The sequence below is a fragment of the Miscanthus floridulus genome, chromosome 3 (assembly GCF_019320115.1).
Source record: "Miscanthus floridulus cultivar M001 chromosome 3, ASM1932011v1, whole genome shotgun sequence".
In the NCBI taxonomy this organism is placed as follows: domain Eukaryota; kingdom Viridiplantae; phylum Streptophyta; class Magnoliopsida; order Poales; family Poaceae; genus Miscanthus; species Miscanthus floridulus.
In genome coordinates this window covers 76874367-76946455 of record NC_089582.1, presented here as the reverse complement: position 1 = coordinate 76946455, position 72089 = coordinate 76874367, and the positions used below count along the sequence as shown (strand labels likewise).

The 72089-nt window shown below is 42.6% G+C and overlaps 1 protein-coding gene, 2 non-coding genes and 2 pseudogenes across 3 annotated transcripts; 4 read left to right on the top strand and 1 right to left on the bottom strand.

Moving 5' to 3' along the window:
- Positions 1-8183: 8183 nt before the first annotated feature.
- Positions 8184-10583, top strand: LOC136543912 (uncharacterized; annotated as a pseudogene).
- A 1793-nt stretch (positions 10584-12376) lies between these two features.
- On the top strand, positions 12377-12482 carry LOC136547690 (small nucleolar RNA R71). Its single transcript, XR_010781654.1, has one exon. It is a non-coding gene; the product is annotated as a small nucleolar RNA R71 (small nucleolar RNA).
- A 13737-nt stretch (positions 12483-26219) lies between these two features.
- On the top strand, positions 26220-28616 carry LOC136543911 (uncharacterized; annotated as a pseudogene).
- A 1795-nt stretch (positions 28617-30411) lies between these two features.
- LOC136547687 (small nucleolar RNA R71) lies at positions 30412-30515 on the top strand. The gene has a single exon (XR_010781651.1). It is a non-coding gene; the product is annotated as a small nucleolar RNA R71 (small nucleolar RNA).
- A 17986-nt stretch (positions 30516-48501) lies between these two features.
- On the bottom strand, positions 48502-59473 carry LOC136541798 (protein NEDD1-like). The gene is made up of 10 exons (XM_066533896.1): positions 59154-59473; positions 57756-57868; positions 56070-56330; positions 55834-55938; positions 54033-54098; positions 53724-53945; positions 52817-53344; positions 52122-52703; positions 51851-52033; positions 48502-49000 (listed from the first exon to the last, which is right to left on the bottom strand). The coding sequence occupies exons 1-10, from the start codon at positions 59308-59310 to the stop codon at positions 48890-48892; spliced, it is 2328 nt and encodes a 775-aa protein (XP_066389993.1). The 5' UTR covers positions 59311-59473; the 3' UTR covers positions 48502-48889.
- Between the last annotated feature and the right edge of the window lie 12616 nt (positions 59474-72089).

Sequence of the window (72089 nt, the reverse complement as noted above, 5' to 3'; positions counted from 1 at the left end):
ATTTCCAACCACGGTTTTGTTAATCTTATCAGATTTACAAAATGAATTTTAGTCTTTCGGATGGGTCCTTTTCGGAAGGCATTCGTAGGTCTACACGACAAAAACTCAAGCCCCTGACTTAAGTCGAGACGATCCAGCGGTACAGTGTCGATTGTCCAGTGCGTGTGGTTTTACCATAGCCGGTCCGTCCAGTGTTAGCAGTTTATGTGACGTTCATTCTGCGCGTTCTAGCGAGTGTGGATCTTTGGCATCAGTAGAGTGCTTCTAAAAATCAAAGAATTGGTCAGATCAATGTTCACCGATTAGCAGACCCAATCAACTCCCTCCGTCCTGAAATATAAGCTATATAAACAATTTTTAGATGATATCAGGCTCTCACTAATTAGGGGATGAAGAGATTAGTTCAGTTGTTATTTTCATTATTTACTGGCGTTGACGTCAATTTTAAAAGAAATCTCAATATTTGTTGCAGAGAGAGAGACTTAAGCAGATTAATTTCAAACACTGAATTCTTATATTTTATGATAAAGGAAGTAGCTACCTTCATAGCGATCCTTTCATGATCGTTCCGGGCTGCAAGGCCAGTATCTTTTTTTCATTGTTTGACCGAGACTCCTTTAGACTTTAGTGCTCCTATATGATTCTTTGGCACCCTTTTCTTTTCCTTTGGTAGATTTATTCTGTCTAATAAATTAATAAAGCGCCCTTCTTTCATTTAAACATGTGCATGGATAAAGAAGTAAGGAACTGACAAGGATGGAAACAATCTTTAATCATGATTCATGCATGCCATGCACTCGGCAAAAAGCAACATTCAGAAATATAATCATATCCAAAACCAAAGGCAGCAGGTCAGAAAGTGTTGCATCCAGTAATAATATTAAAAAAGCTGGCTCAGCTATTATTTGCGGACCCAAAATAATCAAGATTATGTGATCTAACGGACAATGTATGATCGTACATCCATTTTCTTTTGGAAAAGATAAAAAGCTAAATCTGTATTTTTCTTTAAGATGCATACAGCAGACGTAGACACATGTCATACAAGCATGTACATTCATCCCCATAAATGCCTGTATGAGCACGGTCCCTATGACTATGACTCTATATGATCATCTTCGAAAGATTAGTCGTATCTTGTATTAATAAAATCACACACATGCACTTGGCTGAAACTAGCTGAAAACACTGTTCTGACTGAATTATTATGAGAGAAAAATATTGTTCCGGTTGAAAAAAGAAGCCGAACAAGCCGAATATAGGGTAAGCCAAACAGAGCCATTGAATTTCATCTACTACGAACGAGTTATAAGCTATATATAGGGATGAAAACGGATCGGATACGGACGGATATCACCGATATTACATTTGTTTTCATATTTTTGTTCAGATTCGGATTCGAATACGGATAGTGTCAACTATGTCGGATAGGATGCGATTGGATATCGACATCATAAATATACGATTTGAGTATTCGGATATGGATACGGTATCGGATGTTGGATATCTGGACTCGGATACGGACAGATCTCAACCCCTCTAAACGGATTCGGTTTCGAATACGGTCGGAAAATATCCGTACCGTTTTCATCCTTGGCTATATATAACCCACTTCCTCTATCCTAAAATAAGGGATTAAAGTTTATCATAACTCACACTATGTTAACTTTGATCAAAATTATAGAAAAGTAGAATAATAGTTATGACATCAAATTAGCATCATTGGATACGGTTAGAAATATAATTTTCATAATTTACAACTTTGATGTGACAGGTATTAATACTCTTTTCTATAATTTTGATCAAACTTTGCATATAGTTTAACTTCCAATAAATTTGGATCCCTTATATTTTATTAGGATAGAGTGAGTATGTTTTTTTTTTTGCAAGGACAGAGTGAATACGCTAAATCGGAAAAGACTCCAACTTGACTGACAAGTTCCAACACGAAGGGACCTAACCAGCGGAAGTACCTCAATTGGATTGACTTTATTATTTTTACGACATTGAGAATTTTGGACTCCCATTCTTGTGTCAAGATTAATTTATGTGCTTTAGGCCGATGCTACTTGGTAGAATTCAGGCTTCTAGAAGCAACTCTAAGAATCTATCTATATTCTTCCTAATTGATAGGAATAGATATTTTGGTGAAAAAAAAATATCCTTCAATAACTTCACTACTGGAAACTCGAAATGTTCTGTGGGTGACAAATTTTTCTGTGCGTTTTTTTTCGGTACGCACAGAAAATTTACTTTTTCTGTGGGTTTCAAAATATCCCGACAGAAAAATACGAAAACCCATAGAATAATTGTATGATTTTTCTGTGCGTGACAATACACACACGAAAAAAATAAGCACTCACAGAAAAATGAAACTTATTCTGTCGGTTCTTTAAAAACGCACAGAAAAAATATATACACACACAGAAAAAATGTTATTATTCTGTCAGTTATTTTTAAACGCACAGAAAAACATACACACGCATGGGAAAAAACCAAGAAGTCCTAACCCTAACCCGCCGCGGACTCGCCCGCTCGGCTCCTCACGCACGCATGCTCCCGTCCCTCCCCTTCTTCTTCCCCGCCGCACACTCCCCTCCCATCCCCAGCCCCTCACACTCCCCTCCCCTCCTCCCGCACCCGCACCCGCCCATCCTCCGTCGGATCCCGCCCCTCCCCTCCCTCCCCTTCTTCCTCGGCACGGCCGGTGCCACCCCCTCCCTCTCCCCCCTACCTTCTTCCTGAGATCCGGCGCAACCGGTGTTCCCCAGCGTGGCCCCTCCCCTCCCGCTCCCCACCGGCGAGATCCGACGGCCGGTGCTGCCCCCTCCCTCTCCCCCCTCCCCTACCTTCTTCCCTGGCGCGGCCCCTCCCCTCCCGCTCCCCACCGGCGAGATCCGGCGGCCGGTGCCACCCCCTCCCTCTCCCCCCCCCCTCCCCTACCTTCTTCCCCGGCGCGGCCCCTCCCCTCCCGCTCCCCACCGGCGAGATCTAGCGGCCGATGCCGCCCCTCCCCTACCTTCTTCCCCTGCACGACTCCTCCCCTCCCGCTCCCCACCGGCGAGATCCGGCGGCCGGTGCTGCCCCCTCCCTCTCTCCCCCCTCCCCTACCTTCTTCCTCGGCGCGGCACCTCCCCTCCCACTCCCCACCGGCGAGATTCGGCGGCCGGTGCCGCCCCCTCCCTCTTCCCCCCCCCCCCCTCCCCTACCTTCTTCCTCAGCGCGGCCCCTCCCCTCTCGCTCCCCACCAGCAAGATCCGGCACGGCCGGTGCCGCCGCCCCCCCTCCCCTACCTTCTTCCCCGGCACGGCCCCTCCCCTCCCGCTCCCCACCGGCAAGATCCGGCGGCCGGTGCCGCCCCCTCCCTCCCTACCTCCCCCAACGGCGAGATCCAGGGAGGGGGCCCGACGGCGGCGCACCCAGGCGGCGGAGGGGACGGCTGCGCGGGCCAGGGGCTAGTGGTGCGGGCGTTGATGGCGGCGGCGACGGTGCTGGTGGTGCGGTCGTGGTGTCAGCGAGCCTTTTTTATTAGAGCTTCTGTTAGTTGTATAATTAGCGAGTAATTTAATCCATGCTTTGTTGTTTTGCTTCCGTGCTGCTTGAGAATTTCCTAATTGTTCCTAGTGTTTTAGTACTATGATATCTGTTTGTTTTTTCTTCCTTAGTTCTGACCTATGAATTTATATGATGACTAGCAGTAGTAACATTTGTATATTTAGTAAAAAGTTAATATTTCTATGTCATGTCTGGTTGTGTTAGAATTAAATTAAAAAGAGATCTAGTGAGATTGATATGTGGTTCGTAGTAGAATTGAAAATACAGTTGTGTATATGTTGCTTGAGTCTAAAAATTCAGACCATGCATTAGCAGTTACCATCTGCCTTCTTTTTGCCCCTGGCATTTCCCCACGTGTCCTGATCTACATTCAAACTCTGCCCATTCCAGTTGCAGGGATGCTCCCAATTACCTTCATGAGATGATTCAGCTTGGTATCTGCTTTTCTCTTTATGGTGTCCATGTTATTGCATTTTTGCTTGATATGGAAAGTTACATGACAACCATGCAACAGGAACTCTATGAATGTATTCAAGAGCAAACCTTGTAAATATATAGCGGGATGCAGTGCTCAGATCACTCTTGTAGTGAACTACTGTAACTCTCTTTTCATTTCTTGAGAATGAAATGTACATCCTTTTTAATTATATGTGTGCCTATGGTAAGAAGAGTCCGTGTTTTCTGTGTAATATATATGCACTTGTCTATATACTTATGAGTTGCTACACTGTGCCAAATGGGTTTCGAGTATAATCTTAAAAGCCAGAAGCCGGGAAATATGTCAAAAAAAAGTCTGCCATCTTGTAGATTATAGTATTAAGGACAGCTGAACTTCCTAGCTTGATCTCCTACACATATGAAGGTCCCCTTCCACATAATTCACTGGGCAGCATGCATTGCTGAAAGGTCCCCTTCCACATAATTCAGTTCTGGAAATATTTTCAGAGCAACATTATTATCGGATAAGAACCTTTCTGTTGCTTTTGTATTATTCTTATGTCATTCTATTGCTTTTGTACTTTTATCAATGGGATGTCTGTGATTGCTAAATTGGGCTGTTTTGTGCTTCCAGGGTTTGGAAAAGATTCTGGACCAACACATGGTCAAAGTCTACAATGATCAGTACAGTTTGACTGACAAATATACTGATGGCTGGCTGTCTTCAGGTATTCTCATTTGAAGTAGTTTTTTTAATAACTATTTTTATTTATTCTTGATGTTGACAATAAGCATATTTCTTATTTCATCTCCAAAATGATGTGCCTCTGATTTTCTAATTAGAGTTAGTGGAGAAAAGTATTAGGTCTTTCAGTTTTGTTGATAAAACCAAATATTAGCTAGTCTCATCTAAGCTATAAGATCTTATAACTGTGGACAATCTTCGAGAACTTAATATTACGTAATAATATAGTATGAATATAGACCTCATCTGTTTTACAATATGTGTCCAGCTTACTGGAGATTGTTGCTTCTAGCGAACTGAAGAATTTATCCATTGTTTTTTCTCCATTAGTCTGTACACATGAAGTACTTGGATTGCTATGGAGGGTTCATTGTGTTAGAGTTGAATTGATGCTTGACGACCAATCCAGCATATCTATTTCTTTATAATAGTGTAATCCTTGCATGCATGCTGTCTCCTGTTACCTTGCTCACAACTTTCTCCCCTGCTGACACGCTTGTTAGCCCAATAGCCTTTTCCCCACCAATAAAAAGGGTGGTCTAAACACTGAACTGTAGATTTAGCTTGGCTTGTGGTTGTGTTCATAAACTTACTGAAATTCGTGGACTAGTGTCTAAACACTATCTTGAGTTATGCTTAATTCAGTTCAATGTCTATTAGAAATTACTTTTCTCTTTACCTCTGAATATTTTTTCCTATTCACAAGATTACTCTAATTAATGAAAAATAGTCTTTTGCAGGAGGCTTTGGGAATTTCTTAGTTTGAAAACAGACTGTAGATATGTTGATCAGTAGCCGTGCTTTGTTTATATGGTTTCAATAACATTGTGTTTTGTAATTGTATAATGACATTGAAACATTGAGACCATTGTTATGAACAACAATGATATGTAACAACTTTCATGCTGATTATATGTATCGAGATTGCTAAATGTAACATGTTGATGCATGGCTAAATGATACTATTCATGTATGATGAAATATGATGATAGTCATTAGTTATGAGCTGTGCTTGTAGACTTTATTACTGTATGGATAATATATATTTTAATATGCTGTTGCTACTATTTTAAAATAATTTTTTTGTGTGTTTAACTCTTTTTTCTGTGAGGCTGGCTACACAGAAATATTATTTTTAATCTGGGCGAAATGAATTTTTCTGTGAGTTCACTAGACCGACAGAAAAAAAACATGTGTTTTTCTGTGCGTTTATTTCTTTTTTTCTGTGTGGATTAACACACGGAAAAATTAGTTTTAATCTGGGTGAACACAATTTTTCTGTGCGTGTGTGACCCACAGAAAAATTATTTCTGACGGTGAACCCACAGAAAAAGTTGATTTTTCTGTCATTCTATTTTTGTGGGTTATTTTGTGACGGTATTCGAATTTTTCCGTGGGTTTTCGCACACACAGAAAAAAGAGAGATTCCAGTAATGCTTCCTTATTAGATCTACAAATATAACCATCCACTATTTTAGATTCCCTTGCTAAAGGTGGAGAACGGGACTGACCTTTAGAGGTGTATAAATATATAGAAACTATTGTGGAGTAGAAAGATATGGAGCATGATTTTCATGTAAATGACTCTCCAATTAATGATTTTACGAGAGACACGTGGAGATGCTCTAATATCTGGATTTTAGATGGACCTCATTTACAGCAATTACAAAATTATTTACACATGCATTACAATCATTTTTAGGAGTAATTTTTTAGTAATAATGCATAATGCATAAATTAAGTGTTTCGCAAACTTGAACTCCCAATCTACAGCTTGAATAACACTTCTCTACCACTGCACTATACATTTTTTGTGAGTATATATAAAATACTATCTTTTTATTTCAACATTTTGTAATTTTGTATTAAATATTTTAGTTACTAAATGAATTCAAATGAAAAAAATTTTGACTACAAAGTACTAAATTTTTCAAACACCTACAATACTGATATATGATATGTCTCCATCCAAGATTGTTTGAAAATCTAAAAAATTAAATCTCTAAACATGCGTTTATATAACAAATATTTGGGACTATAAGCAACTTCAAATAAAAAACTTATCAACAACAAACTTGCATATTAGACCGACCACTACAACTCTGGTATTAACCATGTGAACATTCAAGATCGTTTGGAAATTCTAAATTTGTAATTTCAAAAGCTAAGACCTTAAAACACGTATTTAGGATTCTAAACTTCAAATTAAAAACTTTTCAACTACAAAGTTATAGATAGTATCTACAACTTTGGTATAGACCATGTGAACATTTGAGGGAACATCTGAGGTTGTTTGAAAATTTTAATTTTCAACATTTATGAGCTTAAAACAACATTTTGGTGCTCTAATCAGTTTCAAATAAAAACTTTGTAGATTGCATCAGAGCTACAATTTTGATATAAATTTCATCTTGATCCAACTTTATTTGGAAAAGTCATGGATTATCTTTTGTTGCAACTACTTTAGAGGCAGGTCTCTTATGATGTTTTTCTCTGTTAATCGATTTCTAGACGCACACTCAGAATTCCCGTCTCTGTTAATAGTCATTTTCAGAGGGTGCATTAGAGGTGGACGCCTTAGCACACTCGCCTCTATTAATAATTAATAATCGATTAAACGACGCAGTCACCTTGGGATGCCTTCCTCTGAAAATGATTAATACAAGTGGGCATTTGCTTGAAGGCTGCCTGACCATTTACAGATGTGGTCCCTAAGTGTACCCACCTTTATTAATCAGAGAGATTGTCTTCTAAAATCTTTTTCTGGTAGTGTAACATGAACATAGTGTGTAACATCTGTTTTTTATACAAAGTTGTTTGATCTATCAGCCTGTTCGGGAGGCCGTAAACGATCATGGATTATTTACTGCTGGCTGGTTTGGTGTGAAAGAAAAACACTGTTCCTAGCTAGAAATTTACGATCGTTTATGAGCAAGCGAACAGGCTGATACATAAGATGAGACATATATAGCAAGACCTTAAAGTTAGATGGCTGAGAAATCATACTTTCTCTATTCTAAAACATAAGGGAATGCAAATTTATTTTAAGTCAAACTATAGTAACTTTGTTCAAGTTTAGAGAAAAAAAAGAGAGAAATATTTTGAACTACAAATTAGCTTAATTTGATACATTACGAAATGTATTTTTATAATATACTTTGATGTGGTAGATGTTAATAATCTTCTCTATAAATTTGGTCGAACTTAATATAGTTCGACCTAGAACACAAACTCGAATAATCCCTTATATTTCAAGACAGATGGCGTATGATGGAAGCTAATGGAAACACATATATAGGTGTTATATTATGTATATGATGCTCAAGGGAACCTTCCCTTTATTTCAAGCCATCCAAACCCCCGCTCAAGACTTCTCCTATTTATCCTTATATATATGCATGAGTGAGCGTTCACCCAAGCAGCCACCAGCCCTTAAGCTAGCGTGATGGAGCCCCTGTATGCTGGAAACCTAGCGGAGGCTTGTGGCGCAAACAACATCAGCATTTTCAAGAACCTGACAGACTCGTATAACAGCCAGCTAAATGACACGGCCACTTTGTCCACCTCCTTCATCATGTTCGTCCTCACTGCTCTCTTCTTCAACCTCAACCTCTTCAGCGGGCTGTCACGCGTCAGCGCCATTCTGGACCCCAAGGTCAGGCTGGGCCTCACCTCGGCGCTCTCGCTGTTCCTTCCCGTCATGTCCTACCTCTTCTCGGAGGCCAAGAATAGCAAGGACAACGACAGCAGGTTCAAGTCGGAGCTCCCGCTGAGAGCACGGTTCATCCTCATCTGGATGCTCCTTGTAGAGCTCCTCAGCAAGAAGGTGGAGGCGATCAAAATGCAGGGGTACTCGTACTCAGGCACCATCGAGCATGTCGGCCGCGTGCTCTGGCTCGGTGGCCTCGTCTTCTCCAACCTACAAGGAACCGGCAGGAGGGCGATGACGGGCATCCTCTGGCTCCTATGTGCCACCAAGCTGGTGCAGAGGGTCTCCTTCGCCGAGGTGGGCAAATGTTCGCTCGCCTTGGGCAAGAACGCCGGGGTCATCACCTCCTACATGGCTCAGCTGCTAGAAAAAGAGCAGCAGGGGCACCGGATCCGACCGGAAGATGGGGACGAGCTGCTGAAGGGATGCCGGTACGCGGTCATGGAGGAAGACAGCTTGGTGGTTGAAGCTATCCCAAGCGGATACAGGCTCAAAGACGACGGTGATGGCGGCGACGCCGTTGCCACCGTCGGCAAAATCTGGAGGCTCGCTGAGACCGATCCTCTGCTCGCTTCTCTCGACCGATTAGCCACCGGCTGAGGCGGCTCTGCCTGTCCTTTTCGCTCTTCAAGCTGCTTCGCCGGAGGCTGGAGCGCCTTCCAGCGGCGACTGCGGCAGAGACCCGGAACTACCAGGAAATCATCCTTAGAGGCTTGTACGACAAGTACTCCCGGCACGGGCAAGGAGGAGGCGCGGCGGCGGAGGTGACGTTCCAGGTGACAAACGACGAGCTCAACTTCCTGTGCGAGTATTACCACTCCGTGGTCCCCGTCGTCCTGGCGAGCCCTTTCTTCTTGATAGCCAACTACTTCCTCCTCCCACTCGTGGTGTTCGTCCTGTGCCTCGTGCTCATCGTTCTGTGCAGCAACGGCGACGTCCCGTTCGCCTTCCGCAGCATACACAGCGACAACTACTTCACTTTCTTCGGCGCCATCCAGATGACTCGATGCCTGCGATGGGTGTTCAAGTACCCCGTAGTGTTCTTCTGCACCGTTGACTTCACCATCACCTCGCTCCTTTTCCTCATGTTCATCTACGAAGAGGTGTGGGAGTTCTTCGTCTTCCTGCTCTCCGACTGGTTCCTGGTGTCGCTGATCTGCAAGTGCACAGTCAAACACCAGTGGTGCAACAGCCGCGCCTTGGGCTGCGCGCCTGCGCCATCCGCTGCATCCTGTTGGTACGAAGCCTGATAACCCGCCCAGGCATCAGGTTCAACCAGTTCTCCGTGCTCAGGTTCTGCGGGCTGACGATGCCGGCCCATCTCCCGCTCAAAGCTTCGCTCCTCGTTCCGGCCATTCCGGTAATCCGGTGCCCAAACAAGTGAAGCATTCCATCATGGATTACTTCACCAGGCTGTACGACGCTGATGGAAGCTACACCTCTCTTACTCTCACCAACGGAAGGTCCGCACTGGTGGCGGGCCATTCCGACCTCCTGCTGTTCTGCGACAACGACAGCGTCGCCGAGGTTATCCTCACCTGGCACGTCGCCACCATCCTCCTGGAGGTAAACCATCCACCACCTCCTCAGGCTCAGGCTCAGGCTCAGGGTGGTCACACTTACACCAACAATGTGGCCATGACGCTATCCAAGTACTGCGCTTACTTGGTGGCCTTCCACCCTGAGCTGCTCCCGGACAACCAGGAGAGCACGGAGCGTGTGTTCAAGGGCTTGAAGGCCGAGTTGTACGACCTACTTGGCTTCTGGGGCTACTACTTCTCACCGTGCAGGCACACCAGGTACGGCAAGATCATGTCAAGCAAGCCGGTGTTGGAAGACGAAACTAAGGCGGCGACGGCAAGAACAACTGCGACGGCGGCGGTCGTGCGCAAGGGCGCGGCGTTGGCGCGTTTACTGGAAGAGAAAGCCGCTGCCAATCCTGATGAACAGGAGGGCGTGTGGAAGGTACTGGCCAACCTTTGGGTCGAGCTCTTCGTGTACATTGCAGCCTCCAGCAACGAGGAGTGCGTGGGAGGGCACGAGAATGTGCTACCAAAGGGCGGCGAGTTCATCACAGTGCTTTGGGCGATGGCCACGCATGCCGGCATAAGCCTAGTTGGGAGGACAACGAGATAAGTGGAGCACCAAATACTTCTCTACAACAGCCATTTTTCCTTCGTAAAGGACCCATGATTTTGAGTCCTTGAGCTGGACTTCTCCAACACGTTTAGCTCGATGATGCTTCATAAGGTACTAGAGAAGATAACATGGATGATTGCACTCCTTTCTTCCACCGGTGTTGTTCGGTATTCTTTGGATTTGATTGTGCCTTGGCGGGTTCATCATCCTTCTTCTAGTTGGGGGTTAAATTCTCCCCTTCATCTTTGACTAACTCCTTGGTCAAGTCATCTTGAACTGTTTGAGGTTAGTTAAATTTGAATCATGTGTAGCGAATGCAAAGCTCTCTTTGTTTCCTTCGAAACAGAGTTGAATTTCTAAAAGCCCAATGTTTAGTTTTGGTAATTGAGACAACTATGGACTAACATTTTGCTAAGTGTGTGATTAAGCTAGGTTAGGTCCACACCAAGGTGATGAGCAAGGCTTGGAAATGGATTAAATGTGATCAATCTAATTGGAACAATGTCCTTAGAAAAGAAAAAAGAGAAAAACAAAATCCAATATTGTGAAGGCAAGGTATAAATAAGGCTTTTATTTTGCCAGTGAAGATGCAATAGAGTGTGTGCTCGGGTTTAGGATAGATAGTTCTACTATTAAGAGGGGAGCTCTAATTAGATAACATGGTTATCTAGTGCCACTAGGTCTTGAACTACATCATTTGCATTTAGGCCTAGTGGCGTGGTGAGTAGCAAGCAAAAATGGTTATGAAAAAACATTTTGAAAATGCTAACTCAGGGCTTAGATGTTTGGCAAAACATTTAAGACTTGGCACGCTTGCGAAGAGATGAGAGAGTGATGTCGGTGGTGTTGTTTAGCACTCACCAGACGTCTGTAGGACAAGGGTGCATACATGAGATTGTCATATGTTACCTTTGACATAATGTTGACATTTGATCTGAGATCGCATATGCCATTGTTTAATGTCTAGGGTCCAATGGAGCATTAGATGATTGGCCTCCCTAAATTGTCCTTCTTGATCATGAAGGGAGGGTCCAATAGCGCATCGCCCTTGTGGTGACCAAACTGATGGTCTCGAATGGCTCCTCGGGTTTCCCAGGAATTCTTCCTTTTTCGGAAGATGGAACTATTGCTCCTAACTCAGCTAACTAGGTTTCTAGTATCTTGTTAAAGTTAAGTTGTTTTCTCAAGTTATGTTAGAGGAGCAGTCATCAAGTTTAGCATTAATATTTTCAAGTATCTTTTCATTAGTATACAACTTCTTATTAATTGTCTCATTTATTTTAGCTTTACCAAGAACAAGAAATTTAAGAGAAGGTTGATTATTGTTATAACCATTGAAAATGTTACCTCCTTGGTGGTTGGAGCATTGATTCGATCCTTGATTTTCTTGAGTATGATACCCATTGTTGTTGTTAATGAAGTTGACATCTTTATGGGTTCTGGGACATGCGTCCCTAAAATGTCCATTATCACCATAGGCCTCGCATGTCATGAGAGCATTCATGGCTTCAACAACTTCTTGACCATTGAGCTTCTCATGGTCTTGTAGTCGCTTCATGAGAAGATCCATCCTGGCAGTGAACATACCTGCTTCCGTGACGGTGTGCATTCCTCGCTTGTGGAGTTGGAGTCATTCATTGCTCCACCCTTGGATGGGAACCATCATCTCGATCAGGTTCTTGGATTCATTCACATTCACCAAGAAGAAGGCTCCAGCAACAGCATCGATGTGGTCATGAGCCATGTTGATGAGACTGTGGTGGAAGTTTTGGATTAGGAGCCAATCCTCCATTCCACGGTGTGGGCACGCTAGAATGTACTCTTGAAGGCATTCCCATGCCCGGGGATGCACTCATCTACTTATTGTTGAAAACTAGAAATTATATTATGAAGGTCATTAGTCTTACCCATCGAGAAGAACTTGATGATGAATGCATAGAAACACTAATCCTAAGTGTTCATGACTTCATAGTTGGAGTAGAACCACTGCTTTGCCTTCCCGAGCAATGAGAATAGTAAGAGGCAAAGTCAGCTGGCCTCTTGAGTAATTCCCTTGATGGTGAACATACCACAAATCTCTAGCATATTAGGCATGTTCAGCCTCCATCTCCACCATTCCATCCATCTGTTGTCATGCTTTATTTTTTAAAGAAAAAATAAATTAGGAGACTCCTACTTCTGGACATCTAGAAGCCCACAACTATTGGGCCATTCCCTACACCCTGGCAATTCCATGTTACAATACTCATCTTTCCTAGCGGAACTTCTCCTGTAATACCACCTAATTAGCAAAGATCGTCATGTCCTCCACATCTTCTCCCTCCACCTTTTGCCTCTTTTGTTCCTTCCCATCATCATCTTCCTCTCCCTCTAGCAACCTCTTCTTGCTCTCTCTAAAGTTGAGACCCTCCTCAAAGCCATTGTGTTCCCGCTGGACTCTTCTATAGGTCCTATCCAATATCCTATTCCCCAAAGTACTTTCTCTATCCTTTTTAAAATCCTTCTCCCCCACAAGGGCATGTGCTATAGCCTGTTAAATGGGACAAAGTGAGCTCTGGTCCAACCTCATCCCAGTTGCTCCATCTCATCCCCTGTATTACCCACCTTATCCACCTCCATTTATTTAATCTCCCCACATGTGATTATTGTATCCTTCAAAGGGTTTCCCCTTCTTCTATAATATGTGTGGTGCAGACCCTCCCTCCCCTCAACTCCTCTGTTAACGTAAGCATCGATTCTTCCATTCCTCCCTCTCCCCTAATCTCCCTACCAAATCCCCTCTTTCCGTCACAGGTTTTGGTAAATTCATCCTTCTCCAACCCTCCACTCTCCTCAAAGGAAAGTTTGCATGTTACGCCCTTAGGCTTTTGGCGGTTCAGATTTTTTTCAGAGAGCTTGTAACTTTATTATATGTCTCTCTGTATGCTGGGATGTTTTGTTTGACTAGGGAGTAGTCATTTTACTCTTCTCTGTGGGTGCGGGACCCATGGGATACCCCGCAAGGAAGGGAGAAGAACTAGCCTGACTAGGATTCTTCCCCTATAATCTTAGTAGTAGTATTATCCTGTAATCCTACTAGGAACTCTCATTATAAACCGACTAGGACTCTAGCCTCCTGACTATATAAAGGAGAGCAGGGCTCCTTGAATTGGGAGATCAGAACAACAATTGTACAACACAACACTTTACAATCAATCCAACGCAAAGGCTAACACCGACTGGACGTAGGGCTATTACTCGATCAAAGATCAAGGGTCCGAACCAGGATAAATCGACTGTCTCTTGCGTTTACCATCGAGTTCTGCATACGCTGAAGCCCGAACATACTGCCCCGGGTACCCCCGTGGCAAGCTATCGGTGGTCAAACATCGACATTCTCTTTTCCCCAACTATCACTATTCCTAGATTTCTAATGCCCCCCCCCCCAAATACTCCCATTCAACCCTTTATTCTGAGTACCATAGGCCACTCTTCTACATGAAGGATTAACCAGCAACCAGTTTCCATCTTGTTTCCTCTCATCCTTGCCATAGTTCTCATTGATATGACCCAACAATCCACAAACATAGCAAAAGTTTGGGAGAAATTCATATTTGGTTGGGCATCGACAATCCTATCCCCCAACTATTGATCCATCATCATCACCCCCAAAAGTAGTGCCTTGCCAATATCCAACTTAACTTTAATTCTGAGATAACCCCCAACTGTTGATCCATCATCATCAGCATCCACTAGGGTCTTTCCTACCTTGTCAGTGATCTCCTTTTTGGTGGCATCATTCATCAGGCCAAGTGATAGATCGAAGACGCAAATCCATGTCAGCGTGTATACAAACTCTAGATCCTTTAGGTGTTTCTTGCCATCAAAACCCACCACCACAAACAAATCATCGCCAAACTCCCACAGCCCCTCATTTTTGTCGGCCGCTCACCCCGGTTTCAGGAAGTAAAATAGGGAGATTCCTAGACAATTTCTTTATATTGGACTCCCTTTAGAGGGCACCAAATTTTCCCCAATGTTTGGCTCATCCCTTCTATGTGCCTGCCTAGGTTTTGTTGAGAATAGCTTCTCGACTGCCTATACCACCTTACCTCCATCACCCACTGACGTCTTCCAAGCAACCCCACAATTCTCCTCCTCTAAGAGCTTTAGACCCTCCATGAGCCCCTCAAGCTCCTCCATGTTGGTATATGCTCTGAATTCCTAAAGGCTTCTACATGCACCTATTGTTGGACGATGTCTAATTTAGCTTGTCCTATATCAGCAAGGCATTTTGTGGTAGCATACTTGCATGTTGCTTGGGTTCTGTTTAGCCACTTGTTATTTGGATTTGACTGCATGCTTCGGCCTAAATAAACTAGTTGAACACGTAAGGAAAAGTGTAACACAATTAGCAGAACTCTTCTGCATTTTCAATTCCACTTCCTCTTGTAATATTCTTGGGTTGAGTTACCAGTTGTAAATCCCTTCCATTTGTAGACCACTAGATATATTGAATAGTGAAGATTACCTTTGTGTATTCGTGTCTTGATTTCCAGAGGAGTTTCCACATAAATTAGTGTCTCTTGTGATTGTGATCATACTTATTTTGTCAGTTCTTTCCTAACAAGTAGTATCAGAGCCAAGTTTATTGCCTATTCAATCTAGGCTTCTTTGACATGGCACCTTTGAAGTATGACATTCCATTGTTGGATCGAGACACACGGTTTTTTCTATGGCAAGTCAAGATGCGGGCAATTCTGACGCATGCTGAATGGGATGATGCGCTAGATGGTTTTGGTGGGAAGAATACCACAGATTGGTCTGATGCTGAAAAATGGAAAGACCACAAGTCTTTATGTCAAATTCATCTCCATTTGTCAAACAGTATTTTGCAGGAGGTGTTAAAGGAGACCACTATTGATGGACTATGGTTAAAGTTAGAGCAGCTCTATATGACAAAGGATCTCACTAGCAAGATGCACCTTAAGCAGAAGTTGTTTTTGCATAAGATGCAAGATGGAGGAAAGGTGTTGGATCACCTTTTAGAATTTAAAGAGATTGTTGCTGATCTTGAGTCAATGGAGGTAAAATATGGTAAAGAGGATCTTGGTCTTATTCTTTTGTGTTCCCTACCTAGTTCATATTCAAATTTCAGAGATACAATACTATATAGTCGTGATACTCTCACCCTAAATGAAGTTTATGAAGCCTTGCATGCCAAGGAAAAGATGAAAGAAATGGTATCAGCTGAAAGTTCAAGTTCACAAGCAGAAGGCTTGTCTGTTCAGGGTAGGCAAAAGGAGAAGGGATCCTATAGTGGATCTAGAGGTAAAAGTTCAAGTGGCTACAGGGGCCATTCAAAGTCTAGAGAGAAGGGCGATAAATTCTGCCATTATTGCAAGAAAGACAATCATTATATTACAGAGTGTTACAAGTTGAAAAACAAGGAAAAGCAAAATAGCATATCTAAGTCAAGAGGTAAAACTGAAGATGAAGGTAAAAAGCTTTAGTTGCTACTTAAAGTGGCAGTGAAGGTGACATGCTTGTTACTTTTGCTGGATGTGCAAAGATTGATGATGAATGTATTCTTGATTCAGCCTACACTTTTCATATATGCATTCATAAAGAATGGTTTACCACTTATGATTCTGTTCAAGGTGGTGGCTCTGTGTTAATGGGTGATAGCACACCCCATAAGATAGTTGGCATTGGATCCATTCAAATTAAAATGTCTGATGGTGTTATCAGGACCTTGACTAATGTGATGCACATTCCAACTACGATGAGAAATCTTATCTCGTTAAGTACTCTGGATTTGAAAGGGTACAGATACTTCGTTGGAGGTGGAGTTATGAATGTATCAATAGGCTCTCTTGTTGTCATGAAAGGTGATTTGAAATCTGCCAATTTGTATCTCCTGTGAGATACTACAATTGTAGGTAATGTTGCTACACTTTCAAAGTCATTATCTGATTCTGATGCTCTACAAATTTGGTTTGGCAGAGCTATGTAAGAGAGGGCTTCTTGATGGACATAACATTAGTAAGTTACAATTTTGTGAGCATTGTGTGTTTGGCAAACATAAGACAGTGAAATTCAATACCTTGACACATACAACCAAAGGTATTCTTGACTACGTGCATTCTGATTTATGGGGGCCATCTCGTAAGACATCACTAGGTGGCGCTTGTTATATGTTGACAATTATTGATGATTACTCTAGAAAAGTTTGGCCTTATTTCTTGAAGCATAAATCAAAAACATTTTTAGCTTTTAAAGAGTGCAAGGCAATGGTTGAAAAGCAAACTAAAAAGAAGGTAAAAAAGCGTCGCACCGATAATGGGATGGAGTTCTATTTGGAGGAATTTAATTCTTATTGTAAATCTGAAGGCATTGTGAGACACTACACAGTTCCTTACACACCTCAGCAAAAAGGTGTAGCTAAGCGTATGAACAGAACAATCATATCAAAGGCTCATTGCATGTTGTCTAATGTAGGACTACATAGACATTTTTGGGCAGAAGCTGCTTCCACTGCTTGTTATCTCATTAATCGGTCTCCATCTATTGCCATTAACAAGAAAACTCCAATTGAGGTTTGGTCTGGTTCTCCGGCAAACTATTTAGAATTAAGAGTTTTTTGTCGTACTGTGTGTGCTCATGTTGATAACTGTAGCACCCGGTTTTAAGAACAAAACTAGATACGCACCATATGTGAGCCCAGGAAGTCAAATCTCACATATAGCTACAAATAAGGGTAATATCAAAAGACAATGCTCAATATACAATGTACTTAGTATAAAGGATATAACCTTAGACAGCAAATAGAGAAAAGATAACTCCAATCTTTGAGTGAAGACTCTAATTCCACAGGGACAACGGACTGGTTGATCACAAGCCTAACTCCTCTAGACTAGCAATCTAGTACCCATCCGGGATTTTTATCCAAATAATTGAAAAATAAAGCAAGCCTAAGTACATGTCGTACTCAACAAATATAACATGGGGTTCATGAGGCTCAAAAGGCTGATACTGGTTAACTGCGATTAGCTTTTAATGAGTCATGATTTTAGCAATAGGGTGGCAACAAGATTATCCACACAAAGCCCATATAAACACATGATCAGGTAAACATAAATAATGAATAGCATAAACAGTAATCAATAGTGAGCATCTTCATCATCAACATCATCAGTGTTCATCATCTATTTCATAAGGGTCCAAGGCCGCTCGTGACCATGAGCAAGGCTAATATACCAGTTCTACACTCTGCAGAGGTTGTACACTTTTACTGTGAGTCATGATTTACCCTTTTGCCTGAGGTGATCAGCCACTTGACCCACTACCTAGAAAGGTCGGCAGGGTTCACTATGAAGCCTTTCAATGGTTCATCTAATAAGTTAGGGCCATTAGATTCACTCAGCAAACAGATGTAGAGCCCCCCTTCCAGATGGCATAATGACGCGCAGCCTGTACACAAGGGGACAGAGGCCGCACTATACCCAATTCGTCAAGCCATTCTTATGCCAATAGAGGTAACCACTAACAAGCTCAAAAAGATCCTCATACTATGCTAAAGCCAGAGCCATGTAGCCCTCATAGTTGTACTGTAAGTCCCAGATGTTCGCTTACAGATAAGTCCTTAGGGAGATGAATCTAGAGCATCATATAATAGCCCAATGCTCTAGCCCCCTGATTCCATGTTGCTAAAAAGCATCTTTTAGTGTTTATTGCATATACCACTAGTCAAGTTACAAGATCATATTGTAGTTGAGCACTAGCATCATACTACCTAATGCAACACCCCATAGGTATGAAAGCACAAGGTACAAAGTAGTAGGAAATCCTTAGTGGTAATCAAGGTGGACACATGCAGTATGATAAGTGATTAATGGTGTATAGGACAACAAGGAAGATCCCATGCTATACTTGCCTTAAAACACCGATCCTTCGGTAAGCTTTAATCTTCAACGTCCTTCTTCTTCTTCTTGATCACCACGTATATCTCACCGACTGGACATAATCATAGAACACCACACAATCATCCATACACATACATGCATAGCATACATTTACATCTACATTAGAACAATACACCAATCATAGAAAAATAAGTAAAAGAGTTTGAAACATGATACTACGCATCGCTACGAACACACAGCCGCGAGAGACACGCTAATCGAAGCTACGGTTTGAGAGAAACGACTACCAAAAGATCCATTCATAAGAGAAAATATAAAACTATAAGCTTCATGTGTCTTAACTATATAAAAACTTATATAAATTGAATTAAGTCAAATTTAGATTTGAATTATAAACCTAAAGTAAAAAACAAATCATATTTTATTTATAAAATCCAGTTGCATAACTATTATCCAAATTAGAGTTTAAGCCATGAAATTCTAGAAATAGTGACATGATAAACATTGTTACTAACGCGTAGATCTCTTTGTAATGAATCTAGTGCAACTTGAATAGGTCAAATCAAAGCTAAAACATAGAAGATATGAATTAAACAAGATTTTCTTTAATAAAATAATAGATTAAATCTAACCTCAAATTTTAAAAGTTGAAATCATATCCAACAATAGTATGAACATTTAGATTATGGAATTACGAACCTAACACAAGTTGAACGGATCAAATCGGAGTTAAAACAAAGAAACTACGCATAAACAAGATCAATGGCAATTCTGTAATTATTTTGAAATTAATTTCGTATAAAAATAATTAAAAACTGAATTAAAACAATCCTGTGGACCGGTCGTCATTTTTAGGAAAACACAGGGGTCAAAACATAAAAACTAGGGGCATACATGTTTTGAATTATTTTCAACAAAGGGTGGACTACGGGTTGATTTAAGTAAAACAGAGGGTCTCTTTAGCAAAATGTCCATGCAGTCAGCGCGATTGCTGGTGTGGCGCACACGTGGTGACAGGTGGCGGCCTCCAAGTGGGTAGTCTATAGTGAACCGCTTGTGTGGCGTGCTGACGCAGACAGTGCACCTGGTCTACACTGTGCTCATGGACCGAAGAGGTATCTTCAAATCTAGGCCATAAATCTCAGATCGGATGGCTTGAAATGATTGGGAGGGATGGGGTCGCTAGCACAGTACCTGGATAGCGGAGCCATGGCTGGGGTGAGCTCAGCCTCACCAGAATCTCACCGGAACGACGATTCCATCTATCATTGGCCAAAAGGAGGACACGGGAAGGGAGCAGAGGCGCAAGCAAACTCGATCTAGGGTTCGGTGAGAGCCGCACGGGCACAGAGATGGCGCGGTGCTCAAATTGGAGGCTCAAGAGGTCTGACAAAGCACGAGCGATGGTGTGAAGGTAGCAGAGAGCGAGAGCGCACGGATGGCACCTGAGGCCTTCTTACCTAGACTTGAAGCTCGACTGACGGTCCTTGACAATGGCGTGGCAGCGGACGGTGACCACCGTGGCGGCGGCGATTTCCTCTGCTCAGCAAGATCCTAGGTGAGCGGCAGCAGTAGTAGCTAGGGCTCGAGGCAGCGCTGGGGTTGTCAGAGGGAAGCGTCGCACCTAGGGCTCAGTTTTATAGGGCGTAGGCATGGTGCGCACGCCATGACCGGGGTGCGGCGGTGGGGCGGATACGGACTCCTCAGTGGAATCCGGGCTAGCTACACAAGGTAGGAGAAGGGCCTGACCTGCAGGCCCAGGCTATTGGTGAGTACGGAAGGGGGACTGGTTTGTCAGCCAAAGGGGGAGAGAGGAGAGCGAGGATGCTACCGCGTGGACTGTGGGCTAAGCTGGGCCGAGCGCGGTGGAGTGGGCCGAGGGAGAGAGCTAGGCCAGGAGAGGGAGTAAAGGGAGAGTGGGCTATGGCCAGGGAGGGAGAGCAGGGCAGGCCGGCTTGAGCCCACAGGGCGGCAAAGGGAGAGGAGAGTAGGCCTTCGGGCCAGATTGCAGTAGAAATAATTTTTCCATTTTCCAAACCTTTTCTATTTTCCATTTTCAATCCAAATTCAAATATGATCTAATTCAAATTCAAATATAGTTTCAAATGTACTTTTCAATTCCAATAAAAATGAGTAATTTTAGTAAGCTTCCAAAAATATATTTTACAACCCTTTTTAAACTCTTTTATTTTCCAATTCTCTTTTTCTTTCTTTTCTTTTACTTCAAAGTCATTTTTAATTTATTTCCAAAAGCAATTCAAACCATTTTCAAATTTACAAAAACATTTTGAATCCATTTTGAATTTTGGATTCAACCACTCATTGCAATAGATCAAATGCACCGGCATGTATGCACATCCATGTTGCTACCTTATGATAAATTTTAAATTAATGAAAAAATTTATTTTCCTATATTTCATGTGCACAAAAATTCATAAATTAATCATTTCAAACCTATTTTCAAAATTGAAATTTTAGGGTGTTACAATTCTACCCCCTTAAGATGAATCTTGTCCCTGAGGTTCGAAAAACGTTGACTAGGAGATAGGGATACTTCGTCTTTAGATTCTTCTTTACTTCCTCATGTAGTTTCATCTTCTTGATAAGGATCACACTTTACTTTGCATACATGTTAATTTTATTCCATGTAACTTGCCAAACTGATCCTAAGATTCTAACAAATACTCCAAACCATACTCTGGTAACTCCAATCACTAGGCCACCTTTCCTATAATACCAATTCTCTTTCTTAAAATATCCACCTTCCAATGAAGCCTCACAAATCTCTTCATCAGAAAGGGATTCTACTACCAATCTTTAAAACATTAAGGATTCTGGTTAAGTTGCTCGAACTTGGAATACAATTCTTAGTCCTTGATGTCACCTGAACCTTCTTAGCACAATTCTCCGTTGCTAAGGGCATCAGCCATGACTCTGCTTCTCAAAGTAATAGCACTTTTCCAAGTCGTAAAACCTTGATTGCTTCAATCCAATAATGATGTCACAAGCTCATAATCAACTTAGTGAAAATGTCCATTAGATTCTTGTGACCCACCTAGATGTCACTTTTATGTCCAAGAAGATAGTACTTCCATGCTTTACAATGGATAACCCCACATCTTGACAAGGTGCATCATAGTAGACATAAAGCTCTTGTCCACCAATGTTTTGAAATTAGGATACACAACAGTCAACAACTACAATTGAACTCCATCATTCATCCTTTCAAAGCATTTTAGTTTCTTAGCATCATTATCCACTTCTTCTAGAGCATAGCGTGATAGCTGAGTGAACATGTCATGATACTCACACATAGTCATAGATCCTTACTTGAGAGCCCGGAACTCATCTGGCTTGAGTTCTATCACACCCGTGGAAATGTGGTACGACCTGAAGCTCTCGCTAAACTCCTTCCAAGTGATCTGTCCAACATTGTTGGGACATCCATACTAGTAAGACTCCTACTAGTCTTGTGCTATGCCCTGGAGTTGGCCAGACATAATAAGCACCTTCTCATGGTAGCAACCATCACAGAGATAATCGAAGTTTCCAAATAAATAACTAGAACGTATGAATCTTCATCTTGCAACTTCTTCAACTTGGCTACACCCTTAAGAAAAGATCAACTAGGGGACACAAAAAGGGTAGCTTGCACCTTTTTCTAGATGAGCTAACTAGTATCAAGACGTTCTGACATCCCAATGATACCCTCGTGTATGGGCAAGAACAAGAACTCTGAAATTCCTCGCGAGTAGAAGTACAGCAGTGCAGTAAATAGCTGTAACTCTCATTCTATTAATCCAATGAAGTTTGAGCTTATACCTTTTTTAAATCTTATGAAATCCTCCACAACTTCCTTATAGAACACTTTTCTAAATTCTATAGTTCAGGTAGTCAAAAATAGTGCACAACAGAAACTACTCTAGATTTTAGACAGCGTGGTCATCTTGTGATTTTCATAACTCCATAACCAAAATAGATATGAGGGCAGTTCTTGTAGTCAAAGATAGATATTGAAGTCTACTATTGCCCATAATTTCTCTATGATTTTTGGTAGTCCAAAAACAGAGATATAAGCCAAAGAGTGCAGTTTGCGCCGAAGAAAAAGAATAGAGAAAATAGAAGACAACCAAAACCTGACTATTTATTCCATTAATCCTCGTACCTTAGGCCTATGAACTAAATGAAATTGTGGGAACACCCAACAAGATCATTGCAATCATTACAAAGATCCAAAACAAGCATAAACATAATGACAATTCAGCAAAGCAATAAATGTGCACAACTCAATCATTGACTTGACTTGCGATACTAACGTTTTTATTACATAAAGGGCACAAACACCTATTCCTTAACCAAGGTGTGGCTACGAGGGCATCTAGGGTAGCATCCCTTGCATGATAGCGAGGGCAACACATCTTCCACTTTCTTGATCCTAGATAGTCCGTCATGACTCCTTCATTCGTCATCCTCATCAAATGCTTCTTTCGGGTTGGGCATCACTAACACTTACTGGTGGCAACCCTGTAGTGATCTAATTCAGGCCACTTCTATAGTGTATTTGTTGATTCTTCTATAGGCAAAATTTAGCATAATGTCCTTCTTGTTGGCAATAATAACACATGATCTTAGCTAGATCTTTTGTGATGTCATACTCCACAGAATTGTTGCTTAGTGTGTTGTCGGCTTGCCGACTTTGAAGGTTCATCTTTGTTGGACTGGACCGCTTTCTAGCTCGCTTGATCCTTTAGGGTTGAAACTCCTTATAGGTGATCATCCACCCATCTATGCATACCTCATGTGGAAAGAGTAGAGTAATCTTAACTTGAGAAACTTCTGACTCTAGAGTCTGAGTTTATCTGACCAGGCATTGGAGCTAGATGTAACAATGTAGTAGAACTCAAATGTTGATTGCTTCCCAATTCTAGCTCTAGTGAGGACCGCCTTCCTCTTCTTATCCACATTAGCTTCACAACTCGAGTTCACCTTGACTTCCCTCTTATTAGACTTGTTCTGAAGACAGGGAAAACCATAATGCTCGCAGCATTGACATTGACACTGGCTTCTGAGCGTATTACTACCAACACCTTCATTAGACTTCATTTTCTTCTAAGCTTCTGCCACTTGTCTCTTCACTGGTCTCTTTGGTATGTTGGTTTGACCCTATGGCAAGCACTATTGAGAACCCCCTTGTTGAGTCATTCCTTCTAATACTTATTGCATAGCTAAAAGCTTCTCCTTGTCGAACGCAATCAAGGACAACATAGCCTGGTCCTCTTGACCTTTGATGCCAGTGGTCTTCTCATTATGACCCATCTATTTAGACGATGAGAGAGGATTGAGAATAGAGACAAGGTTTTCATAACAGAATAGAGGCTGAAGTGAGCATAACTTTTAGCAAATAACAAGGTTAGAGAGAAAGCAAGAACTAAGCAGAGATGAAAGCATGCTAAAACGCCTAGTTCTAACTAGGCTTGCGTCCTACGGTCAGCATTGCTCTGATACCACTTTGTAGCACCCAGTTTTAAGAACAAAACCTGATACGCACCATATGTGAGCCCAGGAAGTCAAATCTCACATATAGCTACAAATAAGGGTAATATCAAAAGATAATACTCAATATATAACGTACTTAGTATAAAGGATATAACCTTAAATAGCAAACAGCGAAAAGACAACTTTGACCTTTGGGTGAAGACTCCAATTCCATAGGGACAACTGACTGGTTGATCATAAGCCTAACTCCTTCAGACTAGCAATCTGGTACCCCATCTAGGATTTTTATCTAAATAATTAAAAAATAAAGCAAGCGTAAGTACATGTCGTACTCAACAAATATAACATGGGGTTCATGAGGCTCAAAAGGCTAACTGCGATTAGCTTTTAATGAGTCATGATTTCAAAATAGGGTGGCAACAGTTTATCCACAAGCTCATATAAACACATGATCAGGTAAACATGAATAATAAATAGCATAAACAGTAATCATTAGTGAGCATCTTCATCATCAGTATCATTAGTGTTTATCATCTATTCCGTAAGGGTCCAAGGCCGCTCATGACCATGAGCATGGCTGATATACCAGTTTTACACTCTGCAGAGATTGTACACTTTCATTATGAGTCATGATTTACCCTTTCGCCTGAGGTGATCAGCCTCTTGACCCACTACCTAGGAAGGCCGACAGGGTTCACTATGAAGCCTTTCAAGGTTCATTTAACAAGTTAGGGCCATTAGATTCACTTGGCAAACAGATGTAGAGCCCCCCTTCCCGATGGCACAATGACACGCAGCCTATACATAAGGGGATAGAGGTCGCACTATACCCGATTTGTCAAGCCATTCTTATGCCAATAAAGGTAACCACTAACAAGCTAGAAAAGATCCTCATACTGAGCTATAGTCAGAGCCATGTAGCCCTCATAGTTGTACTGTAAGTCCCAGATGTTCACTTACAGATAAGTCCTTAGGGAGATGAATCTAGAGCACCATATAATAGCCCAATGCTCTAGCCCCCTGATTCCATGTTGCTAAAAGCATCTTTTAGTGTTTATTGTATATGCCATTAGCTAAGTTGCAAGATCATGTTTGTAGTTGAGCACTAGCATCATACTACCCAATGCAATACCCCATAGGTATCAAGGCACAAGGTACAAAGTAGTAGGAAATCCTTAGTGGTAATCAAGGTGGACACATGCAGTATGATAAGTGATTAATGGTGTATAGGACAATAAGGAAGATCCCATGCTATACTTGCCTTAAAACATCGATCCTTCAGTAAGCTTTAATTTTCAATGTCCTTCTTCTTCTTCTTGATCACTCTGTTAATAGTCATTTTCAGAGGGTGCATTAGAGGTGGACGCCTTAGCACACTCGCCTCTATTAATAATTAATAATCGATTAAACGACGCAGTCACCTTGGGATGCCTTCCTCTGAAAATGATTAATACAAGTGGGCATTTGCTTGAAGGCTGCCTGACCATTTACAGATGTGGTCCCTAAGTGTACCCACCTTTATTAATCAGAGAGATTGTCTTCTAAAATCTTTTTCTGGTAGTGTAACATGAACATAGTGTGTAACATCTGTTTTTTATACAAAGTTGTTTGATCTATCAGCCTGTTCGGGAGGCCGTAAACGATCATGGATTATTTACTGCTGGCTGGTTGGTGTGAAAGAAAAACACTGTTCCTAGCTAGAAATTTACGATCGTTTATGAGCAAGCGAACAGGCTGATACATAAGATGAGACATATATAGCAAGACCTTAAAGTTAGATGGCTGAGAAATCATACTTTCTCTATTCTAAAACATAAGGGAATGCAAATTTATTTTAAGTCAAACTATAGTAACTTTGTTCAAGTTTAGAGAAAAAAAAGAGAGAAATATTTTGAACTACAAATTAGCTTAATTTGATACATTACGAAATGTATTTTTATAATATACTTTGATGTGGTAGATGTTAATAATCTTCTCTATAAATTTGGTCGAACTTAATATAGTTCGACCTAGAACACAAACTCGAATAATCCCTTATATTTCAAGACAGATGGCGTATGATGGAAGCTAATGGAAACACATATATAGGTGTTATATTATGTATGATGCTCAAGGGAACCTTCCCTTTATTTCAAGCCATCCAAACCCCCGCTCAAGACTTCTCCTATTTATCCTTATATATATGCATGAGTGAGCGTTCACCCAAGCAGCCACCAGCCCTTAAGCTAGCGTGATGGAGCCCCTGTATGCTGGAAACCTAGCGGAGGCTTGTGGCGCAAACAACATCAGCATTTTCAAGAACCTGACAGACTCGTATAACAGCCAGCTAAATGACACGGCCACTTTGTCCACCTCCTTCATCATGTTCGTCCTCACTGCTCTCTTCTTCAACCTCAACCTCTTCAGCGGGCTGTCACGCGTCAGCGCCATTCTGGACCCCAAGGTCAGGCTGGGCCTCACCTCGGCGCTCTCGCTGTTCCTTCCCGTCATGTCCTACCTCTTCTCGGAGGCCAAGAATAGCAAGGACAACGACAGCAGGTTCAAGTCGGAGCTCCCGCTGAGAGCACGGTTCATCCTCATCTGGATGCTCCTTGTAGAGCTCCTCAGCAAGAAGGTGGAGGCGATCAAAATGCAGGGGTACTCGTACTCAGGCACCATCGAGCATGTCGGCCGCGTGCTCTGGCTCGGTGGCCTCGTCTTCTCCAACCTACAAGGAACCGGCAGGAGGGCGATGACGGGCATCCTCTGGCTCTATGTGCCACCAAGCTGGTGCAGAGGGTCTCCTTCCCGAGGTGGGCAAATGTTCGCTCGCCTTGGGCAAGAACGCCGGGGTCATCACCTCCTACATGGCTCAGCTGCTAGAAAAAGAGCAGCAGGGGCACCGGATCCGACCGGAAGATGGGGACGAGCTGCTGAAGGGATGCCGGTACGCGGTCATGGAGGAAGACAGCTTGGTGGTTGAAGCTATCCCAAGCGGATACAGGCTCAAAGACGACGGTGATGGCGGCGACGCCGTTGCCACCGTCGGCAAAATCTGGAGGCTCGCTGAGACCGATCCTCTGCTCGCTTCTCTCGACCGATTAGCCACCGGCTGAGGCGGCTCTGCCTGTCCTTTTCGCTCTTCAAGCTGCTTCGCCGGAGGCTGGAGCGCCTTCCAGCGGCGACTGCGGCAGAGACCCGGAACTACCAGGAAATCATCCTTAGAGGCTTGTACGACAAGTACTCCCGGCACGGGCAAGGAGGAGGCGCGGCGGCGGAGGTGACGTTCCAGGTGACAAACGACGAGCTCAACTTCCTGTGCGAGTATTACCACTCCGTGGTCCCCGTCGTCCTGGCGAGCCCTTTCTTCTTGATAGCCAACTACTTCCTCCTCCCACTCGTGGTGTTCGTCCTGTGCCTCGTGCTCATCGTTCTGTGCAGCAACGGCGACGTCCCGTTCGCCTTCCGCAGCATACACAGCGACAACTACTTCACTTTCTTCGGCGCCATCCAGATGACTCGATGCCTGCGATGGGTGTTCAAGTACCCCGTAGTGTTCTTCTGCACCGTTGACTTCACCATCACCTCGCTCCTTTTCCTCATGTTCATCTACGAAGAGGTGTGGGAGTTCTTCGTCTTCCTGCTCTCCGACTGGTTCCTGGTGTCGCTGATCTGCAAGTGCACAGTCAAACACCAGTGGTGCAACAGCCGCGCCTTGGGCTGCGCGCCTGCGCCATCCGCTGCATCCTGTTGGTACGAAGCCTGATAACCCGCCCAGGCATCAGGTTCAACCAGTTCTCCGTGCTCAGGTTCTGCGGGCTGACGATGCCGGCCCATCTCCCGCTCAAAGCTTCGCTCCTCGTTCCGGCCATTCCGGTAATCCGGTGCCCAAACAAGTGAAGCATTCCATCATGGATTACTTCACCAGGCTGTACGACGCTGATGGAAGCTACACCTCTCTTACTCTCACCAACGGAAGGTCCGCACTGGTGGCGGGCCATTCCGACCTCCTGCTGTTCTGCGACAACGACAGCGTCGCCGAGGTTATCCTCACCTGGCACGTCGCCACCATCCTCCTGGAGGTAAACCATCCACCACCTCCTCAGGCTCAGGCTCAGGCTCAGGGTGGTCACACTTACACCAACAATGTGGCCATGACGCTATCCAAGTACTGCGCTTACTTGGTGGCCTTCCACCCTGAGCTGCTCCCGGACAACCAGGAGAGCACGGAGCGTGTGTTCAAGGGCTTGAAGGCCGAGTTGTACGACCTACTTGGCTTCTGGGGCTACTACTTCTCACCGTGCAGGCACACCAGGTACGGCAAGATCATGTCAAGCAAGCCGGTGTTGGAAGACGAAACTAAGGCGGCGACGGCAAGAACAACTGCGACGGCGGCGGTCGTGCGCAAGGGCGCGGCGTTGGCGCGTTTACTGGAAGAGAAAGCCGCTGCCAATCCTGATGAACAGGAGGGCGTGTGGAAGGTACTGGCCAACCTTTGGGTCGAGCTCTTCGTGTACATTGCAGCCTCCAGCAACGAGGATGCGTGGGAGGGCACGAGAATGTGCTACCAAAGGGCGGCGAGTTCATCACAGTGCTTTGGGCGATGGCCACGCATGCCGGCATAAGCCTAGTTGGGAGGACAACGAGATAAGTGGAGCACCAAATACTTCTCTACAACAGCCATTTTTCCTTCGTAAAGGACCCATGATTTTGAGTCCTTGAGCTGGACTTCTCCAACACGTTTAGCTCGATGATGCTTCATAAGGTACTAGAGAAGATAACATGGATGATTGCACTCCTTTCTTCCACCGGTGTTGTTCGGTATTCTTTGGATTTGATTGTGCCTTGCGGGTTCATCATCCTTCTTCTAGTTGGGGGGTTAAATTCTCCCCTTCATCTTTGACTAACTCCTTAGGTCAAGTCATCTGAACTGTTGATGGTTAGTTATAAAATTTGAATCATGTGTAGCGAATGCAAAGCCCTCTTTGTTTCCTTCGAAACAGAGTTGAATTTCTAAAAGCCCAATGTTTAGTTTTGGTAATTGAGACAACTATGGACTAACATTTTGCTAAGTGTGTGATTAAGCTAGGTTAGGTCCACACCAAGGTGATGAGCAAGGCTTGGAAATGGATTAAATGTGATCAATCTAATTGGAACAATGTCCTTAGAAAAGAAAAAAGAGAAAAACAAATCCAATATTGTGAAGGCAAGGTATAAATAAGGCTTTTATTTGCCCAGTGAAGCATGCAATGGATGTGTGCTCGGTTTAGGATAGATGTTCTACTATTAAGAGGGGAGCTCTAATTAGATAACATGGTTATCTAGTGCCACTAGGTCTTGAACTACAATCATTTGCATTTAGGCCTAGTGGCGTGGTGAGTAGCAAGCAAAAAATGGTTATGAAAAAAACATTTTGAAAATGCTAACTCAGGGCTTAGATGTTTGGCAAAACATTTAAGACTTGGCACGCTTGCGAAGAGATGAGAGAGTGATGTCGGTGGTGTGTTGTTAGCACTCACCAGACGTCTGTAGGACAAGGGTGCATACATGAGATGTCATATGTTACCTTTGACATAATGTTGACATTTGATCTGAGATCGCATATGCCATTGTTTAATGTCTAGGGTCCAATGGAGCATTAGATGATTGGCCTCCCTAAATTGTCCTTCTTGATCATGAAGGGAGGGTCCAATAGCGCATCGCCCTTGTGGTGACCAAACTGATGGTCTCGAATGGCTCCTCGGGTTTCCCAGGAATTCTTCCTTTTTCGGAAGATGGAACTATTGCTCCTAACTCAGCTAACTAGGTTTCTAGTATCTTGTTAAAGTTAAGTTGTTTTCTCAAGTTATGTTAGAGGAGCAGTCATCAAGTTTAGCATTAATATTTTCAAGTATCTTTTCATTAGTATACAACTTCTTATTAATTGTCTCATTTATTTAGCTTTACCAAGAACAAGAAATTTAAGAGAAGGTTGATTATTGTTATAACCATTGAAAATGTTACCTCCTTGGTGGTTGGAGCATTGATTCGATCCTTGATTTTCTTGAGTATGATACCCATTGTTGTTGTTAATGAAGTTGACATCTTTATGGGTTCTGGGACATGCGTCCCTAAAATGTCCATTATCACCATAGGCCTCGCATGTCATGAGAGCATTCATGGCTTCAACAACTTCTTGACCATTGAGCTTCTCATGGTCTTGTAGTCGCTTCATGAGAAGATCCATCCTGGCAGTGAACATACCTGCTTCCGTGACGGTGTGCATTCCTCGCTTGTGGAGTTGGAGTCATTCATTGCTCCACCCTTGGATGGGAACCATCATCTCGATCAGGTTCTTGGATTCATTCACATTCACCAAGAAGAAGGCTCCAGCAACAGCATCGATGTGGTCATGAGCCATGTTGATGAGACTGTGGTGGAAGTTTTGGATTAGGAGCCAATCCTCCATTCCACGGTGTGGGCACGCTAGAATGTACTCTTGAAGGCATTCCCATGCCCGGGATGCACTCATCTACTTATTGTTGAAAACTAGAAATTATATTATGAAGGTCATTAGTCTTACCCATCGAGAAGAACTTGATGATGAATGCATAGAAACACTAATCCTAAGTGTTCATGACTTCATAGTTGGAGTAGAACCACTGCTTTGCCTTCCCGAGCAATGAGAATAGTAAGAGGCAAAGTCAGCTGGCCTCTTGAGTAATTCCCTTGATGGTGAACATACCACAAATCTCTAGCATATTAGGCATGTTCAGCCTCCATCTCCACCATTCCATCCATCTGTTGTCATGCTTTATTTTTTAAAGAAAAAATAAATTAGGAGACTCCTACTTCTGGACATCTAGAAGCCCACAACTATTGGGCCATTCCCTACACCCTGGCAATTCCATGTTACAATACTCATCTTTCCTAGCGGAACTTCTCCTGTAATACCACCTAATTAGCAAAGATCGTCATGTCCTCCACATCTTCTCCCTCCACCTTTTGCCTCTTTTGTTCCTTCCCATCATCATCTTCCTCTCCCTCTAGCAACCTCTTCTTGCTCTCTCTAAAGTTGAGACCCTCCTCAAAGCCATTGTGTTCCCGCTGGACTCTTCTATAGGTCCTATCCAATATCCTATTCCCCAAAGTACTTTCTCTATCCTTTTTAAAATCCTTCTCCCCCACAAGGGCATGTGCTATAGCCTGTTAAATGGGACAAAGTGAGCTCTGGTCCAACCTCATCCCAGTTGCTCCATCTCATCCCCTGTATTACCCACCTTATCCACCTCCATTTATTTAATCTCCCCACATGTGATTATTGTATCCTTCAAAGGGTTTCCCCTTCTTCTATAATATGTGTGGTGCAGACCCTCCCTCCCCTCAACTCCTCTGTTAACGTAAGCATCGATTCTTCCATTCCTCCCTCTCCCCTAATCTCCCTACCAAATCCCCTCTTTCCGTCACAGGTTTTGGTAAATTCATCCTTCTCCAACCCTCCACTCTCCTCAAAGGAAAGTTTGCATGTTACGCCCTTAGGCTTTTGGCGGTTCAGATTTTTTTCAGAGAGCTTGTAACTTTATTATATGTCTCTCTGTATGCTGGGATGTTTTGTTTGACTAGGGAGTAGTCATTTTACTCTTCTCTGTGGGTGCGGGACCCATGGGATACCCCGCAAGGAAGGGAGAAGAACTAGCCTGACTAGGATTCTTCCCCTATAATCTTAGTAGTAGTATTATCCTGTAATCCTACTAGGAACTCTCATTATAAACCGACTAGGACTCTAGCCTCCTGACTATATAAAGGAGAGCAGGGCTCCTTGAATTGGGAGATCAGAACAACAATTGTACAACACAACACTTTACAATCAATCCAACGCAAAGGCTAACACCGACTGGACGTAGGGCTATTACTCGATCAAAGATCAAGGGTCCGAACCAGGATAAATCGACTGTCTCTTGCGTTTACCATCGAGTTCTGCATACGCTGAAGCCCGAACATACTGCCCCGGGTACCCCCGTGGCAAGCTATCGGTGGTCAAACATCGACATTCTCTTTTCCCCAACTATCACTATTCCTAGATTTCTAATGCCCCCCCCCCCCAAATACTCCCATTCAACCCTTTATTCTGAGTACCATAGGCCACTCTTCTACATGAAGGATTAACCAGCAACCAGTTTCCATCTTGTTTCCTCTCATCCTTGCCATAGTTCTCATTGATATGACCCAACAATCCACAAACATAGCAAAAGTTTGGGAGAAATTCATATTTGGTTGGGCATCGACAATCCTATCCCCCAACTATTGATCCATCATCATCACCCCCAAAAGTAGTGCCTTGCCAATATCCAACTTAACTTTAATTCTGAGATAACCCCCAACTGTTGATCCATCATCATCAGCATCCACTAGGGTCTTTCCTACCTTGTCAGTGATCTCCTTTTTGGTGGCATCATTCATCAGGCCAAGTGATAGATCGAAGACGCAAATCCATGTCAGCGTGTATACAAACTCTAGATCCTTTAGGTGTTTCTTGCCATCAAAACCCACCACCACAAACAAATCATCGCCAAACTCCCACAGCCCCTCATTTTTGTCGGCCGCTCACCCCGGTTTCAGGAAGTAAAATAGGGAGATTCCTAGACAATTTCTTTATATTGGACTCCCTTTAGAGGGCACCAAATTTTCCCCAATGTTTGGCTCATCCCTTCTATGTGCCTGCCTAGGTTTTGTTGAGAATAGCTTCTCGACTGCCTATACCACCTTACCTCCATCACCCACTGACGTCTTCCAAGCAACCCCACAATTCTCCTCCTCTAAGAGCTTTAGACCCTCCATGAGCCCCTCAAGCTCCTCCATGTTGGTATATGCTCTGAATTCCTAAAGGCTTCTACATGCACCTATTGTTGGACGATGTCTAATTTAGCTTGTCCTATATCAGCAAGGCATTTTGTGGTAGCATACTTGCATGTTGCTTGGGTTCTGTTTAGCCACTTGTTATTTGGATTTGACTGCATGCTTCGGCCTAAATAAACTAGTTGAACACGTAAGGAAAAGTGTAACACAATTAGCAGAACTCTTCTGCATTTTCAATTCCACTTCCTCTTGTAATATTCTTGGGTTGAGTTACCAGTTGTAAATCCCTTCCATTTGTAGACCACTAGATATATTGAATAGTGAAGATTACCTTTGTGTATTCGTGTCTTGATTTCCAGAGGAGTTTCCACATAAATTAGTGTCTCTTGTGATTGTGATCATACTTATTTTGTCAGTTCTTTCCTAACAAGTAGTATCAGAGCCAAGTTTATTGCCTATTCAATCTAGGCTTCTTTGACATGGCACCTTTGAAGTATGACATTCCATTGTTGGATCGAGACACACGGTTTTTTCTATGGCAAGTCAAGATGCGGGCAATTCTGACGCATGCTGAATGGGATGATGCGCTAGATGGTTTTGGTGGGAAGAATACCACAGATTGGTCTGATGCTGAAAAATGGAAAGACCACAAGTCTTTATGTCAAATTCATCTCCATTTGTCAAACAGTATTTTGCAGGAGGTGTTAAAGGAGACCACTATTGATGGACTATGGTTAAAGTTAGAGCAGCTCTATATGACAAAGGATCTCACTAGCAAGATGCACCTTAAGCAGAAGTTGTTTTTGCATAAGATGCAAGATGGAGGAAAGGTGTTGGATCACCTTTTAGAATTTAAAGAGATTGTTGCTGATCTTGAGTCAATGGAGGTAAAATATGGTAAAGAGGATCTTGGTCTTATTCTTTTGTGTTCCCTACCTAGTTCATATTCAAATTTCAGAGATACAATACTATATAGTCGTGATACTCTCACCCTAAATGAAGTTTATGAAGCCTTGCATGCCAAGGAAAAGATGAAAGAAATGGTATCAGCTGAAAGTTCAAGTTCACAAGCAGAAGGCTTGTCTGTTCAGGGTAGGCAAAAGGAGAAGGGATCCTATAGTGGATCTAGAGGTAAAAGTTCAAGTGGCTACAGGGGCCATTCAAAGTCTAGAGAGAAGGGCGATAAATTCTGCCATTATTGCAAGAAAGACAATCATTATATTACAGAGTGTTACAAGTTGAAAAACAAGGAAAAGCAAAATAGCATATCTAAGTCAAGAGGTAAAACTGAAGATGAAGGTAAAAAGCTTTAGTTGCTACTTAAAGTGGCAGTGAAGGTGACATGCTTGTTACTTTTGCTGGATGTGCAAAGATTGATGATGAATGTATTCTTGATTCAGCCTACACTTTTCATATATGCATTCATAAAGAATGGTTTACCACTTATGATTCTGTTCAAGGTGGTGGCTCTGTGTTAATGGGTGATAGCACACCCCATAAGATAGTTGGCATTGGATCCATTCAAATTAAAATGTCTGATGGTGTTATCAGGACCTTGACTAATGTGATGCACATTCCAACTACGATGAGAAATCTTATCTCGTTAAGTACTCTGGATTTGAAAGGGTACAGATACTTCGTTGGAGGTGGAGTTATGAATGTATCAATAGGCTCTCTTGTTGTCATGAAAGGTGATTTGAAATCTGCCAATTTGTATCTCCTGTGAGATACTACAATTGTAGGTAATGTTGCTACACTTTCAAAGTCATTATCTGATTCTGATGCTCTACAAATTTGGTTTGGCAGAGCTATGTAAGAGAGGGCTTCTTGATGGACATAACATTAGTAAGTTACAATTTTGTGAGCATTGTGTGTTTGGCAAACATAAGACAGTGAAATTCAATACCTTGACACATACAACCAAAGGTATTCTTGACTACGTGCATTCTGATTTATGGGGGCCATCTCGTAAGACATCACTAGGTGGCGCTTGTTATATGTTGACAATTATTGATGATTACTCTAGAAAAGTTTGGCCTTATTTCTTGAAGCATAAATCAAAAACATTTTTAGCTTTTAAAGAGTGCAAGGCAATGGTTGAAAAGCAAACTAAAAAGAAGGTAAAAAAGCGTCGCACCGATAATGGGATGGAGTTCTATTTGGAGGAATTTAATTCTTATTGTAAATCTGAAGGCATTGTGAGACACTACACAGTTCCTTACACACCTCAGCAAAAAGGTGTAGCTAAGCGTATGAACAGAACAATCATATCAAAGGCTCATTGCATGTTGTCTAATGTAGGACTACATAGACATTTTTGGGCAGAAGCTGCTTCCACTGCTTGTTATCTCATTAATCGGTCTCCATCTATTGCCATTAACAAGAAAACTCCAATTGAGGTTTGGTCTGGTTCTCCGGCAAACTATTTAGAATTAAGAGTTTTTTGTCGTACTGTGTGTGCTCATGTTGATAACTGTAGCACCCGGTTTTAAGAACAAAACTAGATACGCACCATATGTGAGCCCAGGAAGTCAAATCTCACATATAGCTACAAATAAGGGTAATATCAAAAGACAATGCTCAATATACAATGTACTTAGTATAAAGGATATAACCTTAGACAGCAAATAGAGAAAAGATAACTCCAATCTTTGAGTGAAGACTCTAATTCCACAGGGACAACGGACTGGTTGATCACAAGCCTAACTCCTCTAGACTAGCAATCTAGTACCCATCCGGGATTTTTATCCAAATAATTGAAAAATAAAGCAAGCCTAAGTACATGTCGTACTCAACAAATATAACATGGGGTTCATGAGGCTCAAAAGGCTGATACTGGTTAACTGCGATTAGCTTTTAATGAGTCATGATTTTAGCAATAGGGTGGCAACAAGATTATCCACACAAAGCCCATATAAACACATGATCAGGTAAACATAAATAATGAATAGCATAAACAGTAATCAATAGTGAGCATCTTCATCATCAACATCATCAGTGTTCATCATCTATTTCATAAGGGTCCAAGGCCGCTCGTGACCATGAGCAAGGCTAATATACCAGTTCTACACTCTGCAGAGGTTGTACACTTTTACTGTGAGTCATGATTTACCCTTTTGCCTGAGGTGATCAGCCACTTGACCCACTACCTAGAAGGTCGGCAGGGTTCACTATGAAGCCTTTCAATGGTTCATCTAATAAGTTAGGGCCATTAGATTCACTCAGCAAACAGATGTAGAGCCCCCCTTCCAGATGGCATAATGACGCGCAGCCTGTACACAAGGGGACAGAGGCCGCACTATACCCAATTCGTCAAGCCATTCTTATGCCAATAGAGGTAACCACTAACAAGCTCAAAAAGATCCTCATACTATGCTAAAGCCAGAGCCATGTAGCCCTCATAGTTGTACTGTAAGTCCCAGATGTCGCTTACAGATAAGTCCTTAGGGAGATGAATCTAGAGCATCATATAATAGCCCAATGCTCTAGCCCCCTTGATTCCATGTTGCTAAAAGCATCTTTTAGTGTTTATTGCATATACCACTAGTCAAGTTACAAGATCATATTGTAGTTGAGCACTAGCATCATACTACCTAATGCAACACCCCATAGGTATGAAAGCACAAGGTACAAAGTAGTAGGAAATCCTTAGTGGTAATCAAGGTGGACACATGCAGTATGATAAGTGATTAATGGTGTATAGGACAACAAGGAAGATCCCATGCTATACTTGCCTTAAAACACCGATCCTTCGGTAAGCTTTAATCTTCAACGTCCTTCTTCTTCTTCTTGATCACCACGTATATCTCACCGACTGGACATAATCATAGAACACCACACAATCATCCATACACATACATGCATAGCATACATTTACATCTACATTAGAACAATACACCAATCATAGAAAAATAAGTAAAAGAGTTTGAAACATGATACTACGCATCGCTACGAACACACAGCCGCGAGAGACACGCTAATCGAAGCTACGGTTTGAGAGAAACGACTACCAAAAGATCCATTCATAAGAGAAAATATAAAACTATAAGCTTCATGTGTCTTAACTATATAAAAACTTATATAAATTGAATTAAGTCAAATTTAGATTTGAATTATAAACCTAAAGTAAAAAACAAATCATATTTTATTTATAAAATCCAGTTGCATAACTATTATCCAAATTAGAGTTTAAGCCATGAAATTCTAGAAATAGTGACATGATAAACATTGTTACTAACGCGTAGATCTCTTTGTAATGAATCTAGTGCAACTTGAATAGGTCAAATCAAAGCTAAAACATAGAAGATATGAATTAAACAAGATTTTCTTTAATAAATAATAGATTAAATCTAACCTCAAATTTTAAAAGTTGAAATCATATCCAACAATAGTATGAACATTTAGATTATGGAATTACGAACCTAACACAAGTTGAACGGATCAAATCGGAGTTAAAACAAAGAAACTACGCATAAAACAAGATCAATGGCAATTCTGTAATTATTTTGAAATTAATTTCGTATAAAAATAATTAAAAACTGAATTAAAACAATCCTGTGGACCGGTCGTCATTTTTAGGAAAACACAGGGGTCAAAACATAAAAACTAGGGGCATACATGTTTTGAATTATTTTCAACAAAGGGTGGACTACGGGTTGATTTAAGTAAAACAGAGGGTCTCTTTAGCAAAATGTCCATGCAGTCAGCGCGATTGCTGGTGTGGCGCACACGTGGTGACAGGTGGCGGCCTCCAAGTGGGTAGTCTATAGTGAACCGCTTGTGTGGCGTGCTGACGCAGACAGTGCACCTGGTCTACACTGTGCTCATGGACCGAAGAGGTATCTTCAAATCTAGGCCATAAATCTCAGATCGGATGGCTTGAAATGATTGGGAGGGATGGGGTCGCTAGCACAGTACCTGGATAGCGGAGCCATGGCTGGGGTGAGCTCAGCCTCACCAGAATCTCACCGGAACGACGATTCCATCTATCATTGGCCAAAAGGAGGACACGGGAAGGGAGCAGAGGCGCAAGCAAACTCGATCTAGGGTTCGGTGAGAGCCGCACGGGCACAGAGATGGCGCGGTGCTCAAATTGGAGGCTCAAGAGGTCTGACAAAGCACGAGCGATGGTGTGAAGGTAGCAGAGAGCGAGAGCGCACGGATGGCACCTGAGGCCTTCTTACCTAGACTTGAAGCTCGACTGACGGTCCTTGACAATGGCGTGGCAGCGGACGGTGACCACCGTGGCGGCGGCGATTTCCTCTGCTCAGCAAGATCCTAGGTGAGCGGCAGCAGTAGTAGCTAGGGCTCGAGGCAGCGCTGGGGTTGTCAGAGGGAAGCGTCGCACCTAGGGCTCAGTTTTATAGGGCGTAGGCATGGTGCGCACGCCATGACCGGGGTGCGGCGGTGGGGCGGATACGGACTCCTCAGTGGAATCCGGGCTAGCTACACAAGGTAGGAGAAGGGCCTGACCTGCAGGCCCAGGCTATTGGTGAGTACGGAAGGGGGACTGGTTTGTCAGCCAAAGGGGGAGAGAGGAGAGCGAGGATGCTACCGCGTGGACTGTGGGCTAAGCTGGGCCGAGCGCGGTGGAGTGGGCCGAGGGAGAGAGCTAGGCCAGGAGAGGGAGTAAAGGGAGAGTGGGCTATGGCCAGGGAGGGAGAGCAGGGCAGGCCGGCTTGAGCCCACAGGGCGGCAAAGGGAGAGGAGAGTAGGCCTTCGGGCCAGATTGCAGTAGAAATAATTTTTCCATTTTCCAAACCTTTTCTATTTTCCATTTTCAATCCAAATTCAAATATGATCTAATTCAAATTCAAATATAGTTTCAAATGTACTTTTCAATTCCAATAAAAATGAGTAATTTTAGTAAGCTTCCAAAAATATATTTTACAACCCTTTTTAAACTCTTTTATTTTCCAATTCTCTTTTTCTTTCTTTTCTTTTACTTCAAAGTCATTTTTAATTTATTTCCAAAAGCAATTCAAACCATTTTCAAATTTACAAAAACATTTTGAATCCATTTTGAATTTTGGATTCAACCACTCATTGCAATAGATCAAATGCACCGGCATGTATGCACATCCATGTTGCTACCTTATGATAAATTTTAAATTAATGAAAAAATTTATTTTCCTATATTTCATGTGCACAAAAATTCATAAATTAATCATTTCAAACCTATTTTCAAAATTGAAATTTTTAGGGTGTTACAATTCTACCCCCTTAAGATGAATCTTGTCCCTGAGGTTCGAAAAACGTTGACTAGGAGATAGGGATACTTCGTCTTTAGATTCTTCTTTACTTCCTCATGTAGTTTCATCTTCTTGATAAGGATCACACTTTACTTTGCATACATGTTAATTTTATTCCATGTAACTTGCCAAACTGATCCTAAGATTCTAACAAATACTCCAAACCATACTCTGGTAACTCCAATCACTAGGCCACCTTTCCTATAATACCAATTCTCTTTCTTAAAATATCCACCTTCCAATGAAGCCTCACAAATCTCTTCATCAGAAAGGGATTCTACTACCAATCTTTAAAACATTAAGGATTCTGGTTAAGTTGCTCGAACTTGGAATACAATTCTTAGTCCTTGATGTCACCTGAACCTTCTTAGCACAATTCTCCGTTGCTAAGGGCATCAGCCATGACTCTGCTTCTCAAAGTAATAGCACTTTTCCAAGTCGTAAAACCTTGATTGCTTCAATCCAATAATGATGTCACAAGCTCATAATCAACTTAGTGAAAATGTCCATTAGATTCTTGTGACCCACCTAGATGTCACTTTTATGTCCAAGAAGATAGTACTTCCATGCTTTACAATGGATAACCCCACATCTTGACAAGGTGCATCATAGTAGACATAAAGCTCTTGTCCACCAATGTTTTGAAATTAGGATACACAACAGTCAACAACTACAATTGAACTCCATCATTCAATCCTTTCAAAAGCATTTTAGTTTCTTAGCATCATTATCCACTTCTTCTAGAGCATAGCGTGATAGCTGAGTGAACATGTCATGATACTCACACATAGTCATAGATCCTTACTTGAGAGCCCGGAACTCATCTGGCTTGAGTTCTATCACACCCGTGGAAATGTGGTACGACCTGAAGCTCTCGCTAAACTCCTTCCAAGTGATCTGTCCAACATTGTTGGGACATCCATACTAGTAAGACTCCTACTAGTCTTGTGCTATGCCCTGGAGTTGGCCAGACATAATAAGCACCTTCTCATGGTAGCAACCATCACAGAGATAATCGAAGTTTCCAAATAAATAACTAGAACGTATGAATCTTCATCTTGCAACTTCTTCAACTTGGCTACACCCTTAAGAAAAGATCAACTAGGGGACACAAAAAGGGTAGCTTGCACCTTTTTCTAGATGAGCTAACTAGTATCAAGACGTTCTGACATCCCAATGATACCCTCGTGTATGGGCAAGAACAAGAACTCTGAAATTCCTCGCGAGTAGAAGTACAGCAGTGCAGTAAATAGCTGTAACTCTCATTCTATTAATCCAATGAAGTTTGAGCTTATACCTTTTTAAATCTTATGAAATCCTCCACAACTTCCTTATAGAACACTTTTCTAAATTCTATAGTTCAGGTAGTCAAAAATAGTGCACAACAGAAACTACTCTAGATTTTAGACAGCGTGGTCATCTTGTGATTTTCATAACTCCATAACCAAAATAGATATGAGGGCAGTTCTTGTAGTCAAAGATAGATATTGAAGTCTACTATTGCCCATAATTTCTCTATGATTTTTGGTAGTCCAAAAACAGAGATATAAGCCAAAGAGTGCAGTTTGCGCCGAAGAAAAAGAATAGAGAAAATAGAAGACAACCAAAACCTGACTATTTATTCCATTAATCCTCGTACCTTAGGCCTATGAACTAAATGAAATTGTGGGAACACCCAACAAGATCATTGCAATCATTACAAAGATCCAAAACAAGCATAAACATAATGACAATTCAGCAAAGCAATAAATGTGCACAACTCAATCATTGACTTGACTTGCGATACTAACGTTTTTATTACATAAAGGGCACAAACACCTATTCCTTAACCAAGGTGTGGCTACGAGGGCATCTAGGGTAGCATCCCTTGCATGATAGCGAGGGCAACACATCTTCCACTTTCTTGATCCTAGATAGTCCGTCATGACTCCTTCATTCGTCATCCTCATCAAATGCTTCTTTCGGGTTGGGCATCACTAACACTTACTGGTGGCAACCCTGTAGTGATCTAATTCAGGCCACTTCTATAGTGTATTTGTTGATTCTTCTATAGGCAAAATTTAGCATAATGTCCTTCTTGTTGGCAATAATAACACATGATCTTAGCTAGATCTTTTGTGATGTCATACTCCACAGAATTGTTGCTTAGTGTGTTGTCGGCTTGCCGACTTTGAAGGTTCATCTTTGTTGGACTGGACCGCTTTCTAGCTCGCTTGATCCTTTAGGGTTGAAACTCCTTATAGGTGATCATCCACCCATCTATGCATACCTCATGTGGAAAGAGTAGAGTAATCTTAACTTGAGAAACTTCTGACTCTAGAGTCTGAGTTTATCTGACCAGGCATTGGAGCTAGATGTAACAATGTAGTAGAACTCAAATGTTGATTGCTTCCCAATTCTAGCTCTAGTGAGACCGCCTTCCTCTTCTTATCCACATTAGCTTCACAACTCGAGTTCACCTTGACTTCCCTCTTATTAGACTTGTTCTGAAGACAGGGAAAACCATAATGCTCGCAGCATTGACATTGACACTGGCTTCTGAGCGTATTACTACCAACACCTTCATTAGACTTCATTTTCTTCTAAGCTTCTGCCACTTGTCTCTTCACTGGTCTCTTTGGTATGTTGGTTTGACCCTATGGCAAGCACTATTGAGAACCCCCTTGTTGAGTCATTCCTTCTAATACTTATTGCATAGCTAAAAGCTTCTCCTTGTCGAACGCAATCAAGGACAACATAGCCTGGTCCTCTTGACCTTTGATGCCAGTGGTCTTCTCATTATGACCCATCTATTTAGACGATGAGAGAGGATTGAGAATAGAGACAAGGTTTTCATAACAGAATAGAGGCTGAAGTGAGCATAACTTTTAGCAAATAACAAGGTTAGAGAGAAAGCAAGAACTAAGCAGAGATGAAAGCATGCTAAAACGCCTAGTTCTAACTAGGCTTGCGTCCTACGGTCAGCATTGCTCTGATACCACTTTGTAGCACCCAGTTTTAAGAACAAAACCTGATACGCACCATATGTGAGCCCAGAAAGTCAAATCTCACATATAGCTACAAATAAGGGTAATATCAAAAGATAATACTCAATATATAACGTACTTAGTATAAAGGATATAACCTTAAATAGCAAACAGCGAAAAGACAACTTTGACCTTTGGGTGAAGACTCCAATTCCATAGGGACAACTGACTGGTTGATCATAAGCCTAACTCCTTCAGACTAGCAATCTGGTACCCATCTAGGATTTTTATCTAAATAATTAAAAAATAAAGCAAGCGTAAGTACATGTCGTACTCAACAAATATAACATGGGGTTCATGAGGCTCAAAAGGCTAACTGCGATTAGCTTTTAATGAGTCATGATTTCAAAAATAGGGTGGCAACAAGTTTATCCACAAGCTCATATAAACACATGATCAGGTAAACATGAATAATAAATAGCATAAACAGTAATCATTAGTGAGCATCTTCATCATCAGTATCATTAGTGTTTATCATCTATTCCGTAAGGGTCCAAGGCCGCTCATGACCATGAGCATGGCTGATATACCAGTTTTACACTCTGCAGAGATTGTACACTTTCATTATGAGTCATGATTTACCCTTTCGCCTGAGGTGATCAGCCTCTTGACCCACTACCTAGGAAGGCCGACAGGGTTCACTATGAAGCCTTTCAAAGGTTCATTTAACAAGTTAGGGCCATTAGATTCACTTGGCAAACAGATGTAGAGCCCCCCTTCCCGATGGCACAATGACACGCAGCCTATACATAAGGGGATAGAGGTCGCACTATACCCGATTTGTCAAGCCATTCTTATGCCAATAAAGGTAACCACTAACAAGCTAGAAAAGATCCTCATACTGAGCTATAGTCAGAGCCATGTAGCCCTCATAGTTGTACTGTAAGTCCCAGATGTTCACTTACAGATAAGTCCTTAGGGAGATGAATCTAGAGCACCATATAATAGCCCAATGCTCTAGCCCCCTGATTCCATGTTGCTAAAAGCATCTTTTAGTGTTTATTGTATATGCCATTAGCTAAGTTGCAAGATCATGTTGTAGTTGAGCACTAGCATCATACTACCCAATGCAATACCCCATAGGTATCAAGGCACAAGGTACAAAGTAGTAGGAAATCCTTAGTGGTAATCAAGGTGGACACATGCAGTATGATAAGTGATTAATGGTGTATAGGACAATAAGGAAGATCCCATGCTATACTTGCCTTAAAACATCGATCCTTCAGTAAGCTTTAATTTTCAATGTCCTTCTTCTTCTTCTTGATCACCACGTATATCTCACCGACTGGACATAATCATAGAACACCACACAATCATCCATACACATACATGCATAGCATACATTTACATCTACATTAGAACAATACACCAATCATAGAAAAATAAGTAAAAGAGTTTGAAACATGATACTACGCATAGCTACGAACACACAGCCGCGAGAGACACGCTAATCGAAGCTACGGTTTGAGAGAAACGACTACCAAAAGATCCATTCATAAGAGAAAATATAAAACTATAAGCTTCATGTGTCTTAACTATATAAAAACTTATATAAATTGAATTAAGTCAAATTTAGATTTGAATTATAAACCTAAAGTAAAACAAATCATATTTTATTTATAAAATCCAGTTGCATAACTATTATCCAAATTAGAGTTTAAGCCATGAAATTCTAGAAATAGTGACATGATAAACATTGTTACTAACGCGTAGATCTCTTTGTAATGAATCTAGTGCAACTTGAATAGGTCAAATCAAAGCTAAAACGTAGAAGATATGAATTAAACAAGATTTCCTTTAATAAAATAATAGATTAAATCTAACCTCGAATTTTAAAAGTTGAAATCATATCCAACAATAGTATAAACATGTAGATTATGGAATTACGAACCTAACACAAGTTGAACGGATCAAATCGGAGTTAAAACAAAGAAACTACGCATAAAACAAGATCAATGGCAATTCTGTAAATATTTTGAAATTAATTTCGTATAAAAATAATTAAAAATCAAATTAAAACAATCTTGTGGACCGGGCGTCGTTTTTAGGAAAACACAGGGGTCAAAACATAAAAACTAGGGGCATATTTTGAATTATTTTCAACAGAGGGTGGACTACGGGTTGATTTAAGTAAAACAGAGGGTCTCTTTAGCAAAATGTCCGTGCAGTCAGCGCAGTCGTTGACGTGGCGCACACGTGGTGACAGGTGGCAGCCTCTAAGTGGCTGATATACGGTGAACCGCCTGCATGGCGTGTTGACGCAGACAGTGCACCTGGTCTATACTGTGCTCATGGACCGAAGAGGTATCTTCTAATCTAGGCCATAGATCTCAGATCGGACAGCTTGAAATGATTGGGAGGGATGGGGTCGCCGGCACAGTACCTGGACAGCAGCGCCATGGCTGAGGTGAGCTTGGCCTCACCGGAATCTCATTGGAACGGCGATTCTGTCTATTATTGGCCAAAAGGAGGACACGGGAAGGGAGCAGAGGCGCAAGCAAACTCGATCTAGGATTTGGTGAGAGCCACGCGGGCAGAGAGACGGCGCGGTGCTCAAATTGGCGGCTCGAGAGATCCGACGAAGCACCGGCGATGGCGTGAAGGTAGCAGAGAGCGAGAGAGAGCGCACGGATGGCACATGAGGCCTTCTTACCTAGACTCAAAGCTCGACTGATGGTCCTTGACGACGGCGTGGCAGTGGACGGTGACCACCGCGGCGGCGGCGATTTCCTCTGCTCGGCGAGATCCCGAGCGAGCAGCGGCGGCAGCAGCTAGGGCTCAAGGCGGCGCTGGGGTTGGCAGAGGGAAGCGGCGCACCTAGGGCTCGGTTTTATATGGCCTAGGCGTGGCGCGCACGCCAAGACCGGTGGAGTCCGGGCTGGCTACACGAGGTAGGAGAAGGGCCTGACCTGTGGGCCTGTGCTGTCGGTGAGCACAGAAGGGGGACCGGTTTGTCAGCCAAAGAGGGAGAGAGGACAGCGGGGACGCTGCCGCGCGGACTGCAGGCTAAGCTAGGCCGAGCGCGGTGGAGTGGGCCGAGGGAGAGAGCTAGGCCGGGAGAGTGAGTTAAGGGAGAGTGGGCTGCAGCCATGGAGGGAGAGCAGGACAGGCCGGCTTGGGCCCACAGGGAGGCAAAGGGAGAGGAGAGCAGGCCTTCGGGGCAGATTGTGGTAGAAATAATTTTTCCATTTTCCAAACATTTTCTATTTTCCTTTTTCAATCCAAATTCAAATATGATCCAATTCAAATTCAAATATAGTTTCAAATGTACTTTTCAATTCCAATAAAAATGAGCAATTTTAGTAAGCTTCCAAAAATATATTTTACAACCCTTTTTAAACTCTTTTATTTGCCAATTCTCTTTTTCTTTCTTTTCTTTTACTTCAAAGCCATTTTTAATTTATTTCCAAAAGCAATTCAAACCATTTTCAAATTTACAAAAACATTTTGAATCCATTTTGAATTTTGGATTGAACCACTCATTGCAATAGATCAAATGCACCGGCATGTATGCACATCCATGTTGCTACCTTATGATAAATTTTAAATTAATGAAAAAATTTATTTTCCTATATTTCATGTGCACAAAAATTCATAAATTAATCATTTCAAACCTATTTTTAAAATTGAAATTTTTAGGGTGTTACAATAACGGAAAATTAGAGCCTAGAGCGGTTAAGTGTATCTTTCTAGGATATAAATCTGGAGTCAAGGGATATAAGCTGTGGAATCTAGAAACTAGAAATGTTGTGATTAGTAGAAATGTTGTCTTTAACGAACATGCTATGTTACAAGACAAAGATTTTCCCGTCGATGGTCAACAAAAGTCAAGTGTTCAGGTGGAGCAGTTTGTTGATGCACCAAGAAAAGAAATTAATAGTATTTTAGGCGAACCTATTACTAAGGATTTCACTATTGTTGAGAATGTTCCCATTGTTTCGCAGTCAGCCACCACCACGACAGCGTTCCATTGCTGTTGATAGGCCCAGGAGGCAAATTATAGAACCAAAGAGATTGATTAATGAAATTAATATTGCTGCTTATGCTTTAAGTGTGGCAGAAGAAATTGTGAAGGTAATACCGAACCTTCTACTTACTCAGAGGCTATTAATTCAACTGATTGCAGTAACTGGGTGACTGACATGCATGATGAAATGGAGTCACTTGATAAGAATGACACTTGGGACTTGGTAAAATTACCAAAAGAAAAGAAGCCTATTCACTGCAAGTGGATTTTCAAAAGAAAGGAAGGAATTTCCCCAAGTGAAGAAGTGAGATATAAGGCAAGGTTGGTTGCCAAAGGCTATAGCCAAATTCCAGGAATTGATTACAATGATGTAGTTTCCCCTGTTGTGAAGCATAGTTCAATTCCAACTTTACTTAGTATTGTTGCCATGCATGACTATGAGCTTGAGCAGTTGGATGTTAAAACTACATTCTCACATGGGGAATTGGAAGAGGACATCTATATGGATCAACCAGAAGGTTTTGTTGTTCCTGGAAAAGAGGACCTGGTTTGTAGGTTAAAGAAATCTCTTTATGGTTTAAAACAATCTCCTAGACAGTGGTACCAAAGATTTGACTCATTTATGATCTCTCCGGGCTTTAAGAGATCAAATTATGATAGTTGTGTTTATTTAAAGACCATTGAAGGCTCAACCATTTATTTGCTTTTGTATGTTGATGACATGTTGATTGCTGCAAAAGATAAAAAGAAAATAGCAAAACTAAAGGCACAGTTGAATAACGAGTTTGAGATGAAGGACTTGGGTGCAGCAAAAAAGATTTTAGGCATGGAAATTATTAGAGAAAGACATGAAACTAAGCCAGTGAGTACACCTTTAGCTGCACATTTTAGATTATCTGCAGCTTTATGTCCACAATCAGATAAAGACATGGAGTACATGTCTAAAGTTCCGTACTCGAGCGCGGTTGGTTCTCTTATGTATGCCATGATTTGCTCTCATCCGGATTTATCTCATGCATTGAGTGTTGTTAGTAGATACATGGCCAATCCAGGTAAAGAGCATTGGAAGGTTGTCCAATGGATTTTCAGATATTTGCGTGGTACTTGTTGGTTATGTGGACTCTGATTATGCTAGTGATTTGGATAAAAGGTCACTCACAGGTTATGTATTCACCATTGGCGGTTGAAAAGCAAGTTTGCAAGCTACAGTTGCTTTATCTACAATGGAAGCCGAGTGTATGGCTATTTCTGAGACATGCAAAGAAGCTATTTGGTTGAGAGGTTTGTACAATGAGTTCTGTGGTGATAAACCTTGCACCACTATATTTTGTGATAGTCAGAGTGCTATATGCCTTACAAAAGATCAAATGTTTCATGAGAAAACAAAGTATATCGATGTTAGATATCACTATATTCGAGAAATTATTGCCCAAGGTGATATCAAAGTATGCAAGATTAGTACTCATGACAATCCTGCAGACATGATGACAAAGTCTGTTACTGCTAATAAGTTTGAGCTTTGCTCAAGCTTAATTGGTGTTACAGTTTAGTCCATAAGATTTTATGGTGCATGGTGATGATGACAATTGAAGGCATTTTATCAATGATTCTTCATTTGATTGAAGAAGGGAATTCGTCTCAAGGTGGAGTTTGTTGGTATATGCTCTGAATTCCTAAAGGCTTCTACATGCACCTACTGTTGGACAACGTCTAATTTAGCTTGTCCTACATCGGCAAGGTGTTTTGTGGTAGCATGCTTGCATGTTGCTTGGGTTCTGTTCAGCCACTTGTTATTTGGATTTGACTGCATGCTTCAGCCTGTATAAACTAGTTGAACGCGTATGCAAAAGTGTAACACAATTAGCAGAACTCTTCTACGTTTTCAATTCCTCTTCCTCTTGTAATATGCTTGGGTTGAGTTAGTTGTAAATCCCTTGCATTTGTAGACTTCCAGATATATTGAATAGTGAAGATTACCTTTGTGTATTCGTGTATTGATTTTCAGAGGAGTTTCCACATAAATTAGTCTCTCTCATGAATGTGATCATACTTATTTTGTCAGTTCTTTCCTAACACTCCATGCCACCACCATCTCTTTGAACTCCCCACCAGGGCCATCGTTTCCGTTAGAAGTAACTGAGAAGAGAAGGAAAGAGTTGCAATTCAAGAGTCGGATAAGCTAAAACAGGCTAGCAATGTTGTGGATGGGACGAGATTTGAGCATATTGAACATTTTAGGCTTGATTTTGGTGTAGAAACTAGTCCAGAGCCCAGGGGTTTGAGACCTCCCCTGAGACACCAGAGAGACTTCTCTACCTAGCTCCACAAACTTCAAATTTAGAAATTGATTTGTTCAGAGACAAAGGGAGTACAAAATAAATGAATGGTCAAGTGTAAATTAAGAAACCTTGCCATTAACGCCTTATAAACTGGACAAACAGTAATAAGCTAGCCACATCTGCTATAACAAGAAGCAAAATATCATATGCCATTGTTAAGGACGAGTATTTTTAGCCTCATCGAGGAATCCTATTAACAAAAGCTACATTGAAAATCTCTGTTGACCTTTCACATATGCCATCCAAAATCAGGCCGCCCAAGGTCCACCAAGATACATGGAACCAGTCCAACACAACACGACAAACAGAGAAAATAATTCAATCAATATGCTTCTAAACTAAGAGGATTCTATGTACAACCGTGTCAAACACGAGCTTCCTATATGTCATGCGCTAGACAACCAATATGAGAATCAACCATCGCCGGGCCTACCTAGGACTCCGGAGCAAATTGCACTCTTCCACAAAGCATAAAAATGCCAAATAGAGGCCCCCAAAGGCACATATTAGAGAAGCTGCTGCCGGAGCTGTTGGTTCTCCCTTCTTAGTTGCTGCACTTCTTTTGTCAGGCCTTCCACCTTTTCCATGACCAAGTTCAGCACGCCTGACATTTCAATCTGTTTCTCGCAGAAAGGTTCATTGTGTCAAAAAAGAAGAATGTATTAAAACAAAGGGTAAACAAAAAGATTGAGCACATAGAGCGAACAAGCATTTCGAAATCATAGGTATGGGTTCAGAACTTCAGACAAGGAATCGAATTAACAGTGACAAATGTGCAATCTCATCTAGTGTCAGACAATTTATGATTGTACCAAAGAAATGCAAGACAGAAAAATAGCAAGCTGCCTTCCTCTTTCAAAACAAAAGAAAAATAAGAGCAATAGTTTATTTCATTGATAAATATTCCTAGTGTTAACTTAAAAACAGATCAGCTAGAGTTGGGTAAGGGGATTAAAGGCTCAACTAGTCTATTGTATATGCTTTCATATTTTTTTCCATGGGTGTAGAAACAAAAGGAGCTCCTTACATAAAAAATCTACGGATATTGAATAGAAAAAAAAATCAAAAGCAAACTATAGAATCATGATGAAAAAACATTTTAATTGCACTCATGGCAGTTACCAAAAAAAAACATTACTTCATCGTTTTCATCGTATATTCAGCAATAAAACAAGATAAATCTTCAATAAAGTTGTACATTTCCAACATAAAAAAAGCAACACCTCTGACAAAATGTTGCACATAGTGAGACATTCTACTATGAACGCCAATAACGCGTGATGGGGTTGCGCTTCCCCAATTGGCGCGCCGCCCACTACTGACCGCCCCACCGTGGCGCGGTAGGGTCTCGCCGGAGCTCCACAGCAGTGGCCCCGGAGCTCTGTCGAGACCCTACAGCGCCCATGGCGACCTCCTTCCCCTTCCCCCACCGCCACCATGTGGCCGCTACCGTGGAGCTCTGGCGAGACCCTACCACACTCGTGGCGACCTTCTTCCCCTTTCCCCACCGTCGCCATGGCCACACCCCTGCCCCAATCCCGCCCGGCCGCCTTCTCCGCCGCCCGGTCCGACGACATCGGGCGCATTTGGATCTCGCCCGGCCCTGTGTCGCCTTGACGAGTGCGGACACCGAGGACAGGTGGGCGTTTGGTTCCCTTGCTTAGGTTTCTCGGGGACTGCGCTGGTGAGTTTTGCCAAGCTTCCGTGGGACAGACGGATCCGCTCTCGGGAGCGGACAAGGATCTTGGTTTCTGTGCGGGTACAGCTACGCAAGGCGAGGCGAGGCAGCGTTGGGAACCATACGCGCCCATCACCTCCGCCTCTGCCTCGCCGCTGTCTCTCCCGTCCCCACTGCTGGGCCTGTCTGCCTCCCTCGACCCCATTTTTAAGGCTGCCGGAGATGGAGAAGAAGAGAGAGAGGAAGAGAAGAGAGGGAGAGGAAGACTATTGGGCGTCTCGCGATACAACCAGAGCGTGACGGGCCGTCAGATAGATTTTGCGTTCTACTATAGCTTCAAGAAACCACACTTTTGACAGAACTACCAGTTCTATTTTGCAGAGTCTCTGCGCAAGCTTTTCTCACTTCAATAGGGCGAGAAAACAGGCACACCATGATCATTGTAAAACTACCGGTCCAGGTAATCAGGTGTTTTCTACAACAGAACAAAAGAGGTTTTCTAAAACTACAGAGCAGCAATTTGTGGTTCTGTGAAATGGCTTCAAAATTAGTGTGAATATTTGACAGAAACCACAAACTATGTGTTTCCAAGAAATTAATTGAGAAAAATTGGGAGTGCGCTGATATAGACATTTGGGTTTTGCAGCAGCAAGTTCATAACTGTATCTTTATACATTTATAAACAACTAAAATAGTATCTACGGGATTTGATATCATGTAACCTTCCTAAACATTAAAACCCTTTGTTCAAACTTTCAAGATTTAAAAGGCATTGATTTCAAAAAATGGAAGTTAATTAACTGTAATAAATGTGTTTATCTGAGCTCCAATGTTCTGGTTTAAATCTCTCCATTTTTTTGAATTTCCAATGAACTTTTTAATTAAGGTGAATTATGCAGATATATCTTGAGTTCAGAACAAATGACATTATTGACACATAGGCTAATAAACCTATGCGGGAGATTCTAAACTCATGTAGCTAACAACCTGCCTCAACCATCATAGGTGGTTAGCCACTACTGCAATTATAGTGGAAGGGCATGCAGGTGCAGGAAACTGAATATTTCATGCAACTAATACATTATTTCAAAAGGATGCAGTTAGCATGGCAAAGGAAAGCACTAGACTACTAGTGGTACATAAAAAATAAAATCAGGGGGCAGTTATCACAATATGTCCACTACTTTAAATTATTTCTATATGAAAAAAAAGTGCAGCTTTACTATTGCTTGCACTAGCCTTATCATGTATTAGGCCTTATGAAACACAACACAAGGCAGCATAAACATATGTATGTTGGTGTATGGTTGTTCTGCAGATGCAAGCTGTAAGTAAGATTGTGTTTGGCTGCTTATATTTTGTTGCACGTGATCACCTCCATGTTCTAGTAGAAGTGGGCAAGGTGAAGATTCCATTTTTGTGAGCCTCATCAACTTGTACAAGCCTGTATTGCATAATACGACCAAATCTAGCATACTAACTAATGCAACATTTGGCCTCCTTTGAGCACTGTGCAACCCTGCACAGGCCTCTATGGGACACAGGTTAATTGCACAAACTAATGCAGGCAACCAAACGCAACCTATGATGCTTGTGTCCACAAATCTGATCTAGGTGAGCCCACCATACAGAACTTATGAAGATCTTGCATGGCATTGGAGGCTTGGAGCAGGTTATATAGGTGTGTGCCATTGAGAACAAAACAAAGTCAGCTTAAAATCAAATCTGAATCTATGAGTCAAAACTTGAAGCACAAAGCAACCCCACCACATTGAGCTAGAAATTTTACCTCCTGCATGTGAAACTGTCTTAAAAGTTCAATGTGGAGATTTCTCACATCCTCATGGATGGACTTCTGGACAGACCCAAGAGATTCTTCAAGCATGCGCTGCACATACTGAAGTGAGAAGGAAGCAGCGCCATGTTGATCAGATGAAGAACCTGTGTTTGCCAGTTGTGGTGGCACTACCCCCTGATAAATAGAATATAACAGTTCAGAAAATCATGCTGTTAAAACATTTTAGTCATACTAGTTGCACTAGTAAACAAGAACTTCTTACATTGCTTGCTAGAGGGATTGCAGATGAAGAGGCAGCTGCTGCTTCTTGTCTTGACAAAATGCTACTGAGCAACTCATCTTTTGTTTCTGCTCCCGTCTTCTTTGATTTTGGTGAGCCAAATGCTGAAGCTAATCCATCACTAAAAACAGATGATGAGCTCATTCTATCAGTATATGTTGTGGGTCTCCACATAGAAGTGGATTGTGCTGCTCCTGGTTGATCAGGAATCACAGCTGGCATAGTTTTGGAAACATATGATGAGGAAAGTGAACTCTGAAGATTACGAGAGGATGCGTCCAGGGAAGAGTGTGCATTGCTCAAGATGCCCTTGTTTTGTAGATTCATTAAAATGTTACTTGTAAGAGAACCCTTCAGTGAGTGACTGGGCGCTGAAGCTGAATCTTGTAAGGCTGTAAATGCCAAGCCACCAGTTGGAAAGGCTGAAGACCCAAAGCGTGACATCTGTTGACGTTGGGTTAGCCTGTCTGGTAATGCATTTACAGTTGCTGTCTCTGGTGAAGATACAGATAGTTCACTCTTCCATGATGGCATGGATGTAGTAGTCACAGATGAGATGCTATCCTGTACAATGCAAACATGTATAACAACATCAGGAAAAAAACTATATGGGTTATCCTTTCACGATGAGACATGTGCCCCCTGAAACATAAGCATATAAGTTTTTCATGAAGGACCTGTCTTGAATTTGCAGTAGACCGCCAATCTGCAATCGGATGTGGCTCATCATTGCCTTCCATATACGAATACTTCCTGGTTGCTGAAAATTTCTTTTCCCCGGGTTTATCATCTTTTTCGGCATCATCACTTCCATGCTCATCCCACCAGTTGCCACTAGATGGTGTGAAAGGCTGGACATCAACAAGTGGAGAAAATACATCCATATCATCCTTCAGATTATAGTTACTACGAGGAGCCTGTAGCTTTGATAACGGTCCACCAGACAGCGGACGAGTTCTATATGGAGTTTCCTCCGTAGTATAAGAATTTGAGGTTGAAAGATAGCCACTTGTGTTTGCTGTCAAAGAAGAGCGAAGACTTGTAGTGGCCACTCCAGAGCCAAGACTTGTAGGTGTTGCTGAAGGCAAGGGATCTGGCATAAGAACAGACTCTTCACTAGTTCCCCCAAGAAGAGCAACTTCAGAAGAACTGTTCTCATTAACAACGACAGGCTTCGACCGTTGCCAGCATAAACCTGTCACAGCCTGAAATTGTAATTTCACGAGTGTTAAAAACAAATTAAAGAGTAAATTGTGGGCGTAAGAATTTCGTGAAGCAGTCTTTATGTAAAACCATCAGTTCATTTTAATTATTAATTTAAATAGGATACTTTTCAATTATCAGGTTCACATGACAATGATTCAGCAAAAATACATAGGAATGTATTTCATTGCCAGAGACTTCTCTCAACTAAATACAATTTTGTTTTCATCCAGGGATTTGTTGTTTCGAGAAAGAGTACAGAAGATTGTACGAGAAAAAAAAAAGAAAGAGCACAGAACTACAAAGTACAACAGGAAACAGAATTTTCTGCAAGTCAACAACAATTTGCAGACCAAAGAGAAGATGATTGTGGTTTCTCACCTCAGAGGTATTATATGCACGAAGGATGGTCAATGGCTTTGATTTTCCTCGAACATCATAGAACACCACACGTCCACTATTTGTACCTGCTGCTAATATAGTACCATCATCATTATATGCCAATGAGGAGAATGGAGCCTCATGAGGAATAGTTTGTGTTGGCCGTCTTGACCCTGAATCTAACATGTATAACTTCTTATCAAGGCCCACTGTAGCAATTGTCTGCAAAGACAAAATATAAACCTCAAGTGTGGGAAAGACATTATTCATTCAGACATGAAATGCCAGCTGCATTTATAACCACAAAACCTTATCGCTGGATGGTGAAATACAAACACCACTTGTGGGTGCAGAATGTTGCTTCAGCCATGAAACCTGCACAACAGCGGCTAGTCAATTCAAGAAAATTAAAGCAAGTATAAGCAGAAGAAAGCTGATCATGCAGATCAGTTATTTTAATATATCAATAGATTATATGTTTAGTCAGAATGAAGAATCAATTCAAGCAAGTCATTTATAGTACCAGAAACAACAGAATAATAATCACAGCTACATAAAGACTCAAGAGTCAAGATGAGTACTACATGTATTTTACCTTCAAACCTCTGTCAACCAGATAAAAAACAAGGAAATGCGAATTTAAGTTTCCAAGAAACAAAGTCCCAGTGGAAAAAAATATATAGCTAGAAATGTTCTAAAATGCACCCTGTTCCACCCATCAGGGAACTGGTCAGCAGCCTGCCTCAGCAAATTTGGTAAATACAGGAGCTAAGTGGCCAGCCCATCAGTTTGGCACAGGTCCAGCTTCTAGCTCCATCTCAGGTCTGGACATCATTAACTAAAATAAATTGTCTTGAGCCTCTATTTTCAAAAGGAAAGAAGCTAGTACCAAAACTTCAGAATGGGGCTTCGGCATTAATCAGGGTTGTTCAACATTCGATCACCGAACACTTTTCCATTCTAATCACTAGGCTAATCAAGCCCTCAAGGCCCAGATATGGCTCCATCTCTGTTTGTCTTTCTCTGTTCACCGACCTTCCTACGTTCAACCTGCATGTCCAGGTTGCCCCATAGAACCCTGTTTGCAGAACGTAAAATTATGCATAAGCTGGCCTTTCCCACCTGCCCAGAAAAGTTGGTTCTTAGACAAGCTGCTGTACAGAAAGCTGGATGTTTGGGATTTTTTATAGCTTTTTACAAACATCTACCATTCGTCATCCCTTTCCTCCAGCTCCAATCCCTGGTGCTGTAGCCAAAAATCAAGCACTCACACAACCCCAAATCGAGGAAGCCGCCACACCCGTAAGTCACAGCTCCTCCCTCGGCAAATGGTCAGCTCACACAGCCACAGCTTTTCCTACCGTGGCACACATGCAGCTCCAGTAGCCAAAACTCACGCTTCGCAACTCTGGCCACCTCCAAGAGAACCAAGCTCACAGGGATATCATAGGGGACCTCGACAACGGAGGGGATCTCGGTGGGGTCTCAACCATTGGAAGACGACAAAGCAGACAGCGGCAGCATGGCCGTGGCGAACAGAGGCAGAGGCAGATCAGGCGAGCGAACAAGCTTGTTAGGGGCAGACAGTATAAGAAGCTGATCTGCCCCCACTGGGCCCTGCTGACAGGAAAAGTCAAGGGCAGTTCATTTTGGAGAACCAGGGGGGGGGGGGGGGGAGGTGAGGGGTGGATATCAGCACAAGCTACGTGTTTGCACATGGTGGGCTTATTCTTAAGCAAATGCTGGTTGAGAAGCGGTGCCTAATAGGGCCTAGGTGCCCTACGGAGGAACTTGCTGGTACCCTGCTCCAAGCTTAGCACCTTTTAGAATACATGGAGCTAACACAGCTTTCTCTACAGGCACTACAAAAGGCCATGCTGCAAGACAAAATGTCGGTATGCACAACAGAGTATAATGACTGTATGGTATATATATAGAAAGATAACATTACTGTAATTTTTTTAGGGAATACCATAATAACTTTCCCTATCATCTATATGATAGCTATCTTGAAGGCGGTATTTTATTTTGATTTTAATGTTTAACTCTATAACACTTGAACAACAGAAGAATAAGTACAACATAAGCAGAACCCCATGGATTCCGGTACCTTAGGAGACTTTGCAGTTGTATCCCAAAGATGCACAGAACCATCATCTCCAGCTGTCACCAACAAATGCCTACTATTTCGTGAATAATCAAGCACTCTCAGAACCTGACCTTGCATAAATAATTCAGGAAAACTAATAAATTCTAAAGGTCAAAATTTGAAATTCAGGTACTCCTAGGACCTAATGTGAGGCATGCGCATTTTACACAAAAACACAAAGAAGTAAATAAATTTACCTGTCCGTTTGGATCGCTAAGTTCAGCAGCACGTGCTCCAGAAGCAAGATTATGAAGAATCAGGTCCCCCTTCATGCTGATCGATGCCAAATGTTCATCTTTGCAGTTATACATTACGCCAGTAATTGTGTCAGTGTGACCACTTAGCCATTTGATACATCTCTTCCGCTGCAAATCCCATATCCTAACAATATGGTCGCTTCCACCAGAACAGAGATATCGAGAACCTTTGTTGCTAAAACTGATAGAATAAATGCACTCCTAATAAGAAAGTATAGGTTGCCAGGATCAGCCATGGGCACATATTACCAAATAAAGTTATAAAGGTTTGAAATATCATCAGATGATTATTCAGTAATCCCACAATGCACGCAGGGAGAGAGAGAGCAGTGCCATATGCTCAATTGCTCATGTTAGATGCTGGGTAGGAAATTTCAGAGGAACGAAGCACTACTGTGAGGCTTTTATTTGTTAAAGTGGCTAAAAAATTTAAAGAATAGCAAAATAAATCTATATTAGGGTATAAAAGAAAGAAACCCAATAAAACAAACTAACATATATAGCGAAAAGATGTCATTATAGTCACCAATGTTGCTTTGTTGTCAATGCCAAGAAAAACTCTAAAAAATACAAAATACAAATGGACTAAAGCACAAAAACAGTAGTGTTAAAATGAACTATTTCGCCCTCAGGTATTATTTGGGTTGATCGTTTCATTTTTGTCCTAAAAACTGCTTGTCTAGAGAAAAGGCATGGCTCAGTGCATGCAATTAGTCCAAATTTAGCATGTTTATCATTTACGGAAAAAGGTAAGAAATGAATAAGCAATACAGCAATGCCTATGTACATCCTGACATTACTAATAGATAACAATGTTATCAGATCGTTTAATCTCGATTAATCGTCCTTATCGGTACCTAGCACTCGATTAGGCACTCCGATTCGATCAGAGCGATCATCGATTAATCACGATAAATCGTCCAACTAGGTGTCCTGACCGATCAGACACCAAACAGGCAGATGGGCTGCTTTAGACTAGGCAAGCTCTGTTTGGGTGAGGCTCATTAGGGTTTCTCTTTTATACCTCTCCCCCACTCTTTCCCTCACCTCCTTAGTCCTCACCCCCAGCCTCCAGCCGTCGGCTGCTTGCTGTGTGTGCAGCTGGCCAGCTGCATCTCTTCCAGATGTATACCAGGAAGTGTCCAAGGACTGCTGCAGCTCCAGATATCATTGATGAAGACGATGACCATGATGCGAGAGATGAAGCACAAGATCAGCCAGATGCATCTAATGCTGAAGCAGGAATGGAGGTGGATGGAGACTCGGGTGGACCTGCAACTGCTAGAGATGTAGGCTTTAACCAGAAATATAGTCTTGATGCTCGATTTCTACTATATAAGTATATAGTATATGGTATATATACCATACATATATGATATATGTCCTGCTATATACAGGACGATTATATGGACTACTAGACCGATAAGAGGTCGATTAATCGTCCTGATCGTCGACTAATCGTCCTGATCGGTACCAGGGAGATTAGCAACGATTAGCCGATTTAATAACATTGATACATAAACAGGTAACATTTTCAGAAAATGCAGATAAATCCCCAATAAGCGTGGCAAATGCATGGTTGTTAGGCATAATACATGAGCACAGAATCATACTAATGCCTGATACCTCTATGTCATCACCACGGTCAACAGTTGATGTTGGTAGTTGTCCTACATTTTGACCCTTTTTATGCCACAATGAGATCCTTTTATCATCCCCAGCGCTTGCTACAATAAGATCTGCACGTTAAGAACAAATGGTTGTTAGTGCTATTGCTTCTATTTGCAGCTTTACAGTGCAATACAATGAGAAGTCGTTTTTTGAACATATTGAGGTTCTGTTTCAAAAAAAAACATATTGAGGATAATGTCTTATAAAATATATTCAGTTAGGGAAACAATGGAACGCTAAATGTAACATGACAGATGTTACACTAAAAATAAAAAGAAAACCAAAACTGTTTCTTAGCGTTTACATGTGAAACATAGAAAAAAAATATATTAATAAAGTTCTCTATCACTCACTGCAGGAAAGAAATGGATATCCTGTCCTCCACTGGTTTTGGTTGATGTATCTGTAAGTATGTAAATACAAATAAACATGATGGAAAGGCTAGAAGTTGACATTTTAGCCTGATTGCTCTAGGATATACTGCAAATAACTCCAAGCATTAGCAGGGAAGGTAGCCATAACTAACATCCGTGGTATGATAGTTTTGCCAAGGGACAAAGAGTACTAATTGTACTTAAAGCATATGGTTTGTTTGGTAAAGCTACAAATTCAACTTCAGGCCAATAGATGTGTAAGCTTGTTAGATACTGCTGTGCGATATCATAGAGCTCCATTGTCAAGTAAAAACATAAAGCCAATAGTGTGTACACAGCAGTGCAGAATAAAATGTCAGAAAGTGTAAGCGCAGTACAAAAGTGCTCGCTAGCTCAATCTCCAACAGAAAATCAATATTCTGCATAGTTCCTCTGAACATTAAACTGCAAATATGAACGATCATGTAGTTCTCAGAAACAAATTGCAGCAGTAGAAGCAGCAGTGGTGCATTTGTCGACATTGATTTTCTTTTGAAAATAGGCAAAGCTCTGATTTCCTAATAGGAAAAAAAAAAAAAGATACCAGCAACAGAGATAGGACATGCATAACCTCAGTAGCCCCAAATGGCATCCTGATTTGAGACACTGCATCAGCGTCTATGGGATCAGACAAAGCTCATCAACTAATCAGTGCAAAATTTAGACCACGAGCACCCGAATGCTGATGGCTCAGGGCATGGTCTTACACTACCTACCAGCATAACCACTGCCCTAAATGGGTACTATAAAATCTTCCCATGATCCAACCATAATGCAGCAAACGACAGCAATCGATCTCAACGAGAATTTCAAGTGTTGGATCGAACCATCCAATGCTAACACGTACGGAGCTCGTAGCTACAGATCCTCGGGTGACGAAGCAAAGCGACCGAATTCAGGGGATCTGACTATCTGAGAGCACGCGTAGGGGGGCACTCACTGGTGTGGTTCCACTTGACGGCGTTGACGGGGTGCGCGGGCGCGGGGGTGTAGGCGAGGACGCAGGGGTCGCCGGTCTCCACCGTGACGTCGAAGAGCTTCACCGTGTCGCCGCCGCACGTCGCCAGCAGCGGCGCCGCCGGATCCACGAACCCCATCGTGCCACGGGCGGAGGGGGCTCGAGGATTTGGGGTTTGGAGGCAGAGCGACGGCGTGGGGTTTGGAAGTCCAGCGGCGGCGGAGGAGCAGGAGCAGATTTGAAAATTGGAATGGGTTTGGAGAGTTTATTTTGTTCGGTTGGGACGAACTTTGGTAGTGGAACCGGCTATTGACGTTGGGAGAGGAAGACAAGAGCGGACGCGGGACCCACCCAGGGCCCCGGCCGGCTGATCTGCTGACTTGTGTAGTTGCGTTGTGTGCAATGCAAGGCGAGACTAGCTGCCACCGTAGGCCCTATCAGTTCGTGCCCTTTTTTTATACTCAACGCTTGTTCCCGCCCGCAGCAAAAATACGAGTAAAAACAATAGAGGTTCATAAATGTTTAGAGAGCTGTCATTCAAGTTTATCAACTCTCATTACGCATTTTTTGAGTCCCTAAGGGAGCCCAATGCACTGCCTAGCATGTTGCCCCATCTACCACGGCATCGAACTCACACCTAATGGTGGTCTTGTGGAGCTCCTTGCTACACTTAGCTTGGCACAAATGATAATCAAGTCTAAAGTACCTACAAAACAACTTATCGGTAGCACCGTGAGTAAATTGTGCGCCCTCAAAAATCAACCAACTCTTTGGAGTTGGGCCGGGAGCCGCTGAGCGATGGACCCAACGAGGGTACCCCACCAAAGGCTCAGTGCACTCCCCGCGCCTTGACCTATGGCCACACAAGAAGGACAGCCCGAGAGGATCGGGGCCTGCTATCGAAGCTTCTAGAAGGGTGTGGCGCACCGGGTGATCAGGAGGCCCCGAGCTAGAGCCCAGAAGCTCTTGATCACCCGGCCCACGGTAGGCTTCGATCAAAAAGAGGGGTGCCCCCGGGCCTTGAGTTGGTAACTCCCAGACGAGTTCACCGAACCCTCTTTCGGGCCACAGACCTATGTGACATAGGACTAAAAAAGGGGTCAGCACCTCTACTACTCAGCCCCGATAGCCGAGCACCCCCATCGCACTAGGGAAAGGGCCCCATATGGGGCATCACATTCTAGTCAGCGGAAGCTATTCCCGCCACAACTAACTCAGTTACCAGAAGATCAAATTCAGACCTTCGTCGCCATCACGAACCAGGCCAAGTGAGGCCACGAAGGGCTCGGGGGCTCCTAATGGGATCCTAATATATGGGTATGTTAAGCATCAGGATCTATAGTTCCTGACCAAAGAGACCCCCTGACCAACCCCTCTAGGATCGCCTAGGGGCTCGGGGGCTATACCCATCAGGTACGCTCGCGCGCACTCTTTGACGAAGGAACCTGATCGAGCCTGGGCACGGCGCAGTCCCCACCCAGAGCTCAGAGGCTCACCCAAGCCTCAGGCTCCCAATCGACGACACACCAGAGCTCGAGCCTTGGCTCCTGCCCGGCCTATGACGCCAGTCAAGGCCCGGGCACAAGAAGACAAGCCTTGGGCCATAAGGGCTCGGGGGCTCCCAGATGTCGCGCTTCGAGCGTGGCCTTGCCAGCCACTCCCGCGACAAGGTACACACAGGGCGTGACACAAGAAGACAAGCTTCTTTGACCTCCGAGGGCTAGGCGGCTCCTGGACCCACGTGTTAGCCCCTGGAGTCGACCTCCTTCACCGCCAAGAAAACTTCAGAAGGTCCACCTAGGGGAGGCCGGTCCAAACCGACACAGCCTGACACATAGAGTGTCAGAACAGAGCAGTCGGATGACACCCAAGGCTTCTTCGGCTCCATGACACTGCCACGGTCCACAGAGCGCCACTACAAGACCCTCCTGAACTCCAGCGCATGTAGACCGTAGATTCATCTCCCAAACTGCCATGTACCCGACCTATCTCGTTATATAAGGGATAAGGTCAAACCAGGAGGGGGGAGGATGATCAGAGATAGATCATTCCACTCCTCATTCGATCTGCTCCTGCTTAGCACTGAGGGCAGGGGCAACCCGGATGTAACAGAACCGACCAATTATACAAAATTAAGTAAGAAAATCACCCACCAGAGCAGACGATTTAGCAAACTTAAGCCCGTATAACCCGGTAGTCCGTGAAATCATGAAGGATTTCAAACCAACTCACATACCAGCCAAGATCGTAATAAGTTTAGCGGTCACCATCACATATTATATAAAAGTTTGCATCACAGGTACATCGGAGTTTAAACATAGTTATTACAAACCGAGTTCAAATAGAAGTAGCGGAAGCCATTTGTTCAAAACCACACACACTCACACAGAGTTCAAATACAGTGCCAGCTGATGATCATCTCCAACAAAAGCATTAGATGAGACGTAAGGAATGACCATGCCCATGGTCCTAAGCATCACCCATCGCAGGATAAAGGCAGTTGATATAATAGCTGTAATACATCTGCCCATTTGCAACAAGTGGGAACAAAACCCTGAGTACGAGAAGGTACTCAGCTAGACTTACCCGACATAACCAAAAATAAAGTGACACCAAGGATTATGAAGGGATTTATAGTAGGGTAGCTGACTCACTTGCAAAAAGGCATTTTTAGCATTTCAAGAACATTTCTAAAAGCATTATTGTCAAGTTAATTATTATTAACCTGTCGACTACATTTGCACCTATACTAGAGCAAGCATGTGATTAAGCAAATAATGATAACCAATGATCATTAACAACTTCCATAATGTCATATCCATTATAATTGTCCAAGTGTTCCATCAACATTACTACGATGAAGTAACTCAAGTCAAGTGTTCACTATCCAGTGAACGATGGCGATTCGAATCGATTATTAACCGGCTGGTAATTTATTCCTTACACAAACCTCACTCACCCGCTAAAGTGAGGTATCGGTCACCGAGTCAACTATCTAGGAAAAATCTCGAGTTTGCTAGGAACCACATGTACCCGGGGGCCGACCGACTGCCTTTCGATCTTATCATCGCACCCCCATATCCTACCACACCTGCTCCAGTACAGTGCGCTGCGGGCAATCCACTCGGCCCGAATAATCTCCCAGATTCACGGTCGAAAGGTACGTTATTCGGCCAGCTAAATGTAAGGCATGCGTTCAACATGACCTGAGGCCCAACAATAGTCGGTCCTTAATCGACATAGACGAAAAGCACTACAGTCCAAAACCCTGTAAGTCTCCGTCTGGTCTCAACTTCAAATTAACACTTAGTTATACCATGACTATATAGTTATCCGAGTAGATCCAGGTAACCACCTATAGCTCACAGGTGACAGGAAATCACCCGACTTCTACCGGTCTAAGCCAGCTAAGCATTGACTCAACTGTGGATACCAGGGTAACAAGGATATAGTATAACAAAGGTAGACAAGGTATAATGCAGCAACAGTTGTAAACAACTCCTGAATATAATGCATCAATTAAAGTAAAGCATTAATTAATAATCGCAAACCGGGGAGAAAAAAATGCTCCGGGGCTTACCTCCCTCGAAGGAGCTCGGGCGGTGATCGGGGCACTCCGAAAGTTTCTCAACGTCCTCCTCGTCTGCTTCGGTCACTTCCTGCGGCTGCACCTCGAGCTGCTCCTCGGGCTCCTCGGGTATGACGACCGGGCTCTCAGTTTGCGATCCTGTATGATGCAGGTGCGTAAGTGCTTATGCAAAAGGTGCATCGGATGAAATGAACACAATGAATATGCTTGCATGCAAGGTAGTCAACATCATCCAAGAACATGTACTACAAGCACATGTTATCTACTGCATTCTCTTCTACTACTAATATGCTAAGTCAACACATCTCATTAAATGCTTCAAAGATACGCCAAAGCTTCACTAATTTCTTAATCATGCATAAAGCAACATTTGATTAAACCCTAATTAATAATAGGTTTGAATAGCAACATCTATTTTTATAGCATCGAAAAATCTTAGAAAATTACCATAGCACAGTACTACCCTAAGTAGTCTACCATCAAATGTTTATGGCATTTGGATAAGTGGAATAGCCTACACAAAAATGACAAGCTTGGACCTAAATATGAGCATGAAAATACTTTGCATTATGAAAAGTGTCAAACAACAGATTTAGTATTTTTCCTAGGTTCGAAATAGTAAATAATCACTATACAAAAATTATCACATGCATGTTTTATACAATTTTTGCTCTCTAGCAAAAATAACAAAAATCAGCCATTAAAGGCACTTGAACTACACCTCATAATTTTTCTATAGGACATGCATGGCATATATTTTTCCTAGAAAGTACATTACACAAGAAGAGTAACAAACTTAGAATCATATTTTTCTGATACATATAGGATTTACTAAACATTTGATAAGATATCAGCAATATCAAGAATTAAATAAAGCTCTACATTAAAGTATCTCAAAAATGACATGCAATATTTTTATCATGTAGATCTGGTGACAAGAAACCTAGCAAAATTTGTTTCAACAAATTTGGAGCTATTTTGAGCAAGTTGTGACTTTTTGAAACCATTTAACATTTTTTGGAAAATCATTTCCTAAATCCTTTTAAAAATCAGCCGATGAAAACGCTGGTTGCACCCAGTGCTGTGCACCCAGACCCGAGTCAGGGCGCTAACAAGCGGGCACCCATGGGTCAATGGCCCCCACTTGTCGATCAGACCAAAACAGGGGCGGAGCTGACCGGCCGGCTCTCGCCGACGGTAGGCTAGCCGGCGGTGCGGTCACCACCAGCAGCTCACCCACAACGAGGCGGACGCGGTTGCACCAAGAGAAGGCACGGGAGGAGCTCGGAATGGAGCTCGACGGCGCACATGGCAGAGCGGTGGCATGGCTCATCGACGGTACACCGACTCCGGCCACGGCAAGGCACAGGGAGGCGCGCACGAGGTTCGCGGGGGCAAGGCGGTGCTAATGTGCGCGAAAACAAAAGGAGAAAGGGAGCGAGGAGGGGAGATCCACAGAGCCATGCTGCTTCGGCGAGAACAGCTATGCTCCAGCGAGCAATAGCGGCCGGCTCAAGCCTTACCACGTCGAACGGAGACAAGCACAAGCTGCGCGAGGTGGAGGCGGAGTTGCTGGCGAGATGGAGCGGCCTACGGCGAATGGGAGCGGCCGGAATGGCCAACGCCGGCGATGGCGCTTGTGCGGGCGGTGGCGGGTGCATGCGTTGCTGCTGCTTGCGCTGGCTAAAGAGAGGAAGCAAATGAGATGGAGGAGGGGGAGGCAGACGCGGCGCGGCGGGTGTAGGCGCGACAGGAGGGGCGCAGGGCAGGCCAGCGGTTGCCGCGCGGCATGCTCACCGACGCATGGCGGCCACGTAGCGTGCGCGCTCTAGCGTCGGTCAGGCGCGGCGCACGGGAGCAGGAGCGTGACACAGAGGCAGGCCGGGCCGGCCTGTGCGGCTGGGCCAAAAGCGAGGCGGCGGCCCATTCAAGGTGAAAATGATTTTTTCAATTTCTTCTCTCTCCCAAATTCATTCAAATGAATTTTTGAACTTTTTCAAAGCAGTTTCAAACTTTGGCCCAAAAATAAAAGTTGCTCAAAAATTTATTCTCTACAACTTTGCTTTTATGACCAAAGTCAAATTCCAAATAGATTTTGAATTACCAAATTAAAATCAATATTAATTCAAAACCCTAATTTTGAATAATTATTTTTAAAAGCAAAATTTGGCAAAAATTTAAATATATACTTTGCTCCAAATTGTATCCTAAATATTTCTAGATGATTTACAATTATATCCAAACATGTTTTATTAGCCTAGCAAGCATAATTAGGGCAAAATAACTCTAAACAAGAGTATGCAACATTCATGTTTCACGAGCTTGTTTTATATGTTTCAGAGTGTTGTTTCAGTTATTATTTACATGATTAGGCATGTATGATTAGGATGCTTGATGATGCATAATATGCATGATTTGTAGTGCCTAAATGCTTGCATAACACTGGGGTGTTACAGCCCCCCCTTATAAAAATCTCATCCCGAGATTTGGGTTACGAACCATTTGTTATAAAAATTTTCATAAGCTTTTTATAGATATTCTCCCGTTTCCCAAGTTGCATCCCCCTCATCATGATGATTCCACTGTATCTTGTATGTTTTCACCACACTATTCCGAGTAGCATGTTCTTTAGTGTCTAACACACAGACCGGTTGCTCACGATACACCAAATCTGATTTGAGTTTGATGCCTCGAGGTTCTATTCTTTCCTCCAGAACACGCAAACACTTCTTGAGTTGTGATACATGGAAGACTAGGAAGACGGTACTCATTGTCTTAGGTAACTCTAACTTATAAGCTACTGGACCTCTTCTTTCCAAGATCTTGTATGGTCCTACGAATCTAGCGACAAACTTTCTTCGGACTCCAAAACATTTCTTCTTCATTGGCGTGACCTTTAGATAAACATTGTCACCAACTTCAAACACAAAGGGTCTCCTTCTTCTATCCGCATAACTTTTCTAATGCGATTGGGCCGCCTTCATATTTTGTTGAATAATATGGACTTTCTTCTTGGCCTCTTCTACAAAGTCAATACCATAATACCTTCTTTCTCCTGGCTCGACCCAATTCAGTGGTGTTCTACATTTTCTACCATACAAAGCTTCGAATGGAGCCATCTTGATGCTTTCTTGATAATTGTTATTGTAAGCAAACTCAGCTAAAGGTAACCATGACTCCCATGAACCCCTAGAAGACAACACACAGGCTCTTAACATATCCTCTAGAACAGCATTCACTTGTTCAGTTTGACCATCTGTCTAAGGATGATAAGCGGTGCTATGAATCAAACTAGTTCCCAAGCCTTTGTGCAAATGTTCCTAAAAGTGAGCCGTGAACTGTGGCCCTCTATCAGATACTATAGTCTTTGGTATACCATGCAACCTCACAATTTTTGCAATATACTTCTCGGCATATTGAGGTGGTCGATAATCTATCTTGATAGGTAAGAAATGAGCAGTCTTGGTAAGACGATCCACAATCACCCCAAATCGAATCATGTCCCTTTTGAGTAGTGGGCAAACCCGAGATAAAATCCATACTTATATCATCCCACTTCCAACTAGGTACGGACAAAGGTTGCAACAAACTGGCAGGTTTCATATGAATAGCTTTCACTCTACAACACGTGTCACATCAGGCAACATAGGATGTAACTTCTTTCTTCATCTTGGTCCACCAATAACGATGGTCTCAGTTCTTGATACATCTTACTACTTCCCGGATGGATAGATAGCTTAGAAAGGTGAGCTTCATCCATGAGTTTATTCCTAAGCTCTCGATCCTTGGGAACCACAAGACAGTCGTCAAACCACAACACGCCTTATTCATCCACTCTAAAGTGCTTAGACGGCTCTTCTTTTATTTTCTCTTTGATGTGAAATATTCCCTTGTCTGTTTTCTGGCCTTCTATTATCTTACTCTCCAAAGAGCAACTAATCTGAATACTATGTAACACAGCAGGATGCATCAGGTCGAACCCATCTTCAAGTAATGGCTGCACATTCAAGCAATGTGACTTTCTACTCAAGGCATCTGCCACTACATTGGCCTTTCCAGGATGATACTGCACATTCAAGTTGTAATCTTTGATCAATTCTAACCATCTTCGCTGTCTCATGTTTAGCTCTGGTTGGGTAAAGATGTACTTAAGACTCTTGTGATCTGTTGAAAATATTGCACATATTACTAAGTAGATAATGTCTCCAAATTTTTAGGGCATGCACAACTGCAGCAAGTTCAAGATCATGTGTTAGATAGTGACCTCATGCTTTCTCAACTGATGTGAGGCATAAGCAATGACTCTTCCTTCTTGCATAAGAACATAGCCCAATCTAGTTTTCGATGCATCGCAAAACACATCAATGTTTTCTCAATATTCGGTTGTGCTAGAATAGGAGCAGTGGTCAACAGTTTCTGCAAGGTGTGGAAAGCTACTTCACACTCCTCTGTCCACATGAACTTGTGATCTTTCTGTAGCAGACTTGTCATTGGCTTGGCAATCTTCGAGAAATCTGGTATGAAACGGCGATAGTAATGGCTAATCCTAAGAAACTTCTAACCTTAAGAACTGTGGTCGGTTGCCTTCCAATCCATAACCTCTTGCACCTTACTTGGATCGATTGAAACTCCATTTTTCTAACAGAATGTGACCAAGGAAAGGAACTTTTCTTCAACCAAAATTCGCACTTACTAAACTTAGCATATAGCTTATGATCTCTAAGTCTGGTCAAGACAATTCTCAGATGCTCTTCATGATCCTTCTCGTTCTCGGAGTACACCAGAATGTCATCAATGAACACAACCACAAACTTATCCAATTCTGGCATGAAAACTGTATTCATCAAAAACATAAAGTATGCAGGAACATTTGTCAAGCCAAAGGACATGACAAGATACTCATACAACCCATATCTGGTGGAAAATGTGGTTTTCGGTATATCTTGTGGCCTAATCTTAATCTGATGGTAATCGGATCTCAAATCTATCTTGGAGAACACCTTAGCCTTGGCTAACTGGTCAAACAGAACATCAATATGAGACAAGGGATACTTATTCTTGATGGTTACAGCATTAAGTGACCTGTAATCCATGCACATTCTCAACGTGCCCTCTTTCTTCTTCTTCACAAATAAGGCGGGACATCCCCATTCAGACTTGCTTGGCCGAATAAACCCCTTTTTCGATAACTCTTCTAGTTGCTTCTTTAGCTCAACTAATCATCCGGAGGCATCCGATAGGGTCTCCTTAAAATCGAAGCTGTTCCGGGGATTAACTCAATTCCAAACTCAATATCCCTATCTAGTGGAAGACCAGGTAACTCATCTAGGAATACATCTGGAAACTCACCACACTACCGGAATCTGATGAATATGAATAACTTCAGTAGCACATGTCACACTTATAAGGTCCGTTCTCCGAGGCAATGGTACTTGGAAAGTACCCTCACCCTAGGGATCCTTAAGGGTAAGTACCGACTTCCTGTATCTATAACTGCTCCCCAATCCTTCATCCAATTCATCCCTATAATGACATCCAGAAACTAGTCAGGCATAACTATCAAGTTCACTGAAACTTTCTGCTACCTAATTCAAGGGTTGCCCCTCGAACCATCTGATTGGTCAAAACATCAGCCCCCGCTGAACTTATACGGTAACCATAACCCAATTCTGTGCATAGTTGTTCATGTTTCCGTGCAAATGCTTGACTCATAAAAGAATGCGATGATAGAATCAAATAGAACAACTGCAGGGTGTTGGTTGACAGGAAACTTACCAGTGGTTATGGGCTCTCCCTCAGGAATCTCATCCACAGTCGTACTATGCACCCGAGCAGTATAGGTCTCTGCTTCTTCTTGGGCGGATAAGGACATAACCTTGAGAAGTGCCAGGTTGATCACAATTGTAGCAGGGTCCCTTACTATACCAGCAGATCTCACAGCCCTTAGAATTGCCTGTACCACAAATTACGGCTGCCTTGTTGGATGCACTGCCATCTTGTAAGGCCTCTCTGCTGTGGCGGCCTAAACCTAGCGCCAGGTGCAGATGGATATGGGAGGATGACCTCCCGCAGGTGCTCTGCTTGGGACAGACCACCTTCTAGTGCTCTCTTGTGTGCTTAGCTGTGGTACTAGCGTTGTTGTTCTTTTCCCGCTTTAGACAATCACTGATAAAGTTGTTGAATCTAGCAGGGTGTTGGTACCCACATGCTTCATCATCTTTGGATTGAGCCCCCTCTTGAAACTGGTGATTCTCTTAGCATCGGTGTCAACCATGTTGGGAGCATAATGGCAACAAGTTGTTGAAAGCATGCAAATATTGCGTCACGGTTTTGGTGCCCATTCAATGCCAAGAACTCTCCCAACTTCATCTCGGTCAGCCCGGGTGGAATATACACTCCACGGAAGGCCTTAGTGAACTCTCTCCATGTAATCTGAGCATTTGGAGGGAAGGTGGTGCGATGGTGCTTCCACCACATTCCCATTGGCCCTTGCAACTGATGTGCAGCATACTCAGTTTCAATACCTCAGTCATCCTCAACACATGGAATTTATCTTCCATAGTGTTGATCCATTCTTCAGCATCGAGTGGTTCTGTTGCTTCCTTGAATATTGGTGGCCTAGTGTCTATAAAATCCTTGAAGTTGCTGTACTGATTCACCCCATTGCCACCACCCTATGTTACCGCGTTGAACATTGTTGACAATGGTACATAGAAAATCCTCCATGTTCTTCTAGGATTGTTCCATGTTGCCCTAACTCTCGAGCAGCCATGCGAAGAACACCTCTGGGGGGAACAGGGGAGGAGGTGGCAAATGCGGTTCATGGAGGGCTCATTGTTGTTGACGTTGTTTCCACCACTTCCACCTATCCCAGCACCATTACCACCTGTCTTAGCGGCCTTAAGTGGTATGGCGAGTATTTGTCATCTGCATATTTTTGTAACAAGTAATGATTGAGTAAAGCTCTAATAATTGTGAGTGAATGAAAAATTATGTCGTACTAAATTTACTGGAGAGAATAAATTCATACAATAAAATAGAGGCACAACAATCACATCCCAATTAAAACAACATCACTAATTAAATTACTTCAAATGCAAACATCGCATCCATACAACTGAATTGCCAGCATACCTACACTAGACTTTTATGCATTCAGATATCGCATTACTAGCTAAGTTCCAATCACATGCCAAGTCTCATAAGTTTGAAACAAGTTACATTAGGTTACATGCCGACAAAAGAAAGGTCATCGCGATAGGACCTAAACACTAGCGCAAGGCAACTAGCCTACTCCTCAGGGCCATCGTCAGGGTCGGAGACGTCACCATCGCCCCTAGGTGAAACTACAGGCTCGTCCTCGTTGTCAATGTCCATGCCAGCGGCGTTTGGAGGAGCATATGGGCCAACCCCATTGTAGAGCGCGTGAAACTCCTCATGCAGGTTGATGTTGTACTCCTCTAGCTCATCGACCCTCTACAGCAGAAGGTCCCTCTCGTTCTAGGCTTCATTCTTGTCCTGAACCAACTGTCCAATCATGCGGTCTGCATTGTTGTTGGCCTGAGTCAACGTATGCACCCACTGCATAGCTCTATCACCTCTCTCTACCGCCTAGTCCCGCTGTAAGCTCATATCAGCCAACTGCTCCTGCAAACTAGCTATAGCATGTGCCTGCTTCCTCTTCTGCTTTCTTACCTTGAGCTTATCATCACCACGTAAGCTAGTCAAAGTCTAGTAGGTACACTCAAGACCCTAATATGCTCTGATAGCGGCAAACATAGCACTCATAGCATGGTTGTTGCTAGCTTGTCCCTTAGCTGGACCTTTGACCAAGGCACTTCCCTGAGGCTAAACCCAAATAGCATCACGAGGATCATCCCTAGGAAAGGTGCCAGCTAGAGCTGCTGCAAGCTCACTGGGAAATCTGCTCATGATGTCCCTGATGACATAGAAAACTGCTCCCTCTGCACCCTCAATAGGAGTGCGACCCTCAAACTCCAAGTGCCAACCATCCCACTCTGGAGCATCACCAAGAGCAAGAACTGTGATCTCTACCACTGCAAGTCCATCCTCTGCTAACTAGCTCTCATTCCAAGAGTATGCCAGCTCTTGACCCTCTAGGTACCCCACATCATGGAGCACTCTCCAAAGCAAGGTCAGTATGCCAAACTCGCTCAAGAAGACGTCGAGGTGCTCTTCCTCCAGTGGACTTATGGGCAGTCTGCTTCGTGCGGGCCATCTGTAGCAAAAATTTCTTTTATTACCCTGTGGGAACATATTTTAGGTGATACAACTTTTATCAAAATGAGATAATCAATTTATAAGGGGAGGAATGCATGACATGAATGAAATGCACAAGTAATATGATGTATGTACGTGCCGTACGTTCTCATAAACTTATGAAATAAATAATTTCTAGCGATGAATTCGGTGGCATACAAACGATCTCTCAAATACGTATCTAATACGTTCTACATGATAACGTTGTTATGTACCTGTAGAAGATTCATTTCAGTCCAATTCCCAATGAATGCATAAAAGCAGTAAATTTTATCTACACGCTCTACACGAATCCCCAGATACGCGTACAACGGTAGTAACTACCCGGACCATCGTCCTATTGACGGCATCGCCTCAATAGACGGAATACCCACACATGAGATACCTTTGTAAAACATTTATAGAACATGGAATTACTCTAGCATCATCTAAGCATTCACCCTAGATCGGCGGTATATCCGATCATGCTCTCACAACTCACACTTACCGAGGCATAGAGGCAAATGATCCATACACTATCACTCAAACAAGTGGCACTCATACAATAGCACGTCGTATGAGCAACGAAAGAGAAATATGATGCAAGAACCCCAAGTCAGTACTTAACTAAGCCACCTAGAGTCCTTAACTAGGCATAAAGGATATGGCCACTGGCACACTTTTTAGTTTGGAACTCACATTTTTCAAATGCCTTTTTATTTTAAATACACTTATGAACAGTAACACGCTAAACCATGCTCTGATACCAGATGTAACAGAATCGACCAATTATACGAAATTAAGTAAGAAAATCACCCGCCAGAGCAGACGATTTAGCAAACTTAAGCCCGTATAACCCACTAGTCCGTGAAATCACAAAGGATTTCAAACCAACTCACATACCAGCCAAGATCGTAATAAGTTTAGCGGTCACCATCACATATTACATAAAAGTTTGCATCATAGGTACATCAGAGTTTAAACATAGTTATTACAAACCGAGTTCAAATAGAAGTAGCGGAAGCCATTTGTTCAAAACCACACACACTCACACAGAGTTCAAATACAGT

Coding starts and splice junctions, on each gene's coding strand:
- LOC136541798 (XM_066533896.1), bottom strand. CDS start 59,310: ATGGGGTTCGTGGATCCGGCGGCGCCGCTGCTGGCGACGTGCGGCGGC. Junction 55,939..56,069: donor TTAGCGATCCAAACGGACAG/GTAAATTTATTT, acceptor ATGCAAGGTCAG/GTTCTGAGAGTGCTTGATTA. Junction 52,034..52,121: donor CAATCCCTCTAGCAAGCAAT/GTAAGAAGTTCT, acceptor TCTATTTATCAG/GGGGTAGTGCCACCACAACT.